The sequence below is a fragment of the Myodes glareolus genome, chromosome 10 (genome assembly GCF_982192425.1).
Source record: "Myodes glareolus chromosome 10, mMyoGla1.1, whole genome shotgun sequence".
In the NCBI taxonomy this organism is placed as follows: domain Eukaryota; kingdom Metazoa; phylum Chordata; class Mammalia; order Rodentia; family Cricetidae; genus Myodes; species Myodes glareolus.
Window position 1 is genome coordinate 74,140,587 of NC_142035.1, and position 72,089 is coordinate 74,212,675.

General features: G+C 40.9%; 1 protein-coding gene, 1 long non-coding RNA gene and 2 pseudogenes across 3 annotated transcripts; 2 read left to right on the plus strand and 2 right to left on the minus strand.

Moving 5' to 3' along the window:
- The first annotated feature begins 13,935 nt into the window (after positions 1-13,935).
- LOC148120701 (large ribosomal subunit protein uL6 pseudogene) lies at positions 13,936-14,532 on the plus strand (annotated as a pseudogene).
- A 9,607-nt stretch (positions 14,533-24,139) lies between these two features.
- LOC125406633 (uncharacterized) lies at positions 24,140-50,245 on the minus strand. The gene is made up of 6 exons (XR_007233975.3): positions 50,165-50,245; positions 43,221-43,280; positions 39,785-39,967; positions 37,147-37,291; positions 26,593-26,700; positions 24,140-24,722 (listed from the first exon to the last, which is right to left on the minus strand). It is a non-coding gene; the product is annotated as an uncharacterized LOC125406633 (long non-coding RNA).
- Positions 27,166-57,694, plus strand: Prrg4 (proline rich and Gla domain 4). 2 transcript variants are annotated; one of them, XM_085696712.2, is made up of 6 exons: positions 27,166-27,438; positions 27,813-27,940; positions 39,879-40,042; positions 42,462-42,510; positions 44,318-44,450; positions 51,930-57,694. In XM_085696712.2, exons 2-6 carry the CDS (start codon positions 27,835-27,837, stop codon positions 52,159-52,161), a joined length of 684 nt encoding a protein of 227 aa, XP_085552838.2. In that variant the 5' UTR covers positions 27,166-27,438; positions 27,813-27,834; the 3' UTR covers positions 52,162-57,694. The 2 variants fall into 2 exon arrangements, with proteins under 2 accessions (XP_085552838.2, XP_085552839.2); XM_085696713.2 differs by lacking the exon at positions 27,166-27,438 and adding an exon at positions 27,520-27,702.
- On the minus strand, positions 38,627-39,125 carry LOC148120702 (large ribosomal subunit protein uL23 pseudogene; annotated as a pseudogene).
- Positions 57,695-72,089: the final 14,395 nt, after the last annotated feature.

Sequence of the window (72,089 nt, forward strand, 5' to 3'; positions counted from 1 at the left end):
TAAGAAAAGCATGTAGAATGGGGGCAGGGTTCTGTTCTTATCTCCACAGGAAAACACTGATCTTTGAAAAGTTCAAGGGACCCTGGATATTTGAATACTGACAGATGGAAAATAACGACCCAATAGGGACTATCAAGAAAACTGAATAGGTTCTGTAAGTACCATATACTAAATCATATTTCTAAATTTATAGAGCTGGTTTTAGAGTTGGACTCTGGCTCAGTCCCTCTCTAATTCCAAGCCTGTTGTTTAAAGAAAAACCCAGAGTTTCTGGAGTTTCTGTCTCATGTCAAGAGCCATGATATGGGACAGAAAGAAATATGAGTTTAGAAAACATCTTTACTTTTCTTCATATCTATCATACCTTCATTAAATATATCTATCATGTCTCTCATTGAATATAGGTATTCATGTATATGTCTATATAATTAATGTTTAAGTTTTCCACAATGAACAATGAGTTTTTCCTACAGTGACATTTGAAGTTTCCAGGAAGAAGATGGGGCCCCATAACAACAACTCCACCTGGTTGATATGACGTCATGATACTGATAGCGCTACTACAAGACCTGTTTTGGGTACCAGCTGCACAAGACGGTTCCAACGTGCTGAAATGGTGCACATCTTGTACAACATTCTGGCCAGACCTCCACAAAATACTCAGAGACTATTTGCAATTTTAAAAGACATTGATCTTGAAATTTAACCATCATTTTACTTTCACAGGATCCCCCAGAAAGAACGTCGCCCCCATGACAGCTGGAAGTAATTCTAGAGAACGACGTCCCCTCTCCCAATAAAGTTTGTCCTTGGGTTTAGGGACATCATTTAGGGGTTGGTTATAATTAGTATACGGTTGAGGGTTGGGGGAGGAATTTTATAAGCACAGGAATCTTAAAAAAAAAAAAGAGGGATAATTGGATTATGGGATAAATAGATTTGTACTTGTGAGTTATTGCTTTTAGACAAACATATTGGTATCGATTCTTATATATTGATACAAAGTTAAATTATGTTGACTATTTTATGCATGCATGCTTCATGCTTCTACCTCTGTTTAAAACATTTTTATGTATTTGTATAAATATATTGTATTGATATATGTATATTTACCATATTGCATTGTACACTTCTACCTCTGATTAAGATACTTATATATTGTTTATGTATTGATATATATATTTACCATATTGCAATGTATACTTGCACATTGTTTATATTTGGAGGTCTCATTGTCCTCATTTATTGCACAGTTGTTTATTATCTCAGTCTTTAAGTTAGATAGATATTGAGAATTATATAGATCAACAGTCATCTAAGTTTGTCATTTATAATTAGACTAATCAGGTTCTTTAGATACATAGAGATTATATTCAGTATAGATAGATAATCTTCAACCTCTTCAAAGAGCTGTAGAAAATGGCCTTTAATCTAATTCAGAGATCTATGGTAGGGAGACACAGTCACTCCTGGCAACACTGATCTATGCCTGAGAGAATGTTGAGCACCAAAGACACTCCACCTGGAGCCTTTCTTCTTGGCAGAACTGGCCTTTGGGTAAAGAAATGCTCATACCTCAACTACTGACAGAGTTACAGAATATCCGTAAATGGATAAAACAAGACTGTCATATCCTGCCAAGACAGGGTAAGATAGTTTTGAAGTTTCTTGCCTTTGAAAATGGTATGTCAGTTACATCAGACCTTAGCCAAAGTTGGTTGCTTCAACGCTGCAAATGTGACTTTGGGTGTTTGTCCAGGTAGCCAGTTGTCTCTGCGATTTGTTACATGTTCTGGAAGTTGTTTGATTGCACTTCCTAATTACTCAGATAACATTATTTCCCTTCTCAGATCTTCGATGGGATTGAAGATTATATAAATGTAGTTACTTTCCTTTCATGACTTGGCCAAGTTATTTGTTATACAAGACTTAAGCTAGTTAGAATAGGATATTTGTATTTATTGTATATAATTTCGTAGGTTTGTACTTATTGTATATAATTGCGTAGTAGGCTTAGAACTCTCTTACTTAAACAAAAGGGGGAGATGCTGTGGGAGTTCCTTCAGCTCCTTCAGCCAATCGCCGCTGAGTTACCAGCCCATTGGGGCATGGTCTCTCTCCCTTTAAAAAAAGCAGCGGCTGTCCTCCACTCTGTCTTTGTCTTCCGGCTCCGTTTCCGGCCCCTGGACTCCTTTCCTGTTCGCGCGGAGGGGCTGTTGTCTGGGACGGTAATCTGTAAGTTTTTTCCCCTTTGAATAAATAACCATTCTATTAATCATAATTCCAAACTGGTGTGGGATTGTCTGTGACTTACGCCTTCAGGTGTTCGCCTAGTATGTGAGAGTTCCTAGGTTCAGTTCCCAGAAAAGGAAGAAAGGAGAAAAGAAGGGGAGAGTGGGAGGGGAAGAGGCAGAGGGAGGGGAAAGAGCAGATTATGGCCAGCAAGTGAAATCAAGTTTTGGAGACCAGAGAAGAAAGAAAGCCATTGTTGAGTCAGTAACAGCAACCGCAAATTAAGACAGGCAATAACAGTGCAGACAAGGGTAGGGAGAAATTGCTGGTGGGAATATACAATGGTTCAGTCACTTTGGAAAATAGTTTGGCAGTTCTATACAAAGTTAGGTTTGTATGATCCCAGATACACAGAAAATCCAGAATGACTAAATCATAGAGACAGAAAGTAGATTCAGAGTTCATAGGAACTGGAGAGGAGAGAAGTGGACGACTGTGAAGGACAGGGCTTCACTTGAGAGTGCTAAAAATACCCAGGAATTGATAGTTTAATGCAGTTGGTTTGGGTTTTGTTTTATTTTTACTTTTTTGGGTCCTGCTCCCAAATAAATACATGGAGACTTATTCTTACTTTCTTGTGAATGCCCGACCTTAGTTGGGCTTATTTCCAGCCAGATTTTTAACTTAAATTATCCCATCTTCTTTTTGTCTCTGGGTTTTTACCTTTCTATATTCTATATCTCTTTCTTTCCTTCTTAGTCTGTGGCTGGCTGGGTGACTGGCCCCTGGCCTCTTCTTCTCCTTCTCCTTTCTCCATCCTCCCTCTCTTCTTCTTCCCTTGAGCCTAGGTTTCCCCTCCTAGTTATTTTCTCTGCCTGACATCCACTCCACATCCTGCTCATGCCTAGCTATTGACATTTAGCTTTTTATTAGACCAATCAGGTATTTTAGACAGTCAAAGTAACACAGTTTTACAGAGTTAAACAAATGCAACATAAAAGACTGCAACACAACTTTGCATTGTTAGACAAATATTTCACAGCATAAACAAATCTAACACATCTTAAACTAATATTCCACAACAACTTAATAGTTTCAAAACCTTATGAAAGCTGTAGCAGAAGATACAATGGAGGGGTAAGTGTGCTCCTGACCCACCACAGAAGCCCGGTAAGGGAACACACAATTTTCCTGCCACCCTTATCTCCCTGGGTATTTCGAAGGGGCGGCTTCCCCCAGCTAGCCCCTCTCTCCTCCTACCCCATCCCCGCTTTCAGCCAGGAACCCCATCCCTTCCTCCCTCCCTTTTTCGGGGCATAAAATCCTCCAACCAGCCTGTGTGGGCACTGCCAGGACGGGGCAGTGAGTGCAACTGGGCAGGAGGGAGTTCCTTTGTTTTAATAGCCTGCCTGCAGCAAGGTAAGACTGCAGGCAGGGAGATTCCTGGCCAGCAAGGGGCACTGATCCTGTAGCAGAAGACCCAGCGGAGGGAAGAGCCATTGGAGAGCATCTGAAGGAAGAGATGGGCAGGCGCCAAGGCAAGAATTCCTCCAACAATCTGAAAAACAACATGAAAACACCAGATCCCAGCGATCTTACTACAGAAGGACTTGAACACCCTATTCCGGAAGATGTGGAAAACAGTGTCATTATGAAAGCAATAGAGTCCCTTAAACAGGGTATGAATAACTCACTTAAAGAAATGGAAGAGAAGTATAACAAAAAGATTGAAAAATGAGTAAAGAATTGGAAGAGAAGTATAACAAAAAGTTTGAAGAAATGAATAAATCCGTAAACGACACCCTGGGAAACCAAGAAAAAACAATCAAACAGGTAATGGAAACAGTTCAAGAATTAAAAACTGAAATGGAGGCAATGAAGAAAACACAAACTGAGGACTGGCTGGATATGGAAAATCTAGGCAAACAAACAGAGACTTCAGAAACAAGCATAACCAATAGAATACAAGAGATAGAAGAATGAATCTCAGATTATGAAGACACCATAGACAAAATAAACACTCTGACCAAAGAAAACATCAAATCCAACAAATTCTCGTCACAAAACATTCAGGAAATCTGGGACATAAAAAAAAAACAACCAAATCTAAGAATAATAGGGGTAGAAGAAGGAGAAGAATTGCGGATCAAAGGTCCAGAAAATATATTCAACAAAATTATAGAAGAAAACTTTCCCAACCTAAAGAACGATATTCCTATGAAGGTTCAAGAAGCATACAGAACACCGAATAGACTGGATCAAAAAAAAAATCCCCTCGCCATATAATAATCAAAACACAAAGCATTCAAATTAAAGAAAGAATATTAAGAGCTGCAAAGGAAAAAGGTCAAGTAACTTATAAAGGTAAACCTATCAGACTTACACCAGACTTCTCTATGGAAACCATGGACGCCAAAAGGTCCTGGATAGAGGTACTGCAGAAACTAAGGGACCATGGATGCAAGCCCAGACTACTATACCCAGCCAAGCTATCGTTCACTATCAACAGAGAAAACAAAATATTCCAGGATAAAAACAAATTTAAACAATACGTAGCTACAAATCCAGCCTTACAGAAAGTATTAGAAGGAAAATCACAACCCAAGAAATCCAACATTCCCAACACTGCCTACAATAACTCAGACATCTAGCGACCCTTCACAAGCACAACTCAAAGAAGGGAAACATATGCACTCTACTATCCAAAAAAAAAAATAACCGGAGTCAACAACCACTGGTCATTAATATCACTTAATATCAATGGACTCAATTCACCTATAAAAAGGCACAGACTTAGAGATTGGATACAAAAACAGGATCCAACATTCTGCTGCTTACAAGAAACACACCTCAACCACAAAGACAGACACCTACTCAGAGTAAAGGGTTGGAAAATGGTTTTCCAAGCAAATGGACCTAAGAAACTAGCGGGTGTGGCCATTCTAATATCTAACAAAATTGACTTCAAACTAAAATCAATCAGAAGAGATGGAGATGGACATTTCATACTCATAACAGGAACAATTCATAAGGAAGAAGTCTCAATCCTGAATATCTATGCCCCTAATATAAAGGCACCTACTTATGTAAAAGAAACACTTCTAGAACTCAAGGCAGTCATCAAACCACACACACTAATAGTAGGAGACTTCAACACTCCTCTCTCACCAATGGACAGGTCAATCAGACAGAAACCTAACAGAGAAATAAGAGAATTATTGGAGGTATTGAATCAAATGGACTTAACAGACATCTATAGAACATTCCACCCAAATAGGAAAGAATATACCTTCTTCTCTGCAGCTCATGGAACCTTCTCGAAAATTGACCACATACTCGGTAACAAAGCAAACTTCCACAGATACAAAAAAAAATATTAGTAACCACCTGTGTCTTGTCAGATCACCATGGATTAAAGTTAGAATTCAACATCAATGCTACCCCCAGGAAACCAACAAACTCATGGAAGTTGAACAGTAAACTACTAAATCACCCCTGGGTCAAGGAAGAAATAAAGAAATTAAAGTCTTCCTTGAATTTAATGAAAATAGAGACACAACATATTCAAACCTATGGGACACTATGAAAGCAGCGCTAAGTGGAAAGTTCATAGCACTAAGTGCCCAATTAAAGAAAACAGAGAAAGCAGACATTGGAGACTTAACAGCACACTTGAAAACTCTAGAAAAAAAAAAGAAGCTGATTCACCCAGGAGGAGTAGAAGACTGGAAATAATCAAACTGAGGGCTGAAATCAATAAAATAGAAACACAGAAAACAATCCAAAGAATCAATGAAATAAAAGCTGGTTCTTGGAGAAAATCAACAAGATCGACAAACCCCTATCCAAACTAATCAAATGGCAGAGAGAGAACATGCAAATTAATAAGATCAGAAATGAAAAGGGGGACATAACCACAGACACAGGATATTCAGAGAATCATTAGATCTTACTACGAAAGCCTGTATGCCACAAAATTGGAAAATGTAAAAGAAACGGACATTTTTTTTAGATAAGTACCATATACCAAAGTTGAACCAAGACCAGGTGAACAATCTAAATAGACCTGTCAGTCGTGAAGAATTAGAAGCTGTTATCAAAAATCTCCCTACCAAAAAAAGCCCAGGGCCAGATGGTTTCAATGCAGAATTCTACCAGAACTTCCAGGAAGAGCTAATACCTACACTCCTTAATGTATTTCACAATATAGAAACAGAAGAGTCATTGCCAAACTCTTTTTATGAAGGTACAGTTACCCTGATACCAAAACCACACAAAGACACAACCAAGAAAGAAAATTACAGGCCAATCTCACTCATGAACATCGACGCAAAAATTCTCAATAAAATACTGGCAAACCGAATCCAAGAACACATTAGAAAAATCATCCATTATGATCAAGTAGGCTTTATCCCAGAGATGCAGGGCTGGTTCAACATACGCAAATCTATTAATGTAATCCATCATATAAATAAACTGAAAGAAAAAAACCATATGATCATTTCATTGGATGCTGAAAAAGCATTTGACAAAGTTCAACACCCATTTATGATAAAGGTGTTGGAGAGATTGGGGATATAAGGATCATACCTAAATATAATAAAAGCAACATACAGCAAGCCAACAGCTAACATCAAATTGAATGGAGAGAAACTCAAAGCCATTCCACTAAAATCAGGAACACAACAAGGCTGTCCACTCTCTATATACCTCTTCAATATAGTGCTTGAAGGTCTAGCAATAGCAATAAGACAACATAAGGGGATCAAGGGGATTCGAATTGGAAAGGATGAAGTTAAACTTTCGTTATTTGCAGACGATATGATAGTGTACATAAGCGGCCCCAAAAACTCTACCAAAGAACTCCTACAGCTGATAAACACCTTTAGTAATGTGGCAGGATACAAGATCAACTCCAAAAAAATCGGTTGCCCTCCTATACACAAAGGATAAAGAAGCAGAGAGGGAAATCAGAGAAACATCACCTTTCACGATAGCCACAAATAGCATAAAATATCTTGGGGTTACTCTAACCAAGGAAGTGAAAGACCTATTTGACAAGAACTTTAAGTCTTTGAAGAAAGAAATTGAGGAGGATACCAGAAAATGGAAAGACCTCCCCTGCTCTTGGATTGGGAGAATCAACATAGTAAAAATGGCAATTCTACCAAAAGCAATCTATAGATTCAATGCAATCCCCATCAAAATCCCATCAAACTTCTTCACAGACCTTGAGAGAACAATAATCAAGTTTATATGGCAAAACAAAAAACCCAGGATAGCCAAAACAATCTTATACAATAAAGGAACTTCTGGGTGCATTACCATCCGTGACTTCAAACTCTATTACAGAGTTACAGTATTGAAAACAGCTTGGTATTGGCATAACAACAGAGAAGTCGACCTATGGAATCGAATAGAAGACCCGGATATTAACCCACAAACCTATGAACACCTAATTTTCGACAAGGGAGCTAAAGGTATACAATGGAAGAAGGAAAGCATCTTTAACAAATGGTGCTGGCATAAATGGATGTCAACCTGTGGAAGAATGAAAGTAGATCCATATCTATCACCATGCACAAAAGTCAAGTCCAAATGGATTAAAGACTTCAACATTAATCTGACCACTTTGAACCTGATTGAAGAGAAAGTGGGATGTAGTCTACAAGATATAGGCACAGGAGACCACTTCCTAAGCAGAACCCCAGTAGCACAGACAATAAGAAAATCAATAAATAAATGGGACCTCCTGAAACTGAGAAGCTTCTGTGAAGCAAAGAACACTGTCATTAAGACAAAAGGGCTACCTTCAGACTGGGAGAAGATCTTCACAAACCCCTCATCAGACAAAGGTCTGATCTCCAAAATATACAAAGAACTCAAGAAACTAGACACTAAAACTCTAATTAACCCAATTTAAAAAATGGGGTACTGAACTGAACAGAGAATTCACAACAGATGAACTTCGAATGGCCAAAAGACACATAAGGTCATGTTCAACCTTCTTAGCGATCAGGGAAATGCAAATCAAAACCACTTTGAGATACCATCTTACACCTGTCAGAATAGCTAAACTCAAAAACACCAATGATAGCCTATGCTGGAGAGGATGTGGAGAGAGGGGAACACTCATCCATTGTTGGTGGGAATGCAAACTTGTGCAGCCACTGTGGAAATCAGTGTGGCGGTTTCTCAGGAAACTGGGAGTCAACCTCCCTCAGGACCCAGCAATTCCACTCTTGGGAATATACCCAAGTGATGCCTTATCATACCACAAAAGCATTTGTTCAACTATGTTCATAGCTGCACTATTTGTAATAGCCAGAACCTGGAAACAACCTAGGTGCCCCTCAATAGAAGAATGCTTAAAAAAGGTGTGGAACATATATACATTAGAGTTTTACACAGCGGTAAAAAACAATGACATCTTGAATTTTGCATGCAAATGGATGGACATAGAAAACGCTTTACTGAGTGAGGTAACCCAGACCCAAAAAGAGGAATATGGTATGTATTCACTCATAAGTGGATTCTAGCCATAATTAAAGGTCTTTGAGCCTATTATTCGTGATCCTAGAGAAGCTAAATAAGAAGGTGAACCTGAAGAAAATCATGTAGTTATCCTCCTGGATATTAGAAATAGACAAACTGCCAGGCAAACTTGGGTGCACAGGGGGTGGGGGTGGAAGTAAGGGGAGATGGTTAGGGAGAGGGGAGAAGGGGAGGATTGGGGATGGCTTGGGGAATGGGAGGAGGTAGGAAGGATGGATATGGGTTCAGGGAAGTATATATCTCAACTAAGGGAGCCATTTTAGGGTTTGCAAGAGACTTGATTCTGGAGGGGTTCCCAGGTCCAAGGAGAGGTCCCCAGATTGTTCCCTGGGCAGCAGAGGAAAGGGTGCCTGAACTGACCTTGGCCCATAACCATACTGATGAATATTTTGCATGTCACCACAGAACCTTCATATGGTGATGGATGGAGATAGAGACAGAGACACATATTGGAACACTGGACTTAACTCCCTAGGTCCAAATGAGAAGCAGAGGGAGGGAGAACGTGAGCAAGGAAGGCAGAACCAGAGGGAACCTTCATCCGACGATGTGTACATACATTCACACAGACACCAACACGAATAAATCAAATCAAATAAATAAATCTTTAAAAATTTTAATTAGGGGCTGGAGAGATGGCTCAGAGGTTCAGAGCATTGCCTGCTCTTCCAAAGGTCCTGAGTTCAATTCCCAGCAACCACATGGTGGCTCACAACCATCTGTAATGGGATCTGGTGCCCTCTTCTGGCCTGCAGTCATACACACAGACAGAATATTGTATACATAATAAATAAAATAAATAAATAAATAAAACTTAAAAAAAATTTTAATTAGATCTATTCAAATATGTTTGTGTGTGTAAATGTGTGTGTGTGACTTTTGCCTGCACATGTGTACACACACACACACGTGTGCTTTGTGCCTGTGGAGGTCAAAAGATGGTATCAAGTCTCTTGAAACCAGAATTATAGATGATTGTGAACTTCCATGTGGGTGCTAGGAATTGAAGTCAGGTCTTCTGTAAAAGCAACAAGTGCTTTTAGCCACTAAGCCATTTCTCCAACTATCCTTTAATTTTTTTTTAAAAAAAAATCTTTGTTTTATGCGTGTTAGTATTTTACTCGAATGTGTGTCTGTGTGTCGTGTACGCATGCACGTATGCATGCACACAGCATGAGCATGATGAGACCAGAAGAGGGTGTTTCACTTTTATTGAGGCAGAGTTTTATTACATGGTTTATGTTAGTTTGAACTTTTAAGCCTTCTGCCTCAAATTCCTGAGTGCTGAGATTATGGGTGTGTGCCCCTACATATAACCTTTATGTCATTTTTGAATCATCTTTACATATTATACAAAAATGTATTAATAACAATTTTCTCAAGACAAACCAACTTTTTAAAGAATCCTGCTAAGGCTGGACTCTATATCCAAAATCAACTGTTTAAAAAAAATAAAATCCTTAAATTAAAAGAGATAACAAGGAACTGAAGAAATGGCTCAGAGGTTAAGAGCTCTGGCTGCACTTCCAGAGGTCCTGAGTTCAATTCCCAGCAACCACATGGTGGCTCACAACCATCTGTAATGAGATCTGGTGCCCTCTTCTGGTATGTGAGCAGAACACTGTATACATAGTAAACAAATAAATCTTTAAAAAAAATGATTAACAAGAAAAGAGGGACCAGAAGCCCGTGCTGTGTGGGACAGAGTAACAAGAAAATGGATTCTATCACAGAACTATACACAGAGAGAAAAATCAAGCTGCATGTTAGCTGCTTTTCATATTTATTTGTTCATTTGTCTACTTATTAGTACTGAGTTCTAACCCATATGCTAAGCTTTCACTCTACAGCTGTGCAACATCTCTAGCCTTAATATTTGGGAGAGAGATTTTCTTCCATCCTTCATAAATTTTCTAATAAACCCAACATTGATGGCTAAACGGTTTTCATGCAGAGTTCTGTAAGTTGGGTATAAGTGACCTGAGTCCAACTCAGTTTCTCTGGTATGAAGCACAGATGCACAGATAATACCTAGGTTACATTTTTTTTTCTAACTGTTGCTTGGGTTGGTGTGGCATTTTGGGGTTAAGTAACTCTCCTGTGGTGTGGGATTCCCCTCTATATTCTGTGAATACGTTTTATTACCATTGGTTAAAGGAACTGTGTTAGCCTATGGCAGGGCAGAATATAGCAAGGCAGGAAATCTAAGTAGAGACAAAGGAGGAAAGAAGGCAGAGTCAGGCAGATGCCATGTAGCTGCCAAAGGAGAAAGACTTCAGAACCTTACCAGTAAGCCAAAGCCTCATGGTGATACACAGATGAATAGAAATGGGTTAACTTAAGATGTAAGAGTTAGTTAATAAGAAGCCTGAGCTAATAGGCCCAACAGTGTTGTAATTAATATAGTTTCTGTGTGATTATTTGAAACTAGGTGTCCAGAAAATGAACATGAAATATCCATCTATACTCCTGCCTCAGTCTCCTCAGTAGCTTGCTGCAGGCCAAGCTTATGTTTGCTTTTAATAGTGATACAAGTAACATCATTGGAGTGCTGTCTGTGCAATCTCGAAGACTACCCTGTGGCACAAATTTCTATACATTAAAGGGAAAGTTTTGTTTGTTTGGTTGGTTGGTTTTTGTTGCTATTGAGACAGGTTCTGTAACATGGGTTGGTCTTGAACTCACCACATAGAACCATTCTGGTCTTGAATTTGTGTCTGTAGTCTACTTCAGCCTCCCAAATGATGGAATTACAGGCATGCACCACCACTGCTGACAAGAATAGATCATGCTGAAGGTTTTGTATACATGTTCCTAAGTTACCCTTGGGAGTAGTTGAACCAATGTATATTCAGGATTCATTTCTTCATATTTACATTTAACCTCTATCAAATTCATGGAGGAAAAGGTAGTTCCCTGTTTTCATGGGACTTTATCTCCAACTACTGACTTTGTTTAATATTGCCCTAAATAGCATTTTCCCTTGTGTTTAGTCTTTCTCCATATCAGTTCATCTTGCATGCCCCCACCAGGTCTGTATCAGAGTATCTGTGCTTCTAGTCCCCTGTTCAGAAAGCTTCAATTCGCTGTCTGTGAACTGAGGGTGAACTCTTCAGCCTGTTATTTAATACACAACAATGTACCCTCGTTGCTCATCTCTTACCTCAGCCTCCACTTTCCTGCACATACTGTAGGACTCAGTTAGGGTCACAGGATTGCCACTCTCTTCTAAAGCATGACCCATAGTTTCTCAGCTCTTTGTCATCAGTCAGTGATGAAAATTCACATCACCAGCATGACACATCTCCCTTCCGTCACCTGTGGCAGACACTGCTAATTAATCATCCCATCTTTTCCCACTGAGCAGGGATGCAGTGTCTCAGTGTTGAGCCACAGGCTGCTGCTCCCAATGGAATGAAATGAGCACTGGAAGTGAAACTGACTTGCCAGCTTTCCAATGGCCCTTTCACTTAGTTGGCATTCACCCTAGCTCCTCTTCTTGAATTTGCTGATTGAGATTCATTTCAAAGGCCCCTCCTTCTCATACTCCCCTCTCCTCCTCCAATTCTCTAAACACATTACACAGCTCCTCTACTTCTCCCTTCACTGTGCCTTCAAAAAAAAAAAAAACTGTGTGCTCTCTCATGTGTCCTAAAACAATAAGGATAACAACATCTAAGGTTCTGAAGCCAGATTGTATTACATTGATGCAGGATCCATCAACCAGCTGTGAGCTTTTGAACAAGTAGCTTAATATCTTCGAATGTCAGAATCCTCTTCTGTATGATGAGCAGAATAATGAGATAATGAGACCTACTACAGAAAGCTGTAAGGATTCGATCTTAAAAAAAAATGTAGGCCAAATGCTTACCCAAGTGTCTCTCTTTCTCACAAGCGTGAGAAATAACGCAATAACACACACAAAATAAAAAATAAAAACAGAAACCAGGCAGGGTGGCACACACCTTTAATCGCAGTACTTGGGAGGCAGAGGAAGGTAGATCTCTGTGAATTCAAGCCACCTAATGAGAGACCTTGTCTCAAAAAGACCGGAATTAATTAGAAGTAAGATAAGGACTGGGAAAATGGCTTTGCAGTTAAGAGCACTAGCTGATCTCCCAGAGGACATGAGTTCAGTTCCCAGCAACCGTGAACACAGCACCCACATATTTCTCAAGAACTTAATCATATGATTACCATATGACCTAGCAATTCAATTCCTAAATCCAATACCAAAAAAAATTAAAACACTTTTACACCAGACCTTGGTGGTGCACGCCTTTAACCTCAGCACTTGGGAGGCAGAGGCAGACAGATTTCTGTGTATCTGAGGCCAGCCTGGTCTACAGACTGAGTGTCAGGACAGGCTCCAAAGCTGCACAGAGAAGCCCTATCTCAAAAAACAAAAAACAAACAGATTCAATGCAATGCCTGGTAAAATTCTTCAAAGACCTCGAAAGAATGGTGCTTAACTTCATATGGAAAAGCAAAAAACCCAGGATAGCCAAAACAATCCTGTACAATAAAAGAACTTCTGGAGGCATCACAATCCCTGACTTCAAACTCTACTACAGAGCTACAGTACTGAAAACAGTCTGGTACTGGCATAAGAACAGACAGGAGGACCAATGGAACTGAATAGAAGACCCAGATATCAATCCACACATCTTCGGACACCTGATTTTTGACAAGGAAGCAAAAAAAAAAATCAAACGGAAAAAAGAAAGCATATTTAACAAATGCTGCTGGCATAACTGGATATCAGCATGTAGAAGAATGAAAATAGACCCATATCTATCACCATGCACAAAACTCAAGTTCAAATAGATCAAAATCCTCAACATAAAGCCAGCCACACTGAACCTTATAGAAGAGAAAGTGGAAAGTACACTTGAATGCATTGGTACAGAGAACCACTTCCTAAATAGAACCCCAGCAGCACAAACACTGAGAGAAACAATTAATAAATGTGACCTCCTGAAACTGAAAAGCTTCTGTAAAGGAAACGGTCAACAAGACAAAACGGCAGCCTACAGAATGGGAAAAGAGCTTCACTAACCCCACATCAAGACAGAAGACTGATCTCCAAAATATACAAAGAACTCAAGAAATTGGACAGCAGCTCTCTTTGTCCCATCTACTGAGAGAATGAAGACCATTCTCAGCAATCCGATTGTCGATATTCCAGAAAATGTGGACATCACTCTGAAGGGACACACAGTCATTGTAAAGGGCCCCAGAGGAACCCTCCGGAGGGACTTCAACCACATGAATGTAGAACTGAGCCTTTTTGGGAAGAAGAAGAGGCTCCGGGTTGACAAAAGGTGGGACAACAGGAAGGAACTGGCCATCAGAATCATCTACAGTCACGTTCAAAACATGATCAAGGGTGTTACACTGGGCTTCCGCTACAAGATGAGGTCCGTGTATGCTCACTTCCCCATCAACGTCGTTATTCAGGAGAATGGGTCTTTGGTTGAAATCCGAAATTTCTTGGGTGAAAAATACATCTGCAAGGTTCGGATGAGGACAGGCATTGCTTGTTCTGTCTCTCAAGCCCAGAAGGATGAATTAATTCTTGAAGAAAATTACATTGAACTTGTTTCAAACTTGGCGGCTCTGATACAAAAGCCACAACAGTTAAAAACAAGGATATCAGAAAGTTTTTGGATGGTATCTATGTGTCTGAAAAGGAACAGTGCAACAGGCTGATGGGTAAGACCTAAGTTACCAGCTCCAGAAACAAGATCCCAAATTTTAATATGATTTGGGGTGTATCTTGGTACAATAAAAGACTTGTATTTAAAAAAAAAATTGAACACCAAAAGAACACATAGTCCAATTTTTAAAAAAATGGAGTACAGACCTAAACAGAGAACTCTCAACAGAGAAATCTAAAATGGCTGAAAGACACTTAAGGAAATGTTCAACATCCTTAGTCATCAGAGAAATGCAAATCAAAACAACTCTGAGATTCCATCTTACACCTATAAGAATGAACAAGATCAAAAACACTGATGACAACTTAAGCTGGAGAGGTTGTAGGGAAAAGGGAACACTTCTGCATTGCTGGTGGGAGTGCAAGCTGGTACAACCCTTTTGGATTGTGGCGATTTCTTAGAAAATTAGGAAACAACCTTCCTCAAGACCCAGTAATACCACTTTTGGGTATATATCCAAAGGATGCTTAATCGTGTCACAAGGACATGTGCTCAACTATGTTCACAGCAGCATTGTTTGTCATAGGCAGAACCTGGAAACAACCCAAATGTCCCTCAATCAAAGAATGGATAAGGAAAATGTGGTACATTTCCACAATGGAGTACTACACAGTAGAAAAAAAAATAACGACATCTTGAATTTTGCAGGAAAATGGATGGAGCTAGAAAACATTATTTTGAGTGAGGTAACTCAGACACAGAAAGACAATTATCACAAGTACTCACTCATAGGTGTTTTTTAAACATAAAGCAAAAAAAAAAAAGCCTACAAACCACAATCCCAGAGAATTTATGAGGACACTAAGAGAGACTCACATAGATCTAATCTAGTGGGAAGTAGAAAGTAGGAAAAGACAAAATATCCTGAGTAAATTGGGAGCATGGGGGTCTTGGGGGAGGGTTGAAGTGGGGAGGGGAGAGGCAGGGAGGGGAGAGGCAGGGAGGGGAGCAGAGAAAAATTTAGAGCTCAATAAATATCAATTAAAAAAAACCAAAAAAACAAAATACATGTTTTCACAAAAACTTGTACTTAAGTGTTTACACTCACATTATTGATAACAAACCAATCCAAATGTTCATCAACTGGTTAACAGATAAAGAATGACAACTCACCTATGCAAGAAATTCAACCACACCAAGAAATGAGGAGTCTGGGGGTGTAGCTCAGTGGTAGCACAAGAAAGTACTGACACATTCTAGAGCATGTATGAACTTTGCAATGAATACTGAGAAAAACAAGTTATTAAGACCACATTCTACACGATCCCATTTATATGCAGAAAAGGCAAATCCTTACATAGAGACAGTAAAGTCATGGTGTCAGGAGCTGGCAAAAGGGGACATGGGGAGTATTAATAGCTATGAGACTTCTCTATAAGGAAATTGAAATGCTCTAGGTGGTGATGATTGTGCATAGCATTATGCGCAGACCAAAAGCTCTTGAATTGTGCATTTAAAATGATGACTTGGGCTGGGCGGTGGTGGCACACACCTTTAATCCCAGCATTTGGGAAGCAGAGACAGGCAGATCTGTGTGAGTTTGAGATCAGCCTGGTCTACAGAGTAAGTTACAGGACAGGCCCCAAAACTACAGAGAAACCCTGTCTCAGTGGGTGAGGGGGGGATAGAAAAAAGATAAAAGAAAAAAAAAGATGACATGGTGATTTTCGATATGTAAATTTTACATAAATTTTAAAAAACAAAACAATACCACCTTATCGCACATGCCTGTAATCTCAGCATTAGTGAGCTGAGGTAGGAAGAATGAAAGTTAGAAGCTAACCCAAGCCACATCTTGAGGCTTTGAGGCTCAATGCAGTGCTAATCCAGCATGTCCAAAACCCTTTGTTTGAGGCTGAAAAGATGGCTCGGCAGTTAAGAGCAGTGGTTGTTCTTCCAGAGGTCCCAGATTCAATTCCCAGCACCCACATGGCAATTTACAAGTGTCTGTACCTGCAGTAAAATTAAAAAACAAAACAAAACAAAAACCTGTGTTTGATCCCACAACAACACAAAAGGAGAGAAAAAAAAGTCAGGATAGCCAAACTACATATCAAGAACTTGTCTCAAAAAACAAACAAAACACCTAAATAAATAAATAAATGTCATCTTAGGTTTCTGTCCTGCCCAGTCCCGCGTTGTTCAGTTCCAAAGAAACACGCAGAGGCCTACATTAATTATAAACTGGTTGGCCTATTAGATCAGGCTTCTTATTAACTCTTATATCTTACAGTAACCCATAATTCTTATCTGTGTTAGGCATGTGGCTTGGTACCTTTTATCAGTGAGGCATTCCTTTGTCTTGTTTTGTTACATAAACATTTATAATCCTTTCTGGAGGTTAATTTGAAAGCATGTGTAATATATACACATATAACTAGGGCCAGCAATAGTCACCTCCAACTAGAGTACTTAGAGTTGACATTTTTGTTCCCCCCATCCTGTTTTTCTACTCTAAATGCAGCTATTGCTTATTTTCCCTTTTATTGATTTTTCACATCATGCGTCCTGATCCCACTTCTCTCCCCATATCCTCTCATCTGCTCTCTGTCCTTGCAACCTCCCTCCAAATCATAACCAAATTTAAAAAAAAAAAAAGAAAAACAAAAACAGGAAAAAAGGAAGAAGGAGGAGGAGAAGGAAGAGGAAAGGAAGAGGAAAAGAAGACGAGAAAGAAGAAGGAGGAGGAGGAGAAGAAAGAAAGAAAGAGAGAGAGAGAAAGAAAGAGAGAAAGAAAGAAAGAAAGAAAGAAAGAAGGAAGGAAGGAAGGAAGGAAGGAAGGAAGGAAAGAAAGAAAGAAAGAAAGAAAGAAAGAAAGAAAGAAAGAAAGAAAGAAAGAGAGAGAAAATCTTATTATGGAAGCTGCACTGTGGCCCATGAGTCACAGTTTGGCCTTTAGCCCTTATGTCTTACTTGCAAGTGTTAATTGCCACAAACCATTGTGACCCAAGGCCTCTGGTTTCTGCTACACCACCGATAATAGGCTACAGCTATTACTTTTATAATAGAAATGGTAAAAGGTCTTTTTAGCTTTTAGAGTTTTTGGTGTCTCAGAGGTAGGGTTTGTTTGCTTTGAGGCAGGTCTGTGGCTCTGGCTGGCCTGGAACTTGCTATGTAGACCATGGTAGCCCAGAAGTTGTCGTTTCTAAGTACTGGTATCTCAGCCTTCGTCCCCAAACAAGGCTGATGAAAAATAATTTTTAGAAGATTCATGGAGGTCAGGATTGAGCTATCTCAATTTTATTGAGGTCACTCTAATTTTTTTTTAATTCAAGAATAAACTAGAACTCTTGAGCTTGTGATTGTATGTCCAGAAAATGATGAAGATGTAAAATACAGAATGAACTGAAGAGACACAGTCTGTAATTAAACAATGACTCACGAGGTGCCTAAGGAAATCATCCGCCAAGTGCAATGGTTAAGTTCACAGAAATGGATGAGGCAAGGCTGAGGTGTCGGAAGAGCAGCATCCCCACAGTTACAGAAGTGACTCCAGCGGTGAACTGAGAACGCCCTGGAGCCGCGCCCTTCCCAGCTCTGATGGTGTCACTTTTTATGCCAACCAAAGCAGTGGAAACAAACCTTACTGTTTTGCTTACTACAGGCTAGTAATCTCCTAAGGTTACTGACAACTTCTGTTTATTCTTTTATGAGTTGTCTGTTCGTAAGCCTGGAACTTGCTACATAGACCAGGCTGGCCTCAGACTCACAGAGTTTCACCCCTCTCTTCTTCCTAAATGCTGGGATTAAAGGCAAGTGTCATAATGCCTGGCTTGTTATACCTTCGAGATTTATCTTATAATTTAGTTATTGTATGTATATGCTATGTGTAGGTGGGTACTCATGGAGGTCAGAAAGAGGCATCGGATGCCCTGGAATTAGGGTTACAGGCAGTTGTGAGCTGCTTCACTCTGGTCCTCTACAAGAGTAGCAAGCTCTCTTAACTACTCAATGTATTGACTTCTGCACTTTAAAGATTAATCATCTTACCCTTTCATTTCTCATACATGGTGCCAATATTTTTCCACTTATCATTTGTTTTAGTGGTTTATCATAATACCTAAATGTATTTGACTCTTATGAGGCAAAATCTATTATTGTTTTCTTTGATAATTTTCTTTCACTTTTATTATGAGTCCTTCTTTCTGTACAAGAAGGATATTAGTGACTTGCATTTTTGTTGCTAAAATTCCTTCCTTAGGGGAGATATAAACAGCATCTACCCAGCTCCCCAGGGTCCCAAACCAAACACAGTTCCACCAAAGTTTACTTTGGGAAACCAATGAGTTTATTGGGCTTACCTGAAGAGCTTAGAAGGGATGACTTACAAAGGTGTGGGTGCTCCTCCCCCAAAAGGCAGTACCTGGAAAGCCTTTACCCAGCAGGAATGACAGCTTCCGTGTAACTGCACAGATGGGTACGGTCCTCTGGTTGGTCTGCATTATCTACTCTAGCCCCTCCCTGAGGCCTCATGCAATTAACACAAAGTTACATATAACAGGTAGTAGGAAGTGACTGGATACTCAGATGAGTCTTGTGACCCCACCACCACCACTCTGTAAGAGGATATAAACAGTCTATAAGTCCCATTTTATAAGAGGGTACATTGAACTCCCCAAGAATGTAGCTGCTTGGCTCACATACAGTTTCCTTTTAGTGTTTCATTTAATATTTATTTTTAAAATTCCATTTCTTTAAAGTCATTTGGAATTTATTTAGGAGTGGCTACTAAAAATGTGTCTTAAAACACATTTACAGGGCTGGGGAGATGGTTCGGTAGTTAAAATCACTGGCTGTTCTTCCAGAAGACCTGGGTTGAATTCCTAGCACCTACATGGTGGCTCACAACCATCTGTAAACCCAGTTCCAGGGAATCCAAAACCATCTCCTGACCTGAGCAGCAGGCACTAAGAGGTACACAGACTTCCATGAAGGCAAAACATCCATTCATATAAAATAAAATAATTTTTTAAAAAATCAACATTTAGAACTTTAGGTATCACAACAGATGCTATACAAAGTAAATAGTTACAATATTAAAGTGTCCAAGCGATCACCAGTTAACACAGCAAATTTTCCTATAACATAACTATCAAAAACTGTTCTTTCTTCAGCCAGGCCTGGTGACAAAAGTCTTTAATCCCAGCATTCAGAAAGCAGAAACAAACAGATCTCTGTGAGTTCCAGGCTAACTTGGTCTGCATAGCAAGTTCCAGACCAGCCAGAGCTACATTGTGATACCTCAAAAATCCAACAAAACAAAGCAAACTCGTCCTTACTAGTTCATTTTAATAGCTGTGAGCTATGCAAAAACTTCCCTTAGGGCTGAAGAGATGGCTCAGCAGTTAAGAGCCTTGCTATGGTAGATGCCTGGGGTTAGATTCCCAGCACTCACATGATGGCTCGCAACTGTTCCTAAGTCCAGTTCCAGGGGGATCCAACACCCTCCCTCCGTGGTCACTAGGCATGCACATGGTACACATACATATCTGCAGGCAAAACACCCATGCACCTAAAATAAATAAATCTAAAAACAAAAACAAAAACAAAAACCTTTTACCAAACTGACTTTAATAGTCTTACTTTAGGAAAGGCATCCTTCTATTTTATTTGATGTCTTTTGATATGTACAGTTGCAGCCTGGTGGTGGAGGCACACGCCTTTGATCCCAGCACTCAGGTAGCAGAGGCAGGTGGATCTCTATGAGTTCAAGGCCAGCTACAGAGGAGTTTCAGGGCAACCAGGGCTACACAAAGAAATCTGTATCAAACAAACAAACTACAACAAAATTAAATTTAGCTGGGCAGAGGTGGTGCATGCCTTTGATCCCAGCACTCTGGGAGGGAGAGGCAGGCAGATCTCTTGAGTTCGAAGCCAGCCTGATCTACGAAGTGAGTTCCAGAATGGCCAAGGCTTACACAGAGAAACCCTTTCTTGAGGAAAAAAATTAAAAAATAAAAAAGTACAGTTGCTTTGATATTAAATACTTGGAATTTTCTTTTTTAAATGAAAATATAATTATAAAGCACGTCGTTCAGTGCACGAGCGGGTGATGCCCTTGTCAGGGTAGAGCTTGAATTTCACCTGTTTGTGACTGAAAGAGAACAAAAGCCTCCCTTCATGATTCATGGGGCAGGAATCACAAGAGCAATTAGTGAATGATTAAGTAGAATCCAAATGCCAAGGGGGTGAAGTCGAAATCCTACTATGGTAGAAACCAGAAACCCTGGTTTCATTGCCCCTCCTAACTCACTTACCCAATTTCCTTAAACTAATCTCTCACAACTTCTGCACCTGTTGCCCAGTGCATTAAAGAAAGATCTCATTTGATTTGTTCGAAGCCATGAGCGTATGAGTTACCATATTAAAATATTAAAAGCACCTTGAAGTCCAAGTCTCCACAGACAGGGTCAGCAGTCATCAGCAACTCAGTGTTTTCCCTAATTAGGAAGTCTCTTTTGCAAGCCTCATCTATAATCTCAATGTCCAAACGTTCTGAGGCCCACTGAGGATAGTAGAATGCCAGAGGAAACAGCTTGGGAATCACAGATATGCCACATTACTGCTAATGAGACTGAAATGATAATTCATTTTAAGGAACCAAACCTTCCTTCCAACGCCTGTGATATGTTAACAAGTTTTTTATCTCTTTCCTAATAGTTCAGATCTGTGAGATGTTAGTTTGTGGATATGTATCTGTAAGAACACTCACAAGAAGATGCATATTTGTACCTTTGTGAGATGTTACTTTGTGGATGTGTACCTACAGGAGTGCTCACAAGAGGATGCGTGTCTATACCTTTGTTCACTGCCATTCAAATATGTCGAGAATAGCACTGAGGCAGGGAACCAGGAGACTATGCTGAGCTTTCTCTGGAGCGCATTAGTGACAAGGATAAAGGAATGAACAGTAGGTGAGTGTACTGTAATGGTCTGTGATTACACACTCTGTGTCCTCTGGTGGCACATGCTTATCACCCCAGCATTCTGGATGAAGAAGCAGAGGTGACAAATTTGAAGATAGTCTGGAATACTTGGGGGAAAAAAAGGTTCTAAATTCACAGCTGATACCAAGTTTTTGGACTCTAAGTGTAAATTTCCTAGAATACTTTCATCAGAAAAACCTTTGCTTGATCATCCATTCAGTAAATGTTGAGTGCTGAGGAAAACTGTTAGGTTGAACTGTGTAGAATTACAAATGCTGACTATTGTATTTATTTTTTACTTTCAATTTACAAAAAAAATTGGTATTTTCATATAGTTGAGCACAGAAAGTTACACAGATCCTTAGAGAGAGAAAGAACATAAGCAGAGGACTGAGACTCTGGGACACAGCTCTGTGGGAGAGCACATGTATAGCCTGCATGGGGTCCTGCAACCCCAACATCAAAACAGGAAGTAAGGAAGGGAGGGCGAGAGGGAGGGAGGAGGATAAGAGGCAGGGAGGGAGGAAGGGAAAGATAAAAAAAATAATAATTATTAAAATGTTTACCAGGCCAATTTTGAAGCAATTCAAAGAGATGAGAGGAGAAAAAAAGTTAAAATTGGGAAGGGAGAAAAGGAATATACAAAAACAAAAAGAACAGTACATCAAAAGCAATAGTCTTGAGATTGGGGCGATGGTACAATGGTTAAGAACACTAGCTGTTTTTCCAGAGGACCTGGGCTCATTTCCCATCACCCTCATGGCAGCTCCCAGCTGTCTGTAACTCCAGTTCCAGAGGATTCAACACCCTCCTGTGGTAATTACAGACACCAGGTACATGTATGGTGCAAAGACATTATATATAGGCAAAACACTCATACACATAAAATTTTTAATTTTAAATTAAAAAATAAATGAGTTGTTTGTTTTGAGACAGAATCTCACTATGTGTGACCCTGGCTGACCTTGAACTCACAGAGATCTGCCTGCCTCTGCTTCACTAATGTTGATGTTAAAGGCATACCTTACCATGCCTAGCCCAAAGATAATTTCTTAATAATTTAATTCATTTAGAATTTTTAATGTCTAAGACTTTATAAAGAAAAGACATTGTTCTCTTTCTTCTTCTTTGTCTTCTCCTCCTTCTCCTTCTCCTTTCTTTTCTTTAGAGAAGAAAGTTTATTCCAGCTTACAGTTCCAGGAGGAGAGCATGGTGGGGAAACCATGGCACGGCAGTAGGAGCAGGAAGTTGACTGACATGTTTCATTAGCATGGGAAGCAGAGAGAGAGAGGGAGAGAGAGAGAGAGAGAGAGAGAGAAAGGGAGAGAGAGAGAGAAAGGGAACAGGAAGTCAGAAAAGACAATGTTCATAATTATGTATTCTTTATGTTTTTCAAATCTAAATTCTGAAAAGAAAAGATAAATCTTTAAAAAAGGAATATTGAGGAAGTGAAACAGTTTTTTTAAAAAAAATCATAGAAGTTCTTAATTATGCCGCATATGCTGGTGCTTGCCTGTAATCCCACCCATCTAGAGCAGGAAAACTCTTTTAGTGCTCAAGGTCAGTCTAGGGTACCCAGAAAAATCCTATATCAAAAACAAAAACAAGAATGGAAAAACAAAAATCTCAAAATTAAAAAAAAAAAAAGCAGGAGATTCAAGACTATCCAGATGGAAAGAACAATCAGCAAATTACTGAAAAACCTACACTCCGTATCTTAACATTTGAGAGTTTAAGGCAGGGTGTTATGTGAAACAACTCAGTATTAAATAGAAGAGAACAGAGGAACCCTGTGTGCGCATTTCCTAGGAGCGCCGATACGCAACCTGTCTTTCAGCCAGGAGCAGCTCCACTGCCACTGCATTACTGTACTGTGCAGCTGTGCTGCCCAGGCTGACTCCAAGCTCATGATCCCCCTGCCTCAACTTCCAGAGTAGCTAAGAGTATAGGAACTCGCTATGTGGTTTCTTCCTCATCCTACTGGTGTGGAGAATGGAACCCAGCGCCTTCCAAAAGCCAGACAAATGCTCTCCTGGTGAGGTGCATCTCTCACTGATGCTGACGCATGGGTGCTGTCGCTGATAGAAATGCATGGCTTGCTTCAGTTCCTATATGTGCCCTGTATGGAAAGTATGCGTTTGCAAATGATTCTGCATAAAATCTGCATTAAAAAATCTGTTCATTCGGAATACTGTGATTATTTGAATATGTGCTTACAAAAAAAGCCAAAAACAATTGTGTGGCACCAGGAGTGGTGGTGACTACCTGTAATACCAGTTTCCAGAGGTTTAGGCAGGAGTAATGAACTAATTACAGCTGTAAGAAAAATGCAACGTCCACATGCACACCGAAAGTTCTGTGACAAACTGTGACAAAAGTCCTTGTCACAGGGCCCTGGGGGCAGCTCAGAACCACACCATTTCAAGTTCCCAAGTGCCTTGGAAGGACTATAGGGTTATTTATATATTTTCTAATCATAACATGTGGATCTCATAATGGTCCATAGCATGAGAGGAAATAGATGGCATTTCTCGGGGTGCTTGATCTTATTGTTTTCCTATTAATGATCACTGCTCTTCAATGATGAAATTATATTTAAACTGTGTCAAAAGTTTCCCAAGAGGGCTCCCGGCAAATGTTTAAAATAGACTCTTTAGCCCCTATGCAATAGCTCTGGAAAATACCTGCACCCGGATACACAATTAATGTCGAGAAGTAGGAGTCATTTCTTTTCTGCTTACTGATTTTACTGGGATAAATTAAAACCACAGTCAGTTGCTGTTGAAATGTCAAGGCTAAATGTCACAGAGCATACGTTCAGTTCCTCTCCTATTCCAAACAGTCCATTGCTACAGTCAGCCATGTGTCTCTAAGGACGTGGATGCGACCTTACACCGAAGAGCTTCATGACCATGACCTAAGCGTTTCCTGTCACAGCCCTGAGTGCATCCTCACGCCCACACAGGAGCCAGCTTCCATTTCATTCCTGAATTCACAGAGATGAGTGGGTGGGCGTGATGTGCTCAAACCCAGAGCTGCACCAGCGCATCAACCAAGTCCATTAGTTGCATGGCTCTGTTTTTGTTTTCTCTTATTTCCTTGGAAATTAAATAATTCTTTGCCCATAGCCCTCATTGCTTAATAATTCAAAGCAAGCACTGGAAAGAGTCAAGACCCCGGCTCCTCACATTCACTTCTCCACGCTTTGCTGTCCCTCTGTGTGAGATGAGCATCGGAGCATCTGGCCCAGCTCCACAGATGGCCAGAGTCTAGGAGAGAACCTAAAACACTTTAGGGAAAAAAGTGGAAGAATATTGTGATTATTAAAAAAAAAAAGTAAAATAAAAATTCAAATGCAGAAAGTAAACAACAGAAGAAATCAAGAGCCTGCTACTAGTTCACCGTTCCCCAAGCTACCTCGGAATATCTGAGTTCCATGGTGGTTGAGCGCCAATTGTGCCGTTCTTAGGAAACATGCAGGCTGAAGTTCACCACTGAGAAACAGCCTTGTCTTTCTACTCCCTTCTCAGCCAGAATAAAGGCTGCTATCTGTTGCCAGAACAAAGCCTCAATTGTCTGAGCCCAGATTTCCAGAGATGTGGGTAGACTCATTCTATCAAAGAATACTGTCAGATTCCCATCTGCTGACCTCACAGCAGGGAGCTTCCCACTATGCCTCTCCTAACAGTGTGAAGCTGACAGCAAAGCCCAAGACCCTCCTTCCGAAGCTCAAGCCAAGCAAGAGACCAGCATCAGCTGAGGAGCTATTGGCCTTCTTCAGTTTTCCTTAGTAATGTGTGACTCCTGATAGGACAGGAAAAACCCTTCTCCCAAGAGTAGTTGGACAATGTAAACTGGATTAGATTGGGGGGCTCAAAATTTGGTGGGTAGAGAGGTGAGGGTGGTTATGGGAGGAGTGGGGTAGGAGAGGTGAATATGACCAAGTTGCATTGTATGAAATCTCGGTGGTAGCACACGCCTTTAGTCCCAGCACTCGGGAAGCAGTGACAGGCAGATCTCTGAGTTCAAGGCCAGCCTGGTGTAGGGAGTGAGTTTCAGGACGTCCAGGGCTACACAGAGAAACCCTGTCTCAACCCCTCTCCCATAAATAAATAGAAAGAAAGAAAGATAGGAAGGAGGGAAGGAAGGAAGGAAGGAAGGAAGAAAGGAAGGAAGGAAGGAAGGAAGAAGGAAAGAAAGAATGTACTGAATATAAAAATGAGGAGGGCCCTTTTCCGAGTACTGTGAAGGAAGTAAAGAAATCTGCTCTTGTCTAGGAGAACTTGACAGGCCTGCATTCTTAGATACAGATCTCAGAAAGATCTAGTTTTCCCGAAGGAAAATGGAGTTTATCTCTCCACTGTCAGGGCTTCCAATGGTAGATTGACCTAGTAAACAGAAGAATGACTAATTCTCAGGAAGGTTTTTCCGGTTCTTGTGTTCAACAAAAAGAAATTCCTGACTTCTCCATAGTCTGATCTCAATTGTTTAAACAGGGGGAAAGAAGACTCATTATCCAGACGGGTTAAAACCCAAGACGGAAATGAAAAGGAAAAGGGGTGGGCACAGACACTGTTTAGAAGGAACAAAAAGTGTTGATGGATAATTAGGGAAAATACTTGGTTCCATTAATCAAAATAAAATAGATAATAGCATTGTGGGGAGGAAAAAAAGAATTTGGGCAAAAGTGAATTAATCGAAGAATAGAAAGGAGTTGAAATGGTATTTCGTCTTGTTTCACCTTTACCAAATTCCAGGCCACTTTGGCCAGAGAACAGAATGTAAAATATTGTTCCCTAGAGTGACAGAACATGTGATTTGGCCATGAAGAATGTGGAGATGCACTGTCCCTATCTTCATTCTCAAACTGTGAGCTCAGAGCATCTTGAATTATTTATTTGTAATATTTCTCACATAACGTTTTAAAAGATACATTTCCAAAATTTTACCTCATCTCATGACAACGAAATGAGCTTATTGTTCTTTTTGTTTCTGAAAAACTCAACGAAAAGTTCAAGATCTAAGATTACTTGTCCAAGAAGTATAAAGTTATTAATTGTCCCAGTAGCTATGACCAAAAATACCTAATAAAAGCAGAAACATACTTAGAATGGGTAAAATATGTTAAATTCTGTTTAAATTTGCATGCGGACACTAACCTGGTAGAATGAGAGGTACTAAAAATCACAAGCATTCATCCACTGGTGTTTTATTCGTTAGCAGAGTGATGATATCATTGCATGTCAAATAGCTTCTGGAAATTTCCACTGTAAATGAGAGGGAGGGACAGAGGGAGAGAGGGAAAGAAAGAGAAAGAGAGAGAGAATATGAAAGTGAAAGAGGTGAAAGTATGCCTTGTTATCTTATTATGGAAAAAAATTTAACATAGCAGACATCTTGAAAGGATTCTACAGACATTCCAGAACTGATGAACCCATCAAAGAACTAAAGTAATTAATTAATTTTTGGTCACGTGTCAATTCAAATCACGAACAAAGTGTATTTTTCTCGGATGAATATTGTGTTCTCGCCCCTGGACACCCCTCCACCCCCACCCTGTGAGAACATCTGGCCACAGGTAACCTCGGGAGCCCAAGTTTTGCGTCTAAGTTGGGAAAACTTCCCCTGCGCCCCAGGCAGTCTGCTTTGCTGCCAGCTGCTGAGAGCGTTGCAACCGGTCTCATAGGGCGGAGGACTGAGTCCAGGAGGAGGAGCTCGGCCAGGTGGCCTCCAAAGACCCGCCTCTCCTCCCTGTCCCGCTGCGGTGACGGCGGCCCGGGGAACACCGGCTGGGCTCTGTACCGCGCACGTACCCCGAGCGCCCCTACGCGGATCCTAGACGCCTCCTCTGCGCGCTGGTGTCACCCGGGCGCCGTGAAAGGCCAGGCTCCAACTGTCGCCGGGATCCAAACAGCGTCTGCGACGCAGGGCCAGGCCGCCCCGGCGACCAGGTGACAACTCGGTTCCCGCCCAAGGCCTGGTGGAACATGTTTTCGGGGACGCAGGTGCGGCACGGATTGGCGAAGTGGGGAGTCACCGGGAGGGGATGCCTATGAGGTGGCGTTCAGATATCTAGTTGCGGGTCTGCGCCGGCCAGAGTCGTGTCTGCTTGGCCAGTGTCCGAACTCTACTCCGCAGATTCCAGATTTCAGGGAGCAGCTTTTGCTCCCCGGCACTCCGTGGGGTTTCACCTGCCCGGAGCGCTTTGAATCTGATGGATTAAATACCGCGCGTGGGGCGCAGTGGCACGGCGGCTTTGGATACAACAGGTCCGTGACTCCGTCCCCACTCAAACCCAACCCACTGAGACAGAGGCACAGGGTTTTGTTGTTGTTGTCCCCCGCCTTTTTTTAAAATGTCTTTATTACTTTTGTTTTAGTTTGTGTGACAGTTGCTAGACTATGTTTCCACTTCTGATCGTACTCAGCCAGCTGACCAGACTTACCCTCGCGGTTCCTCACTGGACAAAAAGCCTAAAGGATTCTGAACATGTCCGAGAAGAAGAAGGTAAGTAAGCTTGGCCGCCGACTGGGAGAAAAAACCCTTCTGGAAACCAGGAGTGCTCGGTCTACTACATAGATTTCAAGCCGAAGTGTGGTAGGGGGAGTTACACGCCCTCGTGAACCACAGAGCAGCGAGGCATCTTTTGTTTTAGTTTGTGGGGGGTTTCGTATAGGGTTGTGGGTTTTTATGTTCTTTAACTACAATATGTACAAATTTATCTCTGAGTTTCCCTCGGTAAACAGATGTTTTAACACTTGCTTTGTGGTTAACTGAATTGAAGGCCTATTTTAAAGTCCGAAAATCAATAAGTTTTCCTTTTCCGAGATGAAGCTATGTGTTAGCTTTCAAGAGCAGCCTGCTTTTTGGAAAGCCTGAGAGGGAGGCTAGACTCTTGTCAGGACTTGTTTGTGCGCTGTTGGGAATCCCCGCATAGAGAAGCGCTCCACCACCGTCTGTCCGCCAGTCTGGACCTGTGGGACCCTGAGCAAAGAACTCAGTTTCCTTAGTCTTGACCAACTTCCTCTGTAGAACGACGGAGCAGGAAGGCGCAATGACCTCTCTGGTCTTCCCCCCACCCAAAAAATGTTATGTTGTCCATATAAAGGCAGGTGATTGAGAGATAAGTGTGTGGCTTGCTAACCCAGAATTTTCGGTTACCGGTCACAAACGAATTGGTTCCTACTTACATTTTAAAAGCCTAACCTAGTAAGACCAGGAGAGGAAAAAAGAGTGCCCTAGGCTCTCTGCATCCTTTCCCCTACTTAGTCACTGCACTTTGAATTTACTCACACATTCCTGTCCCTTATCTCTTTCGATCAGATCCAGTTCTGTTGATGGGTTTTTGTTGTTTGCTTGTTTTTCACTCTTTGAGGGGCCCACCACCCAGCTCCCAAATAAATACACAAAGATTTATTCTTATTTAAGAATACTCATTCTTAGCTTGGCTTGTTTCTAGCCAGCTTAGTTTAGCTTAAATCATCCCATCTATCTTTTGCCTCTGGGCTTTTACCTTTCTATAGACCTTTCTTGACTTCTTACTCCATGGCTTGCTGTGTAGCTGGGTGGCTGGGTGGCTGGCCCCTGATGGCCTCCTCTCCTTCACTTCTTTTCATTTCTTCCCCTATTCTTCTCCTTCTCTTTATTCTCTCTGCCTGCCAGCCCTGCTTATCCCTCTCCTGCCTCGCTATTGGCCGTTCAGCTCTTTATTAGACCGATAGGTGTTTTAGACAAAGTAACACAGCTTCACAGAGTTAAACAAATGTGATATAAAAGAATGCAACCCAGGGGCTGGAGAGATGGCTCAGTGGTTAAGAGCATTGCCTGCTCTTCCAAAGGTCCTGAGTTCAATTCCCGGCAACCACATGGTGGCTCACAACCGTCTGTAATGAGGTCTGGTGCCCTCTTCTGGCCTGCAGACAGACACACAGACAGAATATTATATACATAATAAATAAATAAATAAACAAATATTTAAAAAATTTTTAAAAAGAATGCAACCCAATTTACATCATTAAACAAATGTCCCACAGCATAAAAGAATGTAACACATCTTCAGCTAATATTCCACAACACAGTCTGCGTTCATTTTTCACTTGAGTAGGCTCTGTTTCTAATACTCCTGACAGGCTTATTAATGATTAACAAAGTGTGAAGTGTGCTCCCCTGCTGTGTGTGTGTGTGTGTGTGTGTGTGTGTGTGTGTGTGTGTGTGTTACGATGAGGTAATATTTAGCCCAGGCAATTGGGTAGATAGATTTGAAACAGACGAGTTTTCAGAATGAGGGGACCTTCTTGGGCCTCCCAAGCCTCCATGCGCAGTAGGACGCAGACAGTGCTCTAGGTTGATCATGAGTGCATTTGTGACAGGCATTGACTGGCATTACCATCACAAACAGCGTGAAGTAGTCTAGAAGTCAGACCCAAGTGCAGAGAGGCCCTATGGATGTTTGTGGGGCATGACAATGAGCCGGGAGCCATAGATAAGCACACACGTGTATCATGCCCTCTGCTGGCTGCTGGGGTTGTAGAGAGGGCTACCTTGTCCTTGAGGAAAGTGTGTTCTGCTGGGTCAGGTGGGGAAACAGACGCTCTCCCTAAGCACAGTGACAGAGGGAGGAAGGGAGGACCCTGAAGATGGAAGAGTAGAGGCCGCTGCTCGTGCTGGAAGAGCTGTATGAAACACAGTCAGAGTTTCCATCAGCAAATGAGACAGAATGAATGGAAATGTTAACAGCACAGTACCCTCCCCTGATCTTCAGTGGGTACATCCTAAAACCCCCAGCAGATCTCTGAAACCTCAGACAGTACTGAACCCTATGGGCAAACCCAGCCTACTTCCAGCCCGGTCTGTTCAGAATGGCCACCAGATGGCTAGTGAGCAGGTAGTGCCCATACTGTGGACACTGGAAGCAAAGGAACGAGTCATGTTTTGGACAGAATGAAGTGAAAAGGATAGGAGGTCTTATCACGTCACTCAGAATGACATACAATTTTTCTGTTCCGTATTTTTAGACATTAGTTGACCTGGGGTAATTGAAACTATAAAATGTAAGATTATGAAAACGGAAGTACCCCTGAAACTGAGGATCAGGAAATGAACCCCCAGAACAGTTCTATTAAAAAAAAAATCTTAAGACACTGTTGAACTAGAAGGGTCTTATTTAGAAAGCATAGGGAAAAGAAGAAAAGAAAAGAATGGAATATTTGAGTATTGGATTTGTAACAATGGACAGCATAGACAGCCAGCCTCTTAGGCGAATTCATGATAAGAAAAACATCCCCTCTACACCAGCACCGTCCCCCAGAATCAAAGGCCAGCACCCACCCACTCTACACTAGCCCTCCCCCAGGCTTAAAGGCTAGCACCCACCACCTCTACACACACACACCCACACACATACACACACAGGCTCAAAGACCAGCACTCACCCCCTCTACACACACACACACACAGACTCAAAGGCCAGCACCCACCCCCTCTACATCGGCCACCCCTCCCCCACATACACACAGGCTCAAAGACTAGCACCCACCACCTCTATACACACACACCCACACACACAGGCTCAAAGGCCAGCACCCACCCCCTCTACACACACACCCCCACACATACACACACAGACTCATAGGCAGCACCCACCACGTCTACACACACACACACACACACACACACACACACACACACACACTGATCAAGGGGGAGGAAAACAGCAGCCTTCCCTGGGAGCACTGGGCACTCCAAGAAGTTTGCTGCATTCCAAACAGAGGCAAATTTGACAGTGTTTCTCCTGAGATCAGGAGTAAAGCAGGGAAAGTCTGAACTGACTGCAGGTCACGTGTAAGGTTAGCCCCTGACAGAACTGATACTCACACTCAGAGAAAAGGCAAAATGTAGATCCGCAAAGGCACGCTTTTTGGTTTTGGTTTTCATTTTTTTCTGGGTGTGGGGGGGGTGTTTGTTTGTTTGTGTGTTTGTTTTAAGACAGGGTTTCTCTGTGTTACAGCCCTGGCTGTCCTGGAATTCACCTGTAGACCAGGCTGACCTTAAACTTACAGAGATCCACCTGCCTCTGCACCCGGAGTGCTGGGATTAAAGGCCTTTACCACCACCTGCCAGCTCAAGAAAGCACGTTTAGGTGAAGTTCAATTACAATGTCATGGGTAATCATAAGTTATATTTATGACATTGTCAGGAATATAATTTCAGGAAAAGTAAAAATATTATAACTCTTTGTCTTTTGTCTTCTAATTAAAAGTATTTTTAATGGCCTGGTGTGGAAGAACATGCGTATAATCCCAGCATTTAGGAGAATCTTTGTGGGTTCAAAACCAGCCTGGACTATATAGTAAGTAAGTTCTAGGCCAGTTTGGAATACATAGAAACACCTTATTCAAAAAGAAAAGTAGCTTTACTGGGTCTTAGGGTAAGCTGGATGGGTATTTATGAGTTGGATGCTTGCCCATGAGAAAGTTGTCAATGGTTCTTTGTAGCATGAATAATAAAGACCCAGAGGTAGATATAGGGGTTAAAGATGAAGATCAGAGAAACAGAAGCCACTAGAGAGACCTTTTACCTCTACCAAGGCCTAGACTGCTCTGTGTCTCCACCAAACCTCAGACTCCGCACTCCAGTGGCTTCCTGTCTCTTCCCCTTTATATTCCTTTCTCCGCCCAGTCATCTTGCTTCTATCTTCACTTCCCCTGAGCTGGGATTAAAGGTGTGTAACTTCCAAACACTGGATTAAAGATGTGAGCCACCACCACCTGGATCTGTTTATGGATCAATCTTGTGTAACCCAGGGTAGTTTGAAGTCACAGATATCTGTCTGCCTCTGACTCCCGAGTCCTGGGATTAAAGGTGTGTGCCATCACTCCCTGGCCTCTAGTGGCTTAACTTTACACTCTGATCTTCAGGCAAGCTTTGTTTATTGAAATATAGATAAAATATTACAATAGTCCTTTTTACTTTGTTTTCTTTTTCAAAGATATAATCTCACTCTATAACCCAGGCTATTCCATGTGCATGGTAATTGATCCCTGCTTAGCCTGTCTCTTTAGCCAGTAAAATGTAAAGATCTGAGCTTACCTGAGAAGTAGCAGTACCCAGCATGTTCATGAGGCCGAGCTAGGCAGGTTCTAAGCTGTTTCCCCACGGGTTTCCTCTTTAATCCTCTGCCAAATTGAGTTACACCAGCTTTTTTCTATGAATTGCCTTGATCTATGGAGCTGAGGTCCATGATAAGGGCTGGAGAGACGGTGAATGGCGCTTGCTGTACAATCTGGGGACCTGAGCTCGGATGCCAATGCCCACATAACAAGCCAGAAACCCTACACATGCCTGTAAATACATGTGAGGTGGACAAACAGGAGGACAGCTGAAGCCTGCTGGCTTTAAGCCTACCACGGAGGTTCAGGGCAAAACCCTGCTTCAAGGGAATGGGCTAAGAGTGATAGAAAGGATGCCAGATGCCCCCTCCTCCTTCTCTCTCTCTCTCTCTCTCTCCCTCTGGCCTCTGTAGGCACCTGCACATATACTTTACACATAAGGTCACCTAGGCACATATGCATACACATAAATTAATAAAAAATTTTTAAAGAGAACTTTATGGTAACAGATAAGTGAGGCATGTTAAAAGCAGGTTGGGGCTCAGTGCTGTCAGGAAAAGCAGAACATGACAAAATATGCTGACTGAATAGGATGGGAGTCAGAGTGACATTGAACTAAATCCCAGAGAATGTAAAAGAGCAGGCTAAAATAAGGAAGTTCCACTTGGGAAAATCAGCAAGCACACAGGTGGGGAGGACAGAATGTGGTGGAGGTCACAGCAAGCTGCAGCAGAAGACAGGGGAGTGAAAGGAACCAGCCCAGAATGGCTGGGACCACACGGAAGAGGACCACTCGGTCTTTATAAGGGCTTTGCTTTTTATTCTGTGGGAAGTAGATGCCATTAGGAAGTTTGGTTGGTTTTGTGTTTGGTTACATTTCTGGGTTTGTTTGTTTGTTTGTTTGTTTTTGCTTTTGGTTTTTGGTTTTTCAAGACAGGGTTTCACTATATACCTCTGGCTATCTTGGAACTCACTCTGTAGACCAGGCTGACCTCAAACTCACAGAGATCCGCCTACCTCTCTCTCCCAAATACTAAAGGTGTGTGCCACCACCACCCGCCTTTGTTTTGTTTTTAATGTAATATATTTTATTAACTCTTTGAGAATGCTACTAGAAGATTTTGAGAAGGCAAAGTAGGAAGAAAGAAATTATTTTTTTTAATGTTTTCATTATTTCAGACAGAGTGTAATTATGTAGTCCTGGTTGGCCTGAAACTTGCCAGGTAGACCAGACTAGCCCCAAACTCACAGAGATTCACTTGCCTATACCTTCTGAGTGCTAGGATTAAAGATTTTTGCCACCATACCCAGAAAAAGGTTTTGTTTTCATCTGGGCGGGGGGAGTGTTGGTTTTGTTTTCTTGGAGACACAGCCTCTCTGTGTGGCTCTGGATATTCTAGAACTTGCTTTATAGACCAGGCTGACCTCAAACTCACAGATCCTCCTGCCTCTGTCTTCTGAAAAGTTGTTTTGTTTTTTAAATTTTTTTAAGCATTGGTGCTTTGCCCGTATGCCCATGTGTATGAGGGTGTGGGTGCTGGGAATTGAACCCACATCCTCTGGAAGAGTAGTCAGTGCTCTTAACCACTAAACCATCTCTTCAGCTCCCAAAATTGTGTTTTTTAAAAGGCTTTCTTTGTCGGCCAAGATGGCTCAGTAGGTTAAGGCACTTGCTTATGCTAAGCCTGACGAGTGGCATTGAATCCTTGCTGGAAGGAGAGGACCAACTCCTCTGTATTGTCCTCTGATATCCACAAACATGCCATGAGCATGCCTGCATATACACATATGTATGCACAAACACACACTGCACACACACATATGCATACACACACAGATATTTTTAAACTTTTTTTTTTAAATAAGGTCTCTCCACATTTCTGTGTCTGTCCTGGAATTTATTATAGATCCATCTGGCCTCTAACTCACAGAGATCTATCTGCCTTTCTCTCCCTCCAGAGTGCTGTGATTAAAGGTGTGCACCACCATTCCTCGCTAAAACATTTCTTTAAAAGACTCTCTCTGGCTATTGTGTTAACATCATGTTGTAAAGGAACAAGGAGACCACTTACAAGCCACTGCAGAGGTGCTAGACATGGGTAATGAAGACTTCATAGAGTCCTCTTTCCACCTTCATTTGACAACTCCAGAGTCTCTCCAAGAGGACAGTGGAGAAGGAACAGAAATGCTCAAGTATCCTGGCCTCTCATTTCCCCTTGGCTCCAACAGCCTGTGTGCTGCTATAACAGAGAAACTGACACGTGCACTGGGGCTGTGTGGTCCATGATAGAGCACTAGCCCAGCATGTGCAATGCTCTGGTTTCTCTGTCCCGCCCTGTCCTGGAGCTGCTTCCAACTAATCACTCAGAGGCTTATATTAATTATAAATGCTTGATTATATTAATTAATAAGCTGAAGCTTATTACTAACTAACTCTTACATTTAAATTAACCATATTTCTATTATTGTTTTGCCATGTGGCTCAAGGCGTTTTACCTCATTTTCAACATGTTTGGGGGCTGGCTGGCATCTCCCTGCCCCTGCCCCTGCCCCTCTTCACCCAAGTCCTCAGTTTGATTATTCCACCTAATCTTATCCTGCCTGGCTTTTGGTCAAATAGCTTTTATTATTAACCAATGAGAGGAATACATATTCACAGTATACAGAAAGATCATCCCACAGCATTTTCCCCTTTTTGTCTAATCAAAAAAGAAGGCTTTAACATAGTAAAATTACATACAACAAAACAGTTATTAAGTAAGAATTGGAGTTACAATATCTAGTCTATTTGTATTTGATAAAATTAAAATATTTAATTATCCTATCTTGGTTTAAAGTTTTCTATCTAATTTACCTTTTTATTATAACTAAGACAAACAATAATTATAACTAGCTATTCTTCAACGCCATCAAAGATCAGAGAAGGAAATAATGCTACCTGAGTAAGCAAAAAGTGCAGGCTTCCAAAAAATGTGAGAAATGACAGGAACAGTTGGCTGCCTGGGGAGTCACCCAAGGTTCCTCTGCAACATTGGGGCATCTATCTTTGACCTAAATGCCTAGCATATCTGACAGACTTACCTGTGAAGCAGGGAATTTTGAAGGACTGTCCTTTCTTGTCTTGGCAAGGTTCAGCAGTCACCTTTCTTGTGTTCTGCTGGACCAGTTTGTACAGTAACTGTCAGTAGATGAGGCAAGGGCAGTTTCTTTGCTCATATGGCTAGCTTTTGCCATAAAGAAAATAAACTCTGTTTGGATGGTGGTGTTTCATGCCTTTAATCCCAGTACTCAGAAGGCAGACACAGGTGACTCTCTGTGAGCTCAATGCCAGCCTGGTCTACAAAGTGAGTCCCAGGACAGGCTTCAAGGCTACAGAGAAACCCTATCTCAAAAACAAACAAACAAACAAACAAAGCAAAACAATAAAAAAAAAAGGAAAGAAAATAAACTCCATTGAGTATACTGGTGCTGCCAGGAGCAGACATGTCTCATTGTCAAGAGAAGTTTACGTTATTAAAACATTTTAAATGCCATATTCTGTAGGTCTTTGAAATGTTTGAAGAATACCTATCTATCCAAAATATATCTTTGTATATCTAGAAAACCTAATTAACAGGACTATAAGTTTGGCTATTATAGATGACTAAGTGTATTTTGTAAATCTTTATTTCTTAATCATGCATTACATTTTCAGTTGAGCTACATAAACACAATATCTTAAACAAAAGTAGAAATATACATACAGTATAAAAATTAATCTTAAATTTTATCAATAAACTAAAATCCATACCAATGTAAAATACTTTGAGATTAACAGTCATTTTTTGGATAAAAGTGGATTCAATAGTCTACCCTTTTATCCTATTTCTATATTAGGCTTTGATCACCAGCACTGTCAGAAAAAAAGAGTAAGAAATTAACACTCTGGAATAATGATAATAAAAAAAATTATATGAATCACATAAATAAACTTTTTTCTAATAGGCATAAATTAAAAAACAAAAAGAAGCCAAGTATGGTGGTGTGTGCCTTTGATCCCAGCAGTCCTTGTGGATTTCTGTAAAAGTTAAAGACCAGCCTGACCTATATGAGTTCCAGGCCAACCAGAACTGCATAGGGAGATCCTGCCTCAAAAAATCAATTAATGAATTAAAGCAAAAATAAAATAACAAGCAATGTTGTGGCAGCCTGGACAAAAATACCACTTGCCAGGGTAGGGGTGTGGAGATTAGAAAAATAATAAAGAAGACAAAGACACAAATAAAATAATAAAACAGAAAACATTGGATAGTATAGGGAAGGAGTTCCAGTGAATACTAACATCAACTACAGTTAATTTTCCTTGCGTTTTTATACCACAATACAAAAGGAGGAAGAAGGCAACAAAAGACTTCTTTAACATGATACAACGGACAGCTCAAATGGTTAATTGCTTCACTACTTTGAGACATCAAGTCATTAGCATTCTGTTGTTAAGGCAGTGAAGCCACCCTAGACCAAGTATCCTGAAAGCTGCCATTCCCCAGGTTAGACTTCCAATTACAAAAGAAGGAGCAGAAGTATGCTTGCATATCCTGGCCATCTGTCAGCACGGAGTGGACCTACCTGTATGGGCCATCTTAATGTCAAAAGAACCAAGTAACCACATCCCGAGTCAGGATGTGTAGTCCTGATTGTTGTTAAATATTGAGCCACCTCCAAACTCTCTGACCATCAGACAAGGTGGAAAAAGGTTCACATTTTTGGGCCTCTACAAAGCAAAAGGAAATAGGTGAAATAGATTTTTAATAATGTTTATGATATTATCTAATATCCACAATGCCCTTTCAAAGTATATACAGTATATAACTTGCCTGTGCTCTCTCAAATATTTTTTAATATGAAGTCTAAAATTCTGTGTTTTATGGATCAGTTAGACTAACCGCTTTTTTAGTGCTTAGTTGACATATATGGCCAGGAACTCATATACTGGCCAAGACAGATATAGAAGATTCTACCTACTTAGATAGTTAATGTATAGAAAAAATCTTGGGCAAAATATGAGTATTCTCATGATATTAAGAATAATGGCCAGTCTGAGATTACAAAACTCAACAAATCATATTCCCCTCCTATTCAAAATATACTATTTCCATATAGAGAGGTCAGCAAAATAACATATAAGGAGATTACTAGAAACTTGACAAATACATCTCACTATTCTCAACTCTCTAAGTAAATAAAGGTATGTTTGCTCTAAAGATTTATATGGCTACAAGGAAAGCGGAAGGAATACACACACACAAACCCAACCCAACAAGACAAACCATACAATCTAGAGACAATGCAAACTGTTAGAGATAATTTTGACTATTTATAGTAAAGGGCTAGGAACTAAATTCAGGTAACACCATTTCCTTCAAGAAACCTTCATTTCAATATATTTAAACAAATATATTAAACTTTGATTGTGAGGAGCTTTAAAAGTCCTATTTTAAAAAACTTATTTTGTCTTCCTATTAATAATAGTAAAGGAATATTCTCTATGCTTCTAATTACCTAATAGAGAGGTTCACCTAGAGATCATAGAACTTGGTCCTGGACTATCTAGAATTTTCCAGGTCAGTTAGAGCTATATTGGGAACCTGCTCTACATGCGCACACGTGCACGCGCACACACATTGTACACACACAGTTTTTTTCTCACTTCGCTGTGTAGCCAAGGCTGACTTTCAGTTCACACTTGCCCTGCCTCATCCCATCCTGCGCTTCACCTGCTGTGTTTCCCATTGGTCTCTCAGCAAGCATGGAAGAAATCCCACAAGGTGCTGTGAATGCCTGTCTGGAGGGTGAGATGCATGGGTGAAAGGAGCCATTCCTTTCTGATGGAATGGATGGCTCTAAGCTAATCTTCTAATTAGCCTATAATTTTATACACAGTTTAGAATTCTATCTTTTAGTATCAGCTTATATAAAACCTTCAATATAAAAATGTAAATTTGGGGCTGGGAGGTGACTTTAGTGACTGAGCTCCTGCTATGCATGCCTGACAGCTTCAGTGTTTTTTTTGTTTTGTTTTGTTTTGTTTATGGTGAAAAAGTGTATATTTAGAATTAGCCGACTGGGCTCAGTTTAGATGATTCCAATTTTGTTGGCAACATCCAGAGCATCATAATCAGGAGCCAACCGAACATATGCTTTCTTCTCTCCATCGGGCCTTATGAGGGTGTTGACTTTGGCCACATCAATGTCGTAGTTTCTTCACAGTCTGTTTGATCTAGTGCTTGTTGACCTTGACGTCCACAATGAACACCAGTGTGTTGTTGTCTTCTATCTTCTTCATGGCTGACTCGGTGGTCAGGGGGAATTTGATGATGGCATAGTGGTCAAGCTTGTTCCTCCTGGGCGCGCTCTTCCGGGGGTATTTAGGCTGCCTTCGTAGCCGCAGAGTCTTGGGCCGCCGAAAAGTGGGCGATGTGCGGATCTTCTTCTTTTTGTGGCTGTGGACGCCTTTCAGCACTGCCTTCTTGGCTTTCAAGGCCTTCGCTTTAGCTTCTGCTTTGGGAGGGGCAGGAGCTTCCTTCTTCGCTTTAGGCGCCATCTTGACGAAAAGGGCCAGCTTCAGTTTTGATCTGCATCAACCCATGTAAACACCAAGAATGGCCACTCATGCACCTGTAGCGCCAGGCCAGGCAAGTAGAGACAGGTGAATTCTGGGAACTTGCTGGCCAGCCAGCATATCCGAAGTTACAAGCTTCAGGTTTAGTGAGAGACTCTGCCTCAAAGGAGTAAGATGGAAAGTAATAGATCAGGGCACCTAACATCCTTTTCTGGCCTTCAAGTGGGTAGGTGCACCAACATATGAACACACACATCACACACACACACACACACACACACAGAGAGAGAGAGAGAGAGAGAGAGAGAGAGAGAGAGAGAGAGAGAGAGCCCAAAAAAGCATACTAACTTATCATTAAGGCCCTAGGTTGGATTCTAGCACTATAAAGAAAAACAGGAAAAATCATAGGGAAACAACCTTTGGGAAAGTAGTCTTATCTGTTAGTTTCAGGAAAAAAATAATCACTGGGAAGGGTAAGTGAAAATTTAATGAGTTTTATTATGTTAATAATTTGGGGCATAAACAACTCAAATATTGTCTGGAATTGCCAAGATTTTCCCAGAAGCCGTTTTACCAACGCTATTTGGGGCCGGGGAGGGGGGGTGCTAAGCTAAAAGTTACCCAGGAAAGGCTGGTATAGTTTACCCATATCAAGAGAATGGTTTTTTCCTCCAGTTAAAACAGGAAGCTTCTGCCTTAGCTTAATTGTGTTTGAAATCTGTTTGTATTTCTCTTTTAGTCTTTGCATCGAAAGCAGCAGCAAACGCCTTCGTGCACCGCCGCCTCCAGTACAATAGGTTTGATTTGGAGCTCTTCACGCCCGGGGACCTGGAGAGAGAGTGCTATGAGGAGGTTTGCAGTTATGAAGAAGCCAAAGAGATTTTCAGGGATGACGAGAAAACGGTAATTTGCCTAGGGATGTCAGTCACCTGGAAGGTTATTTCAGTGTACTTTGAGAGAGTGGTGACAAATATGTCGTAGACCTGTGTGCTTTAAACAAAATCAAAATTGTGTGCCTGTTACCTCTTTCCTCTTCTTAAAGTGCCAAGTAAGCCTCTTCAAGTTGGCTTTGTGCTTAATTAGCTTTCACTTATAGTAATTAGCAAATTTCAAGCTATGTGATGATTTTGTCTAACTTTTTTAAAAATTCTTTATTTGTTTGTTTGTTTGTTTGTTTGAGACATGGTTTCTTTGTGCATCCCTGGATATCTAGACCTTGCTATGTAGACCAGGCTGGGCTCAAACTCACAGAGATCCTTCTGCCTTGGCCTCTCAAGTGCTGGAATTAATGGTGTGTGCTACTGTGCCTGACCATGTGTTCAATGTTTATTATATCCAAAAATAGTCTCAGGCAACAGTGGATTTCAGTTCACAATGTTATTTGAAGATGACTCAGAGGCCATAGCACTAGATAGCACAAGCCCCTGGGTTCCATTCCTAGCAACTAAGACATCATTAGTTAGTACTTTGACTTGAAATTCAATCATTTAAAACTAAGCACAATTTTTCTTCTTAGTAATCTTACCTTTTTGATTGCCCATATCTATAGTTCAAATATTTATGACAGTCTCCTATGTGCTAGACACTGAGAATGATATGTGTTTGTTTTTTCTTTTCTTTTTAAGATTTATTTTATTTTATAGCCGGTGAGGTTGGAGTGGAGGATGGGGACATGCCTTTAACTGCAGCACTCAGGAGGCAGAGGCAGATGGATCTCAGTGAATTCAAGGCCAGTCTGGTCTTCAAAGTTAGCTCCAGGACTGCAGGACTATTACACAGAGAAACCCTGGATTTATTTTATTTATGAATGTGTACATATGTGCTGATTGTCATCTGAGTACTGGGGTCTGCACTCCAGTCTTATAATTTCACAGCAGCTGTCTCAACCACTGAGGCATTTGCCAGACTCTGGCTCCAAAGTAGCCTCTCATGTTCAGGATTTTATTGATCTGTCTATGTAAGTTTAAGGGAAAGTATCTTTTGTTGTTGTTGTTTTGTTGGTTTTGTTTTTTGCTTTTTGAGTTGGGAGTCTTGGTAAGTGGAGAACCTCCTAACTCTGTCTCCTGAATGATGGGACTGAAAGCATGTGCCACCGTACCTGGCCTAAGTGGGGGAAAAAGACTTTTTTAAAAATTAATTCCCAATTTTTTATGCATATGAGTGTTTTTTCTGCATGTATGTCTGTGCATCACATACTGGCTCATGTTGGAGGAGGTCAGATGAAGGCTTCCCAGTCCCCTGGAGCTGGAGTTATGGATGATTGTGAGCCACAGGGTGGATGCTGGGAACCAGTCCTGGGTCCTCTTGCAAGAGCAACAAGTGTTCCTAATCCCCTGAGCCATCTCTCCAGCCCCCAGTGGGTTTTGTTTTGTTTTGTTTTGTTTTTTTAAGTCTCCATTAAATCCTGCCTGTTAATCTAGATAATACAGAAAACAGACAGGTAACACTGCTGTCATTTGGAAATTTCTGGAGAAATGCTAAGTGCTTCACTTCCTCCATATGCAAATATTGCCAGCTCCTACTCTCCTTTCTCAGGTATCCTCCTTTGCTCTTGGTTAAATAAGAAGCTCCCAGGGATCCTCCAAATTCATACTGAGGAAACCTAATTATTCATTTTTTTCATAACCTTTCTCAGGCACTCATTTCCTGCAAATGTTTACTACACGTAGGAAGTAGGAAAACAAAGAATGTATTTTGTAGTTGTCCTGTTGGGATTTAATTATGTTTTTCATAATTTAAAAAAATTTTTTAAGCTGGTAGTGGTGTCTTACACCTTTAATCCCAGCTCTCGGGAGGCAGAGGCAGGTGGATCTCTGAATATGAGGACAGCCTTGTCTACAGAGTGAGCTCTGGGACAGCCAGGGCTACATAGCAAAACCCTGTCTTGATAAACAAAAAAAAGAGAAAAAAAAAAAGTCCTGCAAAAAAAAAAAGTTCTACTTTAATCATGGTTCCTCAAAAGTCTTCTATTCTTTCAAAGCACAGAGAACTTGGACAGCCTCAGAGATAAGTTTGCAAGTCAGTAATCTCAACTCTCCTAGTAAACAGAGCCCCACACCCCAGTGCAGAGAGCCAGCCTCTCACAGACGGGCAGCTGGGTAAGGGAGACTGGCAGGGCATGGCAGCGGAGACCTGGGACAGCAGCGATCCTTTCACAATTAACCAGACAGCAGACACACAGAATGAGCCAGTGCCTTCAGCTGGATTGAACTGGGCTCCTGCCCGTGTCACATGCCAAGAGCTTACCCCTCCAATCTAGGACACCGGGAACAAATGAAATGATTCTAATTTACAGAAACGTGAAATGTCATTTTTCCCTCAGATTACATTTTGGCGGGATTACTCGTTGAAAGGACCGACCACACGATCGGGTAAGGTGAAGAACTGCTGGCAGGCGCGCTGTCCTCACCTCTCACCATTGTAACACATTTTCCTTTTCATGTTTGAGTTTGGCTATTGCTCAACGTGCATACCAAGGACGGTTTCTCAATTATATGCTGAGATGTGAGAGACAGAAGCTACCTTCTGTTTACATACTGAAAATCAAGTTTGGTGAGATATTAGGGAAATGAGATAATGGGCTTAAAGGTTGTTTAAGCCGCTGGGTTAAGTTAAAACTTGCACAAAAGTAGGACTCTGTGAGTTTCAGCTTATAAACTAGTACAACTTTATCTTTTGTTAGCATTACAAGTGAACAAAATACCTACAACAGGTGAATGAGATTGCTGGGTAAGGCTGAAGGTCGGGCTGGGGCCGCGGCATGTAGAGAATGCTTAGCTAGCAAATTCATGTACCTGGACTTGACTCCAGAAAGGAACACACACACACACACACACGCACTCGGTGCGGGCATGCCCACAGTGAGGCAGTGAAGTGATTATATGAAGCCTAGGAGACCACAGCTCCCCCCACCCCCACCCACTCCCAGGAGCAGGAAGAAGAGAAAGACTGAAGATGTATCTCAGTGGTGGAACACATGCTTAGCCTGGGTTCAGTCTGCAACACCAAGAGAAGAAGAAAAACACCAGGAGGATAGTATTAGAAGTCGTAGCTTCTGGAGAAGGGAAAGCCTCTGTCTTACCTGTGATGTCGTCTCAAGCTGCTTGCTTTCTTTTTATAGTTTGATACATAATAATTGTACCTGTTTATGGAATACAGTATGTTGTTTAAACACTTATAGACAATGTGTGGTAATCAAATCAGGGCAATTAGCATATCCGTCACATCTGTCACACGTCACATTTGTCATTTATTGAGGTGATAATATAAAAATCTTCTATTTTGAAATATCCAATAAATTATCAATAATAGTTATTCCAGTTTGCTACAGAACAGTAAAACTGACTGGTCCTACTTGATCGTCATTCTGTTCCTAATCACTAATTTTTTTTTTAATGCCTTCCACCTGTTTCTCCTAGCTGCATTTTGGTCATTTATTTAACTATTCTTGCCTTTGATTCTTTCATTCGTCTTAGATAGGCCCCTCCTGTAGGAGACTATTACAAGGTTGCCTAATAAATGTACCCACCTATAAGCTGAGCCAAGGACATGTTTATCGCACTTACTGTTGGATATTATTCATATAATGTGACTTATTTGAGTAAATAAAATAATAAACATAATTAGGAGTCTAAGAAATATCATGTAAGAGCTGGCAAAATGACTCGGTAGGTAGAGATGCTTGCCACCAAACCCACATTCAACTCTCATGGTAGTAGGCAAAAATAAACTCTCAAAAATTGTCCTCTGACTTACACATGTGTGTCATGACAACACGACCTCACATGTCCTCTGACATACACACATGTGTCATGCCACACATAATAAATATTTTTCAAAAAGAGAAAAATTTAAATGACAAATATTATTTAATTTTCTCAAGTAGAGTCTCTAACACAAAGATTTTAAGATAAATAAATGTTGCATGGCAGTATTATTGTGCACACCTTTAATCCCAGCACTTGGGAATTAGAGGCAGGAGGATCTCTGTGTGTTCGAGGCCAGCTTGGTCTGCAGAACCAGCAAAGGCTACACAGAGAAGCCCTGTCTCAAAAAGCAATAAATAAATAAATCAGTTATCAGTTACGAAATCCTCCTTAACAATGTGTGAAATTTATTGAAATTATTGATGATGCTTTTCAGTCATGCTATTAACTCATTTTACTGCTTTCTTTTAAGATGCTAACAAAGAGAAAATAGATGTTATGGGCCTTCTGACTGGACTAATTGCTGCTGGAGTACTCTTGGTTATTTTTGGCCTATTTGGTTACTATCTGTGCATCACCAAGTGTAATAGGCAGTCATATCTGGGGTAAGTCAAAACATTAAGTTCGTTCATATACATTCTGTCTTGTTATTTAAGTGGGTCAGACTGATAACTATTTGTTTTCAGGTTTTTACTTTAGAGCAATCCTAGATAATCAAAAAGATAGCAAAGACAGTTCAGAGAACTTTTTTGCTCAGTTTCTCCCATGATTTCCAATTATGTTACCATATTAGATCTGTCAAAACTAAGGAAATATGACCAGAGATGTGGCTCAGTAGTCAACTGTTTTCTGCACAAGCCTAAGTCCTGAGTTCAGATCACCAGCAGTTAGAAAAGCTTGGTGTGGCAGCATGAGCCTGTAATCCAACTTCAGGGAGGTGGGGACAGAGGCTTCCTAGGGCTTGCTGGCCAGCCAGCCCAGCTTAATCAGCAAATTCCTGGTCAGGGAGAGACCCCGTCTCAAAAATCAAGGTGGAGTGGAATTGGGAAAAACACTGATGTTGACCTCTGACACACACACGTGCGTGCACACATATGTGCACACGTACACATGCACATACTGTACTATCATCATTAACTAAACTCTACACTTATATTTTGCCAGTTTCTCTGTTAGTGTTCTCTCCCTACTCCAGGGCCTGTTGAGGGCCCACACCACATCTAATTCTGTCTTCCCAGAATCTAGGCTGACAGATGTTTGATGTTTTAACATCCCCATTAACAATCTAATGATGCTATTTCTAAAATTTCTTAAATGTGTATGTGTGTATGGACACCTATGTGTCGTGGCAAGCGTGTGCTAAAGTTGCTATTTCTAAGATCCTTCAAAAGAATACAAGGTCTAGTGTAGTATGAGCGTGGCGGGCTGTGTCCTGCTGCCCAGCTAGCTTAACCCCCAAAATAACCACAGTGAAATTGTATTAATTAAATTACTGCCTGGCCCATTATTTTTAGCCTCTTATTGGCTAGCTCTCACATCTTGATTAACCCATCTCCATTAATGTGTATCTAGCTTACCGGCATGAGTCTAACCAGCGTCCATCTTGGGCAGGAGAATCATGGCGTCTGCAACACTGCCATTCTTCCTCCCAGCATTCTGTTCTGTCTGCTCCACCCACCTAAGGGCAAGCCTATCAAAAGGCCAAGGCAGCTTCTTTATTTGACCAATGAGAGCAACACATAGAAAAAAGAACCTCCTATACCAATGTAGGTGTAGCTGCTCAGATCTACAATCCCAGCAGTCGGGAGGTAGGGAAACAGGATTCAAGATCAACACCAGTCTGGGCTACAGAGACCAGAGATACCACTCAACAGCGGAGCACTTGGCTAGAATGCACACACCACTCCTTTTGACAGTGCTGCCCCATTATTTTCACAAACAGGACGTCCAGTAGTTTAGTGGATCATAAACTTAATAGATCTGTGTAGAATTTAAGGACTGAGGGTCTAACTTAGTTAGCCCTTAACTAAGTTAAGTAACTAACTTAGTTAAGTAACTCTTAACTAAGTTAGAGTGCTTGCCTAGTGTTCAAGATGCCCTGCCTTCAATACCCAGTACCACATAAGCCTGGTGTGGTGGCACACACCTACAAACACTAGCACTATGAAGGTAGAGGCCGCCAGAGGGTCAGAAGTTCAAGATCACCCTTGGCTACATAACAAAGTGGAAGCCAGTCTGGGACATATGACACTTTGTTTCAAGGGAGAGGGGACTGGCTTTAACCTATTGTTGATACCTTAAAATTAACAAAATTATTACCAATTAAAGATTAAGTAGAACATTAACAAATTAATAAGAATTCATAGGGACCATAATAATGTGCAAAACTGTCTTGGTTAGGGTTTCTACTGCTGTTGTAAAAGGAGCAGCAGGCCGCTTCCCGCTGCCCGGATTCCGGCTAGCTTACCCCCGAAATAATTACATGGAAACTGTATTCATTTAAACACTGCCTGGCCCATTATCTGTAGCCTCTTCTTGGCTAACTCTCACATCTTAACTAACTCATTTCTAATAATCTGTATGTCACCACGAGGTTGTGGCTTACCGGCATGAGTCTAGCCAGCGTCTGTCTCAGGAAGGGGAATCATAGCGTCTGCCTGACTCTGCTTCTTTCTCCCAGCATTCTGTTCTGTCTACTCCGCCTATCTAAGCTGCTGTCCTATCAAAGGCCAAGGCAGTCTCTTTATTTGACCAATGAAAGTAACACATAGATAGAAGACCCACCTATATCATAATGCTGTGATAAAAAGCATCTTGAGGAGGAAAGGGTTTATTTGGCTTACAAATCCTAGGTCACAGTCTACTGAGGAAAGCCAAGACTGGAACCTGGAGGCAAGAACTGAAGCAGAGGCCGTGGAGGAGCTCTGCTTCCTACATTGCTCCCCCTGGCTTGTTCAGCCTGCCCACCTTCTTTATATTTGGATTTTTGTTTTTTGAAGACAGGATTTCTCCCTGTAACAGCCCTGGCTGTACTGGAACTCACTCTGTAGACCAGGCTGGCCTCGAACTCATAGAGATTCACCTGACTCTGCCTCCTAAGTGCTGGGATTAAAGGCGTGCACCACCACCACCCGGCTGGATAACTGCATCTTGTATCAAGCTGACAAAAACTAATGCAGTTGCCGAGCATCTTGGTGATTCAGTGTGGAGACATTTCTGAAAAGAACACCAGGCACTAAGCAGGCTGCTATTATTAATGCTCGCATATTCTGGCTCACACTTTCAAAGTCAACGAAGAGGCTCATAATAGGGACCCCATATCTTTTTCCCACTGCTAGGAACTGAGCCCAGGCCTCATACAGGGGAAGCAAGTGCTCTATCACACAGGTGGGCCAAGTGTTCTACCACTAAGCGATAGCCCCACCCTGGACTGGTTAAAAATGGAAAGTGTTTGTTCATTTTAATTTTTTTATTCAACTATTTATTCTTATTTTATGTGCATCTGTGTTTTACTTGCATGTATGTCTGAATGAGAATGCCAGATCTGTGGAACTGGAGTTACAGACATTTGTAAACTGCCATGTGGGTGCTGGGAACTGAACCCAGGTCCTCTGGAAAAGTAGCCAGTGCTCCTATCCACTGAGCCATCTCTCCAGCCCCCATTTTAATTTGGGGCTGGGGTGTTTCCAAAACAAGGTTTCACTCTGTAGCCCTGGCTGTCCTGGAGCTCACTCTGTAGACCACGCTGGCCACAAACTCACAGAGATCTATCTGCCTGCCTCTGCCTCTGCCTCCTGTGTTCTGGGATTTAAGGCATGCATCACCACTGCCCAGCTTTTTGCTCATTTTAAAAGATGATTATACAACCATTCAAGTCTAAATGTAGACCAATATAAAACCAGAAAAATTTAATTACACTGCTTAAACTAATGGGATAAGACTGTTCTTAATTATTTCATATCAGATATGAATAATTTGTAGAGGAAGAACACTCAACTAGGAATTAGTAGGCAAAGGTTCTCCTGCTAATTCTGCTACTATTTAATAATGGATCTGAAGGCAAATTCTCCCCTCGCTCTTTGTCATTTGAGACATTATCTCACTAGGTAACTTATGCTGGCCTCAAACTCTGTGTCCCAGGTGGGCCTTGAATTAATAAATTGCAAATTCTGGAATTATAGGCATACCACTAAGCCCCATTAAATTCCTTAATTTAAAAAATATTACTATTATTTTTGCATATGTGCTTACTTGTATGAATTTATGTGCACCACATGTGTGCAGGTGCCTGAGAATGCCAGAGGGCATTGAATCCCCTGGAGCTGGAGTTACAGGAAGATGTGAGCTAACTGATGTGGGTGCTGGGGACCAAAGAGTTCTCTGGAAGGGCCGTGTACTATCTTAATGGATGAGCCATCTCTCCTGCCCTCCCATGAGCACACACACACACACCATACACACACACAAAGAAAAAGAAACCACTATTGTTGATTTAATGCATTTTGAGAATAGTAGTTTACATAAAATAAAACCTATCTTCTTTGTTGTTTGTAAGTAAGTAGTTCCAGTTCAGAATTTATCTCATTCACATGACTTTACATTCATTTCCAGCTCCGTGCCTGTGAACCCAGCCACTCACTTCTGTCTTCTGCTCATATCCCCAGCCCACCAGCCCAAGCTCACCACCAACCTACTTTCTACCTCTGTGAATTTTACTACTCTGACTCACAGAAGTAGAACCCCACAGTCTTTGTCTGACTGGTTAATCTGGTACAGTATTTTCAAAACACTGAGCGTCTTGTACACTTGCATTCACTGCTTGATTTATATTTTCTGGCATATTCTTCTAAGATATGATTCCATCCTAAAATAACCAAGCACAAAACCTGTTCAGAGCTTGTACTGATTATAGATTTACACAGCATTCATATGCTCATATGAAATTTAAGTTGAGACATGTCATAAATAAGTTTTTTTTTTTTTTGGCTTGGCAGATGACAGTGAATCTGCCCCAGTCCCGGTCTAACTTCTGCACAGCTGGTGTCAACCTACAGGCTGCTGTTGCTGCTGTGTACCTCCTAGGCAGGGGATTCTGGGGCTTGTGAAGGTGAAGGAGAGTTGTTCAAAGATGACAGAGTGGTTGCCATTCGGTTAGAGAATGGGAGGGAGAAAAAGGGAGAGAGAGCCCAAATTATGATAGTACTAGGTCATTTAAGTTTAGGGAAGATGGTCACAGGTGGAACAAGAGAAATGGGTTTCTTTTGGTGAAAATGTTTTTAAGAAAACAGTAATCCGTTTCCCCCTGAGAGAGATGGCAACATAGTGATGGCAAAAGCGGACACGTTGCTTAAACAACACACAGCAGAGGGCTGCAGAGATGGCTCAGCGGTTAAAAGCACTGACTGCTCTTCCAGAGGTCCTGAGTTCAGTTCCCAGCAACCACAGGGTGGCTCACAACCATCTGTAATGAGGTCTGGTGCCCTCTTCTGGCCTGCAGGCACACATGCAGACAGAACACTGTATACATAATAAAAAAATAAAAAACAATACGCAGGGGAGCAGGAAGAATCTGAAGTAGAGGAATGCCCATTGGGATGCCAGCGTGGGACTCCCAGGGGGGTCGGGAGTCTGGACTTGTCTGAGGGAAGAGAAGTTGTGAGACCTACAAGGAAGCTGGAGGACACACAGGGAGAGTGTGGGCCGAGTCTCGACTTCTGGCTGAAGGACTGTACATGAAGACTGAGGGAAAAAGTGAAATGGATTTGACAGAATAAAATAATATTTTATTTCTAAGATTTTTAAAGATAGACCGAGAGGGCCTGAAGAGATGTCTCAGCAGTCAAGAGCACTGGCTACTGATATAAAACAAAAACAGTGTTTTAAAAAAGAGATAGGTGAAGGAAGGGCAAGGCAATAAAAGACAACCTATAGAAAGGTAAAGGACTTGAGCTGACTTTTCTCCAAAGCGGACAGACAAATGACCAACAAATACCCGAGACGGTGATGAGCATGCTGGGATTGCACACGCATGCGCTGCTGTGTCTGGCTGCTACATAGCTTCTGGGAACCCAAACCCAGATCATCAGCTTTGCAAGACAACTCCCTAGACCTATGTGGTAAAAGTTCTATAGACATGAATTAGAGGTTTGGCAAAATTGTCTGAATCTTAATTATCATATTACCCTTATCCATAGAAGGTTAAGCTGATTCACTGATACTTTATAGTCAGCCAACTTCACAGTCTAAACAGCTCAATTTCCTAACATTTACATTGTAGCTTCTGGACTGGCGAGATGGTTCAGTGGGTAAAGGTACTTACCACCAATCCTGATGACCCAAATTCAGTTCTTGAGATCTCCATGAGCCTGGCAGTGGTGGCGCACGCCTTTAATCCCAGCACTGTGGAGGCAGAGACAGGCGAATCTCTGTGAGTTTGAGGCCAGCCTGATATACAGAGCAAGTTTCAGGACAGGCTCAAAAGCTACAGAGAAACCCTGTCTTGTACCCCAAGCTACGTGATAGAGAGAACCAGCTGAGAAAGTTGTTCTCGGACTTCCACAAGCACACTATGGCATGTGTGTGTATATGTGTGTGCATGTTTATGTATACATGTATATATACACATATACATGAGATTCAAAAAATTTTAATGTAGTTTGCAATTCACAGAAGAGAGTGGAAAGCCATAGGCTGAAAACATCAGACCCACGTGGCATTTAGTTTTCACTGGCTGATGAAGTTTCGTGAAAGTGTTAGGATTTTTTTAGGTGTGGTGGTGCAAATCTGCAATTCTAGAACTCAGGAGGTTTGCCAGTTCAAAGCCAGTTACAATAATGTGTTCAAGGCCAGCTCAGCAACCTGAAAAGACCCTTTCCCAATATTTCAAAATGACTAGAGATGGTAGATGAATGGTACAGTTCTTGCCTTCCAGTATGCCCATGACTCTGGGCTCAATCCCAATATGAAGAGAAGACAGGAGAAGAGAAGAGGAGGTTAAACTTTGCATTTCAGTGCTGAGGGTGGAGCCAGGTCTTCACACACTCTAGGCTACTGCGTTACTATGTGCTTGGCCAAGCGTAAATGGGCTTAGGTCACTAAAGCTGGAGAAAAGAAAGAGACAGCATGTCTAGAGAGAACAATACCAGTCAAGGCACAGAGAAGCGGGCTGGAGGGTAGCTCAGCTGTAGATCCCTTGCATAGCATGTGTAGAGTCGGAGTGGTTCACTCTCCATCACTTCATGCCTATAATCTCAATACTAGGGAAGTAGAGGCAGAAGTCCGAAGTCATCCTCAATTACATAGTGAGTTTGAGGTCAGACTGAGCTACATGAGACCCTGTCTCAGGGGGTGGGAAAAAAGAGCAGAGACACAGATGGGGCCTGAAAATTCTGTCTACTTGACAGAGAAGAAAGCTATAAAAAACACAGTGAGGACAGAGTAAGGGAGGCTTGGACAAGAGGGTTCAGGAGGTACATAAACATGGAGGGCAGGCCATGTCTAGATCAGATGACAGAAATACTGCTTGGGAAGGGTCAAGGGTCAACCAGGCAGCAAGACTGTGGAGACTACCTCTGTGGCTTGGCATCGTGCCCCCTCACAGCAAAGCCTGGGTTTGGTTTCCGGAGCAGGAAGGAAAGAGAGTCACTCTGCTGGAAGTACTACATCAAACGTCCTCCATCCACACCAACAACTCTGTTGAGATAGCTTTATTACCCAGTTTAGAGAAGAGGAAACTGAGTCAGGGAGCTTGACTTTGATCACAGGATGACAGAGTACAGTTTCTGACCCACGTGTGACTTCAAGGCTCTTTGTCTGTCTGTCTGTCCATCTTTCTTTCTTTATTTCTTTCTTCGTTTAATTTTTCTGTGTATCTCTGACTCTCCTGGAACTCATTGTGTAGACCAGGCTAGCCTCAGACTCCCAGAGATCTGTCTGCCTCTGCCTCCACAGTGCTGGGATTAAAGGAGTGTTCCACCACTGCCTGGCTTCTAGAATGTTTAATGTCATTCCCTTAACCCAGAAATTTGCCTCTCTTAAACCAGAAATTTGCCTCTCTTAAACCTAAATGTCATCTCTCTGTTTAGTTCCTCAGCTGTCTACACAAGAAGGACCAGACACATACCCTCCATCATTTTCAGAAGCCCTGAGGAGGTTGTCTTGTCTTCATCACCACCTTCAGAGGACATAGGGCTACCTTCCTATGAACAGGCAGTAGCACTGACCAGAAAACACAGCATCTCACCACCGCCTCCATATCCTGGGCCAGCAAAAGGATTTAGGGTATTTAAAAAGTCTATGTCACTCCCATCTCACTAAGCCCACCTTGCCGCCTTTCTGTAAGACATTCATGTGGTTTGAATGATTTGTTCTCCCTGAAACAAAAAATGATTTGCCTGTTCAGCTTTCTATGACAAACTGCAAGGAATAAAGAAGCAATACATACTGAACAGAACTCACCACAGTTCTGCTTCCGGCTCGGACTGGAACTGGATCTCTTATCATCTTGGTAAGAGACTTCAGCTTCATTTCCTTGAAGTGAAGAAGAAAGTGCCGTTTTGCAATGTACATTGGACTGGTTCATAAATCTTTGTTATAGCTGGGTAGTGTGATGTGTGTCTATAAATGTATGCTATACTGGTTCAGAAATCTTTGCTATAGCTGGGTAGTGTGATGTGTGTCTATAAATGTATGCTGAACTGGTTCAGAAGTCCTTGTTATAGCTGGGTAATGTGTGCCTATAATCCCCACACCTAGGACACTGAGTTGGGAGGGATGAGAGTTCAAGGACAGTCTTAGCCCTATCCAGACACTGTCTCAAAACAAGACAAAGTTTGTTAATAGAAGGAGCAAACTAGGAACTGACAATCATTAGTTTATTTCAAGTCATGATATTGGATCCTCTCTTCATTAGGATTTCTTCTTGGCTGAGAATACTTCACAGAATTTGACATTTTGATGTAAATCTGGAGCCTTGATATAAACACCTGGTTTTCTAATTTAATTGGTGCAGAGCCTTCACCAAATTTGCAGGTCTTAATTTTTTCACTTGCTATCAATCATGTTTCCATGGGACAAGAGGTGCCAAGAGAATTTTGTGGTTGTTGTTGTTTCTAAAAATTGCTATTCGTAGACTTAAGAGACATCTAACTTGGAAAAGTGCTTATCATACAAACTTAAGGATCTGAGGTCGGTCCTCAGTATCCCTGTTTGAAACAAACAAAACCATGAAACGACGACGTGAGTACTTGGATGCATCCCTATAATCCTAGCACTGGGGAGAAGGACATAGGAGGACCCCTGGGGTTGGTGGCTAGCCACTGTAGCTGAATCAGGAACCGCCAAGTTCAGTGAGAGACTTGGTCTCAAAAGTTAAGATGGAGCCAGTGAGGTAGTGCATGCCTTTAAACCCAGCACTCATGAGGCAGAGATCTCTGTGAGTTTAAGACCAGCTTGTTCTACATTGTGAATTCTAGGACAGCTAAAAAGCCTACCTCAAAAAAACAAGAACAAGCCAGGCGGTGGTGGTGCACACTTTTCATTCCAACACTTGGGAGGCAGAGACAGGTGGATCTCATGAGTTCAAAGCCAGCCTGGTCTACAAAGTGAATTCCAATACAGCCAGGACTGTTACATGGAGAAATAAGAAAGAGAGAGAGAGGGAGGGAGGGAAGGAGGGAGGAAGACTATAAAAACAAAAACAAAAACAAAAAGAAAAAACATTGTCTAGCAGTGGTGGCACAAGCCTTTAATCCAGCACTCGGGAAGCCAGTCTGGTCTACAGAGTTAATCCCAGTACAACTAGGACTATACAGTAAAACCCTGTCTCAAAAAACATAAAATAAAATAAAAAAATAATTAAGGTGGAGAGAATTGAAGAAGATACCAATATCACCTTCTGGCCTCTACATACACGTGTTGGCATGCATATGCATACACGCATGCACAATATCACCTTCTGGCCTCTACATACAGTGTTGGCATGCATATGCATACATGCATGCACAATATCAAGCCGAGAAGTTTAGTGAGGGAATGGTAGAGGCAAGTGGTGGAGCACTGGTTTCATATGCCTGAGGCCCTGGGCTAGATTCCCCAGCAATATCAACTGAAGTCCTCAGAAAGCCTCTGTGTGTGTGTGTGTGTGTGTGTGTGTGTGTGTGTGTGTGTGTGTGTGAATGTTGAACCAGAGCAGCACATATGCATAATGATACGTGCTGTATCATTAAGCTGAACTCTCGGTCTCCCTCGTTTCTCCTAGTACAGCCTAACATATGGGAAAACACACCACAGTTTCAGCAGTGGAAAAGCCTGTGCTTGGCATGTGTGCAAGACCCTGGGTTAGATCTCCAGCACCAAAACAAAACAAACGTAGCAGAGCATGACTCCTACGTGTGGAGCACATACTAACCTACATGCTTGTCTACTGGAGCTCATTTGCTTGTTACATGTTGAGGAACTGGGTTCTCTGGAATCGAGGAACCACACAGTCTTGAAAACTCACTAGAAAAAAACACTGGTGGTTTTCTTTGTTGTCTGTTTCTGTCAGGCATTTCCCTATTCTTTAAGATCCTTTATAAATTGTGAGCTTGTTTTATGATGTTATAGAGTTGAGACTGCAACCTGCTTGCATTTGATAGCTTCACCCATTCCATTTCCATTTAGAAAATCCATTATCACTTTGCAGTGTGTGAATGTAAGCGTGTGTACGTTTCTTTTATAGCATTGTGATTGGTTGGAGCTGGTGTGACACTCCAGCAGTCTCACCACTTAGGATCACAAGTTTGAGCACAGCCTGGGCTACATCCTTAGGTCAAAGGTCACGTGGAGTAATTAGCGAGCACTTGTCTCAGATAAAGCAAAGCAAACACAAGACAGCATGATCTTCATTAGGGCAGATAAAAAGAAGACATCAGTTCTTGGAGACTGAGAACCTTTATCCTATACATTTTCAGACCTATAGGCTGCATGTCACAAATAAATCATCTGTCAACACTTTCATGTAATTAGAAGTATTTTTAAGTCACCCATATTGCCTCTAAAGTTCTGTTCTTCATATCTTCTCTCCATAACACCTTTCCTTGTGTAACTATGTGCTTGACGCTGACTTTAGTTCTCTTTTGAGAAGGTTCCCAGGACTGAACTTGCTCATTTTGTAACGGTCAGAGTGAAATCTGCTAGGTTGGTAAAGCTGGGTTTGCGATGAGTAATCCACTTCATCTAGTCCCATCTCACACTCTACAGGAGAGTACGATCCTAAATAAGAAGACATGGGCGAGTGGGAGAGATTGTTCAAGTGGTTAAGAGCATTCACTGCTCTTCCAGGGGACCCAAGTTTGGATCCAAGCACCCATATTGGGCTGTTCACAGCCACCTATAATGCCATCTCCGGGGGGCAGAGGGTATCCAGTGCCTTCTTCTGGTCTGCACTTTTGTGGCATACACTCACACAGACATGCACACAGACATGTGAATTTAAAAAGGCATTATTTTTATTTTGGGGTTTCTTTGTGGGTTTTTTTTTTTTTTGGTTTTTTTGGTTTTTTTTTGAGACAGGGTTTCTTCACATAGCCCTGGCTGTCCTAGAACTCCATCTGTGGATCAGGCTAGCCTGGAACTCAGAGATTCACCTGCCTCTGCCTCCCAAGTGCTGGAATTAAAGGTGTGAGCAGCCATACCTGGCATGTATGTGTGTGTGTGTGTGTGTGTGTGTGTGTGTGTGTGTGTGTGTATAATGTTTTCTTTTAAATTTACACTGCTGGGGATCAGAATCCAGGGCCTTGCTCATGATAGAGAAGAGTTTAACCCCTGGCCCACACATACCCTGTTCTTTTACTGAATCCTAATTTGAAATAGTCTATTGCCTCCCCAAGTCTAACCCCAAAGTTAGCTTCAGGCCTGTGGCAGCCTCACACTGTCCCTTTTGCAACCTTACATTTGCCGTCTACCCTAACTTGAAGGGATCTCAAATTCACCACGAAAACTGTGAAATCACTGGTATTTCTAGAGCACCAAGGTATCGTGATACTTGGACTGCAAACAGAAAACTGTAACAGAACCACCATTAGCAAGCAGCGGAAAACTGAAAGGGATCTCTCAGTGAAAAGCCACCACAGACTTGGGGCACTGCCGGCTCCCTTCCCGCGGTGCCTCTGGTGCCGAGCTGTTCAGTGTGGTTAATGCGGGCAGCTCAGTCTGTTGCTTTGTTTCAGCTTCTTCTCCGGGGAATGGACGGGTGTGAAACATTAGGTCTGTTTTCTCATAGGCTTTATTTTTGATAGACCAGTTTTTCTTCCGTTGCAATTAGGAAATGGATAGAATATGGCTATAATCAGATTTGAAAGTGACAAAGACGCAGTTATAAAACTAAAAAGAGCACAGGCTCTGGCTGTGGGGGCTGCGCATCTGTTAACAATGTGCTCCTGAGTGAGGAGGGGGAGAGACGCTCAGACCGAGCCACAGCTGTAGAGGATCACGGTCCTCTGCACCTTGCTTTCCCACTTACCTCCAGACGTGTTTCTTTCTTGCGGTGACGTTGGTGTTGGGACTCAAACCAAGGCCTTGCACATGCCAGACAGACACCCCAGCAGTGATTTGTACTAACCCCCCCCACATTGATCTCCAAGTTTCTCATAGATTTTTTCTGCTTCTCATATAATTTATGTGTATGTACACTCCTCCTAAATGTACAGGGGAATTTTAATGCTAAAAGACTGACTTGTGCTTAACAAAAATCATATTATTCATAATCTTTTTTGTTTTAATTGAATGTGAATTAAATTTTACTCATTGTTTGATCTGAAATGTTATGGGTGACATTTATGCTATTAGAGGAATGTCAAGTATTTCTGTAATTTTTTTTAAAGATTAGATTTTTGGAGACAGGCATGGGGTTATATACCAGAAATACCAGTACTTAGGAAGCTAAGGGGAAAAGATTAATGCAGCTTCCAGGCCAACCTTGACTACAGAATGAGACTCTGTCTCAAACAAAAGGATGAAGGAAGGAAAGAAACAGAGAAACAGAAAAGAAAACCAAAGCCAAACAAACAAAATACTACACTGGGTTGAGGGAACAGTGGTGAATATACACTTTGCTTACACCGGGCACCTGGGTTTGATCCCCAACACCAAGTGAACAAATTTCAGTACTGGGCTGAAGAGAAGGCTCAGTGGGTAAAGACACTCGCTGCTAAGACAGACTACTTGAGTTCAATCCCCAGGTCTCACATAGTTGAAGGAAAGAAGTTTCTCCTGCAAACTGATCTCTGATGACTTCCACATGTATGCAGTGGTATGCATACATTCACCACCCTCCATTAAGTAAATAAATGCAATTAAAATTATTTTTAATTAAAGTAAGGTAAAAATAAAAATAATTACCTTTTGTAGATGCTGTCTTTGGTCAGCTCAAACATGTATAATACATGTTGATGCCTTCAGTCTGAGGAACCATGTTTTTGCCGTGTTTTGCTTTACAAACATGTCCTTAACAGTTTGAAGCTAACCAGTACAAATGTATCAGTATTCGTATTATCTGGAAAAAGCAGCCCATTTTTGAATGCATAGCCTTCCTAAAAAATAGCTGTGTTTTATTTTAATGAACTTCTTATTGCATTTACTTTTTATACATGTGAATAAACTTTATACTAAGTAATATTTATTGCTTCTTCTATAATGACTTTCATGTGATATTACACAGGTTAAGTCTGACCAACTAATTGCATGTTTTCAAAATAATGTTTATAGCATATCTATCTCTGATATGGTTGGGCCAGCATCCTATTTCAACAATTCGGCTACAGTTGTATGGGTGTTATTGTTTAATAAAGTTTTAATATTTATTATACCATTTGAGGCAAATATATTACTCCTTAAGACTAAATGTATGTGTGTGGCAATGTGGCCTAGCACGTGGTAAGGTCTGCATTTGACCCTTAACTTAGCACCGAACCAAGAAAACAGACCTTCTCGCTAAGGCTAATGTTCAGCTCTTTCCAGCACTATAACATACCCTTGCTTGGATGGACCACAGGTTTTCTATTTACCCTCTCAGGCACATCGTATTTGCTTTCGGGTTTATCAATTTTAAATAAAGATACTGCAATCAGTCATTGATAGGTTTTGTGTGGGCATGAATGTACCCAAAGATCTAACAATCCGATCACCGTCTACTATTTTATCATTTTTGTTTTCTGATGGCTACATAGTGATATCCCATTGTGGCTAATGATATATGCTTAAGGTTCTTCCATGTCTTCTCAGGACTTGATAGCTCATTTCTTTTTTTTTTTTTCTTTTTTTTCTTTTTGGTCTTTCGAGGCAGGGTTTCTCTGTAGCTTTGAAGCCTGTCATGGCACTCACTCTATAGACCAAGCTGACCTGGAACTCACAGAGATCTGCCCACCTCTGCCTGGGATTAAAGACGTGAGCCATCACTGACTGGCATTTCTTTTTTTTTAAAAAAAAAAAAAAAGATTTATTTATTTATGATGTATACAATGTTCTGCTTGCATGTTTGCTTGCACTAACCATGGTTTGTGGTTGCTGGGAATTGAACTCAGGACCTCTGGAAGAGCAGCCAGTGCTCTTTCTGAGCCATCTCTCCAGCCCAATTTATTTCTTTTGAGCATAAATAATATTTTATGGACCTCTGCCAGAAAAGGCCTGAGACAGTGACCTCTACAGGAGAAGGTACAAGAGAGCAACCACCAAGGGAGCAGGTCTAAACCAGAGAACTCTGCAGGACTGGGCCTGAGCCAGAAACCCCCATGGGAGCTATAACCTCAGTGAGGGCAGGCCTGAGTCAGAGACCTCTGCAGGACCGGGCCTGAGCCAGCGACCTTCCTGGGAGCAGGCCTGAAAGACCTCCAGGATTGCAGAACAACCCCCACCCCCAGGAGTGCCAAGCAACCTCCAGAAGACCCAATGACCCCAGGGTGATTGGAACCCTGGCCCTGGCTACACCACAAGGAGCAACCATCTGAGCCTTGGATCCAATGGCACCTGGAAGGTTGATCACCAGAGACACAGCCCCAACTACACCAATCAGAGGAAAAGATGGGTAGACAAGGTAAGAACACACTCAATATCACCAAAGAGCAACACAACACCAACAAAAACTAATGACTCTACAACAGTAAGACCTGAGAACCCCAATATAGATGAAGCAGAAGAAAATGACCTAAAAAATAACTTTAGAAGAATGTTTGAAGCCCTTAAAGAGGAAATGAAAAATTCCCTCAAGGAAATGGAGAAAAAGACAAACAAAAAATGGAAGAAATCAACAAATCCCTTAAAGAAAACCAAGAAAAGGCAATCAAATAGATGAAAGAAATGATTCAAGACTTGAAAACCAAAATAGAGACAATAAAGGAAACACAAACTGAGGGAATTCTGAAAACAAAAAAATATAGGAAAAACGATCAGGAACCAGAAATGCAAGCACAAACAGCAGAATACAAGAGATGGAAGAGAGAATCTCAAGAGGTGAAGATACAGTAGACGAAATAGACTCATTGGTCAAAGAAAACATTAAATCTAACAAAAATTTAACACAAAATATCCAAGAAATATGAGACACCATGAAAAGACCAAACCTAATAATAATAGGGATAGAAGAAAGGGAAGAAGTCCGACTCAAAAACATAGAAAATATTCAACAAAATTATAGAAGAAAACTTTCTCAACCTAAAGAAAGATATGCATATGAAGATACAAGAAGTTTACAAAACATCAAATCGACTGGATCAAAAAAAAGTCCCCTTGCCACATAATAATCAAAACACTAAACATACAGAACTACACAATAGCTACATAGTAAAGAAAGAATATTAGGAGCTGCAAAGGAAAAAAGCCACATAACAGATAAAGGCAAACCTATTCGAATTACACCTGACTTCTCAATGGAAACAATGAAAGCCAGAAGGTCCTAGTCAAGCGTTATGCAGACACTAAGAGACCATGGATGCCAGCCCAGACTACTACTATACCAGCAAAACCTTCAATCACCATAGAAGGACAAAAAAAGATGGCAGAACCAGATTTAACCAATACCTAACCACAAACCTAGCCCTACACAAAGTAATAGAGGGAAAACTCCAACCCAAGGAAGTTAGTTAGCTATGTTCACAAAAACATAGACAATTGATGGTTTCACAGCAGCAAATCCCAAAGAAGGGGGAAACACACAATAACATCACCAACAATGAAAACTAAAATAACAGGAACTAGCAATCGCTGGTCATTAATATCCCTGAATATAAACGGACTCAAATCACCTATAAAAAGACACAAGCTAACAGATTGGAAACCCAAACAGAATCCATTCTTCTGCTGTATACAAGAAACACCTCAACAGACATCGCCTCAGAGTAGAGGGTTGGAAAAAGATTTTCAAATCAAATGGACCTAAGAAACAAGCTGGTGTAGCTATCCTAGTACCTAACAAAATAGGCTTCAAACTAAAAATTGATCAAAAGAGACAAAGAAGGACATTTCATGTTAGTCACAGGAAAAATCCATCAGGAGGAAATCTCAATACTGAACATCTATGCCCTGAATACAAGGGCACCCTCATATGTAAAAAACAAACAAACAAACAAACAAACTAGTATAGGAAGTCCTTCTGTCTAGGTGTTGCTTTCATTAATGAATAAAGAAACTGCCTTGGCCTGTTGATAGGGCAGAACTTAGGTAGGCAGGGAAGACAGAACTGAATTCTGGGAGGAAGAAAGCAGAGTCAGAGAGATGCCATGGAGCCACCAGAGACTGACACTGGGAATTTTACCCATTAAGTCACTGCCATGTGGAAATATACAAATTAATAGAAATGGGTTAAACAGTGATTTAATTAATATAATTTCTGTGTGATTTTTTTTGATTCTGGGCGGCCGAGACAAACAAGTGGGCCCTCCTCCTACAAGAAACACTTCTCAAGCTTAAATCATACATTAAACCACACACACTAATAGTGGGAAACTTCAACACCCCTTTCTTACCACTGGACAGGTCTGCCAGACAAAAAATTAACAGAGAAATAAGGGACCTAACAGATGTTATGACTCAAATGGACTTAACAGACATCTACAGAACATTCCATTCAAACACGAAAGAATAAATCTTCTTAGTACCTCATGGAACCTTCTCAAAAATTAACCAAATAATTTCTAAAAAGCAAACCTCAACAGATACAAAAAAATGGAATAACGCCATGTATCTTTTTCATTTTTTTAAATTGATTTTTATTGAGCTCTACTCATTTTTCTCTGCTCCCTTTCCCATCTCTCCCCACCCCTTCAACTCTGTCCCAAGGTCCCCAAGTTCCCAGTTCACTCAGGAGATCTTGTCTTTTTCTACTTCTCATGTAGACCCATGTATGTCTCTCTTAGTGTCCTCATTGTTGTCTAGGTTCTATGGGATTGTGATTTGTAGGCTGGTTTTCTTTGCTTTATGTTTAAAAGCACTTATGAGTACATATGACAATTGTCTTTTTGGATCTGGGTTACCTCACTCAAAATGATGTTTTCTAGCTCTATCCATTTGCCTGCAAATTTCAAGATGTCATTTTTTTTTCTGCTGCGTAGTACTCCATTGTGTAAATGTACCACATTTGCCTTATCCATTCTTTGGTCGAGGGGCATTTATGTTGTTTCTAGGTTTCAGCTATGACAAACAATGCTGCTATGAACATAGTTGAGCACATGTCCTTGTGGCACAGTTGAGCACCCTTTGGATATATACCCAAAAGTGGTATTGTTGGGTCCTGAGGAAGGTTGTGTCTTAATTTTCTGAGAAATTGCCACACTGATATCCAAAGGTGCTGTACCAGCTTGCACTCCCAACAGCAATGCAGTAGTGTTCCCTTTACCCCACAACCTCTCTGGCATAAGTTGTCATCAGTGTTTTTGATCTTGGCCATTCTTACAGGGGTAAGATGGAAATTCAAAGTTGTATTGATTTGCATTTCTCTGATGACTAAGGATGTTGAGCATTTCCTTAAGTGTCTTTCAGTCATTTTAGATTTCTCTGTTGAGAGTTCTCTGTATAGGTCTGTACTCCATATTTTGTTTTATTGGATTGTTCTTTTGATGACCAATTCTTGGAGTTCTTTGTATATTTTGAAGATCAGACCTCCTGTCTGATGTGTGGTTGGTGAAAATTTTTTCCCATTCTGTAAGCTGTCATTTTGTCTTGATGACCATTTCCTTTGCTGTACAGAAGCTTTTCAATTTCAAGAGGTCCCATTTATTAATTGTTTCTCTCAGTGTTTGAGCTACTGGGGTTATATTTAGGAAGTGGTCTCCTGAACCAATGCATTCAAGTGTACTTTCCACTTTCCCTTCAATGAGGTTCAGTGTGGTTGGCTTTGTGTTGAGGTCTTTGATCCATTTGGACTTGAGTTTTGTGCATGGTGATAGACATGGGTCTATTTTCATTCTTCTACATGTTGATATCCAGTTATGCCAGCACATTTGTTAAATATGCTTTCTTTTTACCATTTGATATTTTTTTTGCTTCTTTGTCAAAACATCAGGTGTTCAAAGGTGTGTAGGTTAATATCTGGGACTTCAATTAGGTTCCATTGGTCCTCTTGTCTGTTTTTAGGCCAATATCAGGCTGTTTTCAGTACTGTAGCTCTGTAGTAGAGTTTGAAGTCAGGGATTGTGATGCCTTCAGAAGTTCTTTTATTGTACAAGATTGTTTTGGCTATCCTGTGTTTTTTGCTTTTCCATATCAAGTTGAGTACCGTTCTTTCAAGGTCTGTGAAGAATTTTGCTGGGATTTTGATGAGCATTGCATTGAATCTGTAGATTGCTTTTGGTAAGATTGTCATTTTTACTATGTTAAGTCTACCTACCCAAGAGTATGGGAGATCTTTCCACTTTCTGGTGTCTTCTTCAATTTCTTTCTTCAAAGATTTAAAGTTCCTGTCATGCAAGTCTTCCACTTGTTTGGTTAGAGTTACTCCGAGATATTTTATGCTATTTGTGGCTATTGTGAAGGGTGATGTTTCTCTGATTTCTTTCTCAGTCCATTTATCATCTGTGTACAGGACGGCTACTAATTTTTTGAGTTAATCTTGTATCCTGCTACATTACTGAAAGTGTTTATGATACCTCCATGTATCTTATTGCAATGCCGTGGCTTAAAATTAGAATTCAACAGCAACACTACTTTCAGAAAGCCCACAAACACATGGAAACTGAACAAAGCTCAGCTGAATTACCAATAATAAGTTAAGGAAGAAATAAGAAAGAAATCAAAGACTTCCTAAAATTCAATGAAAATGGCCACAAATCATACCCAAACTTATGTAATGCAATGAAAGCAGTACTAAGAGGAAAGTTCATAGCACTAAATGCCTACATAAAGAAGCTAGAAAAATCCAACATGAGCGACTTAACAATACACTTGAAAAACCTATTTAAAAAAAATAAGCAAACTCACCCAGAAGAAGTTGATGGCAAGAAATAATCAAATTGAGGACTGAAACTAATAAAATAGAAACAAAGAGAATGTAGAGTAAAAGGACCAACTGGAGCAGGAAACCATCTCTGCCCCATCAACTGACCAACTGACCAACTGAATCAACCAATCCCTGAGCAGGAAACCAACCAATCACTGATCATCCTGACTCTGAACCCAGAGCCAGTAAAAGAAATGCACCCTGTAATTGAGACCTGAGCCAGGGAAAGAAACATCTTTATCCTTGAACCCACCACCAGAGAAACATGCTTTGACTCTGAAACCAGTGTCAAAGAAACACATTTTTATCCCTAGAATCAGAGCCAGTGAAAGGAATATGCCCTGGTCCTAAGATTAGAGTCAAAAGGCTAACAGGTAAGAGGGACCAGTGAAAGAAACAGTTTGGCCCTAAGATCAGAGCCATCTCTGCCCCTGATTAACTAAACTAACCAATCCCTGAGCAGGGAAAACAACCAATCCCTCTTTTCCCTGGGAAAACTCTGACTGAGAAGTCCTACATCAGCCTAGAGAAGTCCTACATCATCCTAACTGCCTGTTCAGTTGAGGCAGTTACACTGGCAGAGGCTGCACTCTCCTGGACTCCCTCCCAAATACATCTCTTTCTCAAAAGAGTCTTGGGTGATGATCTTCATTTGCCAGTACAGAATAGAAGAACCTGGCTGGGACGTCCTTTAGGAAACTAAGCTGAAAAACTTTGCTGAGATGCTGAACAAGGCTGGGCAGAACAGAAGAACTTTGCTGGGATGCTCCCTAAACTGGGCTGAGCAAGGCTGAAAAGTAACAACTTTTCGTTGGAGCCTGAGGAGATTGCTACATTTCTGCCGGAGCTTCCACTTACCTTAGGGGCATGTTAGCCAAAGAAGTAACATCTTGGGCTGGAAAAGAAGTTGATGGCTCTGTTAGGACGTTCCCTTAGGGGAACAGAGCAGAGCTCAGCTGTAGCAGCTATCCAGAAAAAAAGTAAGATTGCTATATTCTGCTGGGAGACCATCCCCCCTCCCCTCCCCCGCACTGTACCCCAGCTTCAGGTAGCCTGACTTCCCAATAGGTCCCTCCAGGGTTAAGCTGTCCTTTTGGGACTCCGGTCTCCGGAACTGTAATATTGCACCTCAACCCCTCCAGAGCTGTCTTATTGTGGCTCCAGCCTCCAGAGCTGTCCTGTTGTGGCTCTCCCCCTCCAGAGCTGTCCTGTTGTGGCTCTACCCTCCAGAACTGTCCTGTTGTGGCTCTAATTATAGTCTGGCTTCCTGATAAGTCAGGATATCTTTGCAGCTCCAGAACTGTGATGCTTACATTTCCCTACAGAAAACACTACAAAGAATAAATGAAACAAATAGTTGGTTCTTCTAGAAAATCATCAAGATTGACAAATCTTTATCGAAACTCAAAAAAAGACAAAGAGGGAGAATATTCAAATTTACAAAATGAGGAATGAAAAGGGGGATGTAACGACAGAAACTAAGGAAATTCAGAGAATCGATCATCAGGTCATACTTCAAAAACCTGTACTCCACAAAATTGGAAATTTAAAGGAAATGCACAATATTCTGGATAAATACAACATACCAAAATTAAATCAAGACCAGATGAATAAATTAAATAGATCTATAACCCATAAGGAAATAGAAGTAGTCATCAAAAGCCTCCCCCCGCCAAAAAAAAAAAGCCCAGGACCAGATGCTTTCAGCACAGAATTTTACCAGAATTTGAACACTAATACTAATACTCCTCAGATTGTTCCACACAACAGAAGCAAAAGTAATACTGCCAAATTCTTTTTACAAGGCTACAGTTACCTGATCCTCAAACTACACAAAGACACAACTAAGTAAGAGAAATACAGACCAATCTTCCTCATGAGCACTGATACAAAAATACTCAATAAAATCCTGGCAAACCCAATCCAACAACTCATCAGAAACATCTTCCACCATGATCAAGTTGGCTTCATCCCAGAGATGCAGCGACAGTTCAACATACGAATATCCATCAATATAAACAAACTGAAAGAAAAAAAAACACATGATCATCTCATTAGATGCTGAAAAAGTCTTCGACAAGTTCCAGCACCCCTTTATGATAAAGGTCTTGGAGAGAACAAGGATACAAGAAACATTCCTAATCATAATAAAGGCAATATATACAGCAAGCCAACAGCCAACATGAAACTAAATGGAGAGAAACTCAAAGTGATTCCACTAAAATTAGGAAGAAGACTAGGCTGTCCGCTCTCTACATATCCATTCAATATAGCACTCAAAGTCCTAGTTAGAACAATAAAACAACCAAAGGAGATCAAGGGGATACAAATTGGAAAGGAAGTCAACCTTTCACTATTTGCTGATGATAGTATACATAAATGGCCCATAGAAATTCTACCAGAACACTCCAACAGTTGACAAAAAACCTTCAGTAATGTGGTAAGAGACAAGAATAACTCAAAAAATCAGTAGCCTTCCTATATACAGATGATAAACCGGCTGAGAAAGAAATCAGAAAAATATCACCCTTCACAATAACCACAAACAACATAAAATATCTGGGGGTAAGTCTAAACAAACAAGTGAAAGATCTGTATGACAAGAATTTTAAATCTTTGAAGAACAAAATTGAAAAAGATATCAGAAAATTGAAGATCTCCTATGCTCATGGATAGGAGATTAACAAAGTAAAAATGGCAATCTTACTAAAATCAGTCTACAGATTGAATTCAATATTCATCAAAATATCAACACAATTGTTTACAGACCTCAAAAGAACAATACTAAATTTTGGATGGAGAAACAAAAAACCAAGGATAGCCGAAATGACCAGGAGGCATCATGCCCCTGGCTTCAAACTCTATTATAGAGCTACAGTAATGAAAAAAGACTGGTGTTGGCATAAGAACAGACAGGTGAACCAAAGAAATTGAATTGAAGAAACTGATATTGACCACACACCTGTGAACACCTGATTTTTGAAAAAGAAGCTAAAAATATAAAAAGAGAAAAAGAAAGCAACTTCAACAAATGATGCTGGCATAACTGGATGACAACATGTAGAAGAATAAAAATAGATCCATATCAATTACCATGCATAAAATTCAAATCCAAATGGATCAAAGACCTTAACATAAAACCAACCACACAGAACCTCATGGAAGGGAAAGTGGGAAGTACCCTCGAACACATTGGTACATTAGACCATTTCCTAAATATGAGCCCAATAGCACAGACATTGGGGGAAATAATTAATAAATGGGACCTCTTGAAACTAAGGAGCTTCTGTAAAACAAAGGACACGGTAAACAAGTCAAAACAGCTGCCTACAGAATGGGGAAAGGTCTTCACCAACCCCACATCAGACAGTGGTCTGATCTCCAAAATATACAAAGAACTCAAGAAATTAGTCATCAAAAGAATAAATAATCCAAAAAAAAATGGAGTACAGACCTAAACAGAGAACTCTCAACAGAGGAGTGTAAACTGGCTGAAAGACATTTAAAGAAATGGTCAACATCCTTACTCATCAGAGAAATGCAAATCAAAACAACTCTGAGATACCATCTTATACCTGTAAGAATGACCAAGATCAAAAACACTGATGACAACTTATGCTGGAGAGGATGTACAGTAAGGGGAACTAAGGGGAACACTCCTCCACTGCAGGTGGGAGTACAATCTTGTCCATCTGCTGTGGAAATCAGTATGGCAATTTCCCAGATTAGGAATCAATCTACCTCAAGATCCAGCAATACCACTTTTGGGTATATACCCAAAAGAGGCACAATCACACCACAAGGATATTCGATCAACTATGTTCATAGAAGCACTATTTGTAATAGCCAGAACCTGGAAACAACCTACATGTCCTTCAACTGAAGAGTAAGGAAAATGTGGTACATTTACACAACAGAGTACTATTCAGCAGTTAAAAAAAAATAACATCTTTACATTTACAAGCAAATGGACAAAGCTATAAAAAATAAATAAATCGTGAGTGGTGTAACCCAGACTCAGAAAGACAAGTATAGCATGTACTCACTCATAAGTCTATATCAGACATAAACAAAGGATAACCAGCCTACAGTCCACAACCCCAGAGAAGCTAGAACCCTCTTCCAGAAACAGATGAAGCAGATGCAGAGATTCACAGCCACCACTGGGCCAAGCTCCAGGCAACGAGAAGGTCGAGTGATTATATGAACATAGGGAGTCAAGACCATGATGAGGAAACCCGCAGAATCAGCTGACCCAAACTAGTGGGAACTCACTGACTACTGACTGGCAACTGAAGAACCTGCATAGGGCCAAATTAGGCCCCCTAATACAGGTGACAATGGTGTGGCTTGGGTAATGTATAGGGCTACTGGCAGTGGTACAAGGATCTAACTCTAATGCGTGAACTGACTTTGTAGAGCCCATTCTCTATGTAGAGATACCATGATCAGCCTAGGCATAGGGGGTAAGACCTTGGTCCTGCTCAGTGAGGTGATGGGACAGTCATAGTTGACTTCCCAGGGGAGGCCTTAACCTCTCTGAGGAGAAGATAGGAGGAGGGCTGGGGGGAGTGTGGGGACGAGAAGGGAAAGGGAGAACTGGGATTGGTCTATGAAAATTAATTAATTAAAGGAAAACAAAAGCTGTGAAAGAGTCTACATAAAACCAAATGATTATGAGATTAGTGGCAATAAAATAGTCCTTAAATATTTATTTTACTTCTGTCCCATATGAGGTGACTCTTCTGACATGAGACAGAGATTCTGGATACTTTAATAAGTGTGCTTGGGTTTAGAGAAGGACAGAGTCCCACTCCAATTCCAAAGCTAACTTTAATCTTTAACTGTACTGTGACTACAAAAAGATCATTTGCATTATATGTCTGTAGAGAACAGAAGAAACAAACATTTGGGAATATTTATGAAATTTTATCCTGTTGGAGCTGTGATATATCAAAAGGCCAATTTACTCTTTCTCTTAGGTCTTTTTTTTCTGGATGATTTGTTCTTTTTCCTCAGATGTCTCATTTGTCCAGTGGTCTTCATATGTCTTAGCTGAACACATTTTTTCTTCTAAAAGGTAAAAAACAAAACCCTTTTCCAATCCTAATTTGGAGGAAGTTCTCTTTTGGAAAGTTATTTCTAGTCAAATGAAAAACATTTGTTAGTTTTATAGATTAGTTTAGATTAAATGGCCATGCCGCTTGATGAACTACCATCTCTTCTAATCAAGAGGTGTCTCAGTTCATCAGGTTTTATCCCAATAGTGGGCCATAGAAGAGATTGCGCTCTTTGACAGTCATTAAGAGTTTGCAATCAATATCTCCCAATTTGCACCTTTTGGAGTCTAATTGTCTGTAAACCTATTTTAGAGCCAAAATAATTAATAAAATCTTCTTTTTATATTTTTCTCAGAAGTAATTTGTAATCCCCAACAAGGCAAAATCTTCTATATTTCTTCTAACATTCATTTTAAGGTATCTATGTTTCAATCAAATACTAACATGTCATCCATGAAATGGGAAACTATAGATTCAGGGAATTGATTACATATTCTTTCCAGCAGTTGCTATAGAAAATATTGGCACAGGGTGAGGCTATTTAACATTCCCTATGGGAGAACCTTCCATTGATATCTCTTTCCAGGTTGGGAATTATTATAAGTAGGCACTGTGAAGGTAAATTTTTTCTGCCTTTTTCTTGTAAAGGTATAGCAAAGAAACAGTCTTTTAAATCAATAACTAGAAGAGGTCATACTTTAAGCAATAGAGAAAGTAAAGGAATGTCAGATTGTAGAGAGCACACTGGCTGAATCACCTTGTTAACAGCTGTTAAATCTGTTACCATTCTCCACTTTCCAGATTTCTTTTCAGTAACAAATACAGGAGACTGTCAAGGGCTGGTTGATTCTTCAGTATGCTAAGCACTTAGTTGTTCTTGTACTAGCTGTTCTAAAGCCTGAAGTTTTTTGTTGTTGTTGTTAAAGGCCATTGCACAATCCATGCTGGTTTTTCTGTCAATCATTTTAAAGGTAGGGCTGTTGGTACCTTTGGAAGATCAGCAGCTGTTATATCCTATTCTTGTACAAAGTGAATGGTCAGTGACTGTTCTTTATAATACCTTCTAAGATTTTTCCAGAAACAAAGCTTAATTTATGGTTTGTTTTTAAGACTGGGGGAATATTATCTGAGCCTTCTGTTACTGTAACAAATCACATCTCCACAAATTCCTTGCTATGTAAGTAACATATGATTTTAATTTTTCTTTCTGTCCTTCTGGCTCTAAATATTCAACCCATCTTAATCTCTGTTTTGCCTGAGATAAAGTTTTATACACTAAAAGCTGAATATTTACCTCCTGAAGAGGCCAATTTGGATGCCAAGATTCTGGTGAATTTATTGTTATACCTGCACCTGTGTCTACCAGACCTTCAGTGATTTCATTTATTCATATTTTTAATTTTGGTCTTTGTTCATCTGTAGAAGTTTTCCAAAATACTCACTTTATGGTTTCTCCTGAAATTTTTGTTTTCTCTTCTATGGCTTCTATTATCAAGAGCAGTATGTTTTCTTACAAGAAGCATTAGGTTCTTTAATTGCTCTGGGAAGGAGTTTCCTCTATGATGTCAAGAAAAAAAAATAAGCTGTATTTGGCATAGGAGCTGTGAGAGGTCCCTCAAGAAATTTCCCCATGAAAAAGGTTACATTGACTATCTCTTGTTGATCTACATTCATTAGTCCAATGCCTGCCTTTGTCACATCTTCTGCATAATCCAGAAGGAAGGGACATTCTGAATGGATTATGCTTAGAAAATGATTGCTTTTAGAAACTCCCTCTTTACAAAACCTTTTAAGGTGACCTTGTTTGCCACAATTTCAATTTTTCCTCAAACCTCTGGAAAACACCTCTTCTATTCAAGATTAATCATGGCCATGAGATTCAATATTGATTATATTTCGGATCCATTCCTCCAAGGGTACTGACCTTGCTTCAATGTCCTAATTATCCTTTTGCATTGAGAATTAGTATTTTCAAAAGTCAGATATTCAATTATTATTTGTTCTGAATTTGGTAAAATTCTATTTATTGCTAGAGTCAATCTTTGTCAGAAATCTGTAAAGGCTTCCTTTGGGCCCTGTATAACTTTAGTAAATGGCTCAATTTTCTTTCCTAGTTCTCCAATTCTTTCCCAAGCATTCAAAGCTGCTGCATTGTATAAAGTCAGGGTGTAGTCATCACATACAGCTTGCCTTTCTGTAGTAGCATAATCTTCTCTCACAATAGCTGATCTTGGGAGATTTCCCTACCTCTAGCTTTACGGTTGTTCAATAGTCTTAGCCTCTTCTCTAAAGCAGGTACTCCATTGTAATTGTGGACCAGGCTCTGAAAACAGCTTAACAAAGTCTATCCAGTCTTTAGGGTTAGTTCTATTATAAACTGACCATGAGTTTAGCCTTTGCTTAACAAAAGATGAAAACATGCCATAAGAGACTATTACCTCCTTGAGTCTCCTTAAATGCAACATTTCCATGGGGATATCAATCATTTGGCAGTTGTTCCTATAAGGTTACTGGATATATTAAGGTTGGTTGTTTGAAAACCTTAGGCTGTTCCTCTCTAACATTATAATGCAGTGCTGAAATTGGTTCTCCATTAAAGTCCTCTGTCTGAATCTTGATATCTCTACGATCTGTTTCATTTCTTGAAGCCCTGTATCTTGGCAGTCAAACCAAATAACTTTTTAAGAGATAAACCAAAAATTATCAAAATGACAATAAGGATTATGAAAATGATAATTAATAGTACGTCGATCCTGGTTAAGTTGATTATCTGTTTATTTAATTGTTTCATTTTTAAATCATGCATTACATAATCATACAGAGACCTAACTTTATCATAATTGTATCTTTTTTTTAACATAGGAAGAGTTCTTTTCCCAATTCCTCCTTTTAAGGAGGAATTTCCTCCCTTTAAGATTCCCAATTTTGTCATCAAATCTGTCATGATGATAAAGATGTGAGGCTTATTGCTGCTGCATAGAACAGCAAAGGCCTGACTGATTTCAAGGCAGCTACGTCGCTTGGCAGCAGCCTGACAATGAGATTCAGTGAGAGCCCACAAGGAGGAAAGAAAGAAAAACCTAGCCAATAGGGTGGTGACTTTGGTCACGTGCAGCTCCAGCCTCTCTGCTGGTGGCTGTAAAGACACAGACAAATAGCTTTTTTTTTTTTCTTGAGACAGGGTTTCTCTGTAGCTTTGGAGCCTGTCATGGAACCAGTAGCTCTTGTAGCCAAGCTGGCCTCAGATTCACAGAGATCCGCCTATCGCTGCCTCCGGAGTGCTGGGATTAAAGGCGTGTGCCACTACAGCCCATCTCACAACAAAACAAGTAGCTTTATGAATTTGTACCCAAAAGTTGGGTGCCGGATGGAGCATGAACAACAAAAACCCAGAGAGAGATATTGAGGTTCAAGGTGAAGATCAGAGAAGCAAAGCAACCGAACCACTAGAGAACAATTACTTTTTTGAAATTTTCAGAGTATAAGGAGAGTGAGTTCCTGTCTCATCCCACCTTATATTCCTCTCTAGGACAGGGATTAAAAGTCTGCACTATCACTGCCTAGCCTTTATGGCTAATAAATATGGCTACTGGGATTAAAGGTGACCACCATCACTGCCTAGCCTCTATGGCTAACTAGTATGGCTACTGGGATTAAAGGTGTGTGGATTAAATACCACTGCCTAGTCTGTATGGCTGACTAGTTTGGCTAACTTTGCA

Excerpts from the sequence above, each read along its gene's own strand:
- Prrg4 (XM_085696712.2), top strand. The coding sequence starts at position 27,835 with ATGTTTCCACTTCTGATCGTACTCAGCCAGCTGACCAGACTTACCCTC. Across the intron at positions 27,941-39,878 it reads ACATGTCCGAGAAGAAGAAG|TCTTTGCATCGAAAGCAGCA; the intron begins GTAAGTAAGCTT and ends TTTCTCTTTTAG. Across the intron at positions 44,451-51,929 it reads AATAGGCAGTCATATCTGGG|TTCCTCAGCTGTCTACACAA; the intron begins GTAAGTCAAAAC and ends CTCTCTGTTTAG.